The following is a 72,089-nucleotide window of genomic DNA, read 5'->3' as shown; positions in this document are numbered from 1 at the left end:
GGTCCTTTAGCACTCATGGTTCAAAAAGGCAAAATATTCTAAATAAATTTGACCTCAAACCATTTTCATTTCCCTTTAAAGTGGTTTTAAAGGCTCAAGGTTTTTTACCTTTAAGAATTCTATGCATGATGGTAAAAAACAATATGTGTGCAGCAGTGCCCCCAGCCCCTCAATACTTACCTGAGCCCCATTGAGATCCAGCGATGTGCACGACAGCCTCGGCTGTCCTGAGTTTCTGCCTCCTCATTGGCTGAGACAGCAAGCCATTGGCTGTCAATCACAGCCAGTCAGCCATTGAGGAGAGGGGTGCAGGGCCAAACAACGACTCCGTGTGTGAATGGACACATGGAGCAGTGGGTGCCCCCATAGCAAGCTGCTTGCTATGGGGGCACCCGACAGAAAGGAGGAGCCAGGAGCGCATGAACCCGAGAAGAGGAGGATCTTGGATGCTTTGTTCAAAACCACTACACAGAGCAGGTAAGTATAACATGTTTGTTATTTTACAGAAAAAAAATAACTTTTAGTATCGCATTAAAATAAACTTATTAAAAAAATAAGAAGGCTGTGATTGCTTACAGTACTTTCTGAAAATACTAGTTGTTTCTGGCTTCAGTACATTCTGAGCCACTGCAACCAATAAGCTGCAACCACTGATCAGTGTATTCTGACAGCAGAGAGTATCGCTATCAGAATACAATGTACAGGCATTATACCTCCTTCCGCCTCATTTGTGTGGATGGAGGAATCCATTCTCTGTTTTCGTTCAACCCTCTGGCTGAGCAAAAAAAAAATGTAATCTATGGCCAGCTTTATGTCGACTTGGCAAGCATTTGGATCTGTGCAACAACTAGGCAACTATCAGTTCAGCAGTGGCAGCCTCCATATTTTAAACTACAGGTTTCCTTGAATTTTTGCAAGTGGTTTCTTTACGTGTCTTGCAAGGAGTGATGCTAGGCTTACTGAGAAGGATCTCAAAACGTTGGTGAGTCTATATCAAATTATTATCCATTGATTCTATTGTCTATTGCAGGTGTGCCAAATAATTGTGATAACATAGCCTAAAGAGCCGTTAACTATACAGTTCTTATCTTTTTCTTTTTCTAGTCCTTGCTACATGTCTTGTTCACGAACTTCCTCTTTGTGCTTCTGGGCGGAGGCTGAGTTTGTTAAATGTTACTTGGAATCACTTAATTTAGTAACTCATGTAAGCTGCTGTTCCAGGTCCTCATCTCCCCCCTTCCCCCCTCACAAACAGCCTATCAATGACGTGGGAGCCTTATGTGCTTCATTGCTATTGTGACGCCTCTGTGGTTACCATCATTTTCCACTTCCCCTAATCAGAAGGCTTCTGTGAGTTTCAGTTTTTTGCTTCCACTGCCGCTGGCTATTAATTAGTCAAACCAGGAGTTCAGCGGTTTACTGCACTTTGTGGTATATGTTCAACAAATAAAGGGTTGGAAAGAAGGAATTTCTGTCACATTTATTCATGTTCACCTCATACAGTAATGGTAGCCATTGCACTAATTACTTAACTAATCTGCAGCATACTATACTGAATTATTCAGAAATCCTGTGCCTTGTAAATACCATTGGGAGCAAACAGCAATCGCATTGTCTTCCGAAAGATAATTATGCCATCTACTATGCACACAGCAGGACTGGAGATCTGAACAGCAATCAGGTTTATATTCTTCATGTATAAAACTAAAGGTGAATTTAGACACAAGATGATAGTCTCTCAATTTGGTATTTTTGGTCAGATTGGGTGACAGAGCAATGTCTATAGGGTAGCCCCTGACAGCCCTAAATGAGAGCTCTGAGAAAACAAAATCAGGCATTAAAAACAAAAAAAAAAAACCCTGCCCCATTCCCACTTTATTCTTTGGGGACTGTCTGTGTGTATTTCTCCTTCTTTCCTCAATTGCCCTAAACAGGAGCGCTTTTGTGACTAATCCTGTTTGGGGGACAAAGTGGCCCTGGAGACATTGTGAGATGACAGAATCATGCATGCACATCCAACCACTGAATTGTATGGCCAGAGTAGAATGAACCTATAAGAACAGGTGTATGAAAGTTGACCTTGCTGGTTGATTTTAAAGATGCCAAGTTTGAGCTGTGACCCCAACCTCGGCTTTATTACTTAGAGATGATGATGTGTACGTACCTGGAGTTAACCAAAAAGAAGTAGAAAGGAATGTGGAGCTTTTAAGGTGCTATCATACCCTCAGGAAAAAATATTGAAACGCAACCATGTATAAAAATATATAAAATATATTCTATATTTTTATATCATTTACTTATATATATATATAAGTAAATGATATAAAAATATAGAAAAGAAAACTCTCCCATAAAAGCAATAAATAACATGGACCCTTCAGTACAGTGAACTCCAATGCACCTTCCTTAATACATACTAGTGTTTTACACAACATCATTGTTATGAATATTGTAGAAAGAAATTAGGAGGGTGGTATGATGGTATCCCAATGCTTTTCGCCGAGTAGGCTTCTTCAGAGGTTCAAAAGAAGGAGGAACACCATACTGACGATTGTTCACCTATACAGCTGATCCCAAGGAGGAGTTGGATGCAAATAGGCAAGGTGCAAACGAGTAGTACTCAGGTGGAGGTACACCTAGAAGCCAAAGGACAGCCCAGCACAAGGGGAGGGAGATTCCAAGATCACAGATAACAACATCACATAGATGTTGTAGCTGGGGAAATAGATGGCCCTCAGATATACGGCTGGATGATATAGAGCTGATGGGTTATGTTGGGTTATGGGATATCCCCTAATAACTGAGGCAGTGGAGATCACATGAGGATAGTCCACAATATTACACAAGATGGAAACTGTTCTGTAGCCACCAGGATACATCTCAGTTTGTCCTTGCATCAATTTACTCCACAAATCGGTGCAACGCCCAACATCCATGTACCTGGAGTGCCAAATGAACATTCAAAAGGTCTGAAATCAGAGATGATGCCTCTTTAATTGTGCATGGACTAAAGCCAACACGTTTTAGAGGTCATAAATGCATTCTTCAGGGCTACAAGTGGTGAAAATATATATAAAAAATAAATGTGGTTCAAATACTTTGGTAAAAAATAAGAACATACAAGTTATATTGTTTATTTATAAAAGCTTTCATTTGAAATCAGCATGGTTATTCTTTACTGATATACAGGCTCTTCAGGAGTTACTAATGGAGTAAAAAATATAACACCTGTAGGGGTAGTGGATCAACTACAGCAGGGGTCTCCAAACTTTCGGAACAAAGGGCCAGTTTACTGTCTTTCAAACTTTAGAAGGGCTGGACTCTGGTCAGTTGCTTTAGAAAATACCCTGGAATTGGTGGAAGTAAATATTGCCATAGGCTTGGTGTTCAGTGGGAGTAATAGATTACATGATTGGTGTAAGGAATAGTGCCCCATAATTGTTGTCAGTGGGATGAATAATGCTGACCTCTCCTTCTTAAATGGTAGTTGTTTGGCTGCCATGCTGATCCTCCAGCTTCCATTCTTGAAGTCAGTGATCTGCAGCAAATATGCAGCTGCATAGGGTAGCAGTCAAGAAAAGGCGCATCAGACGTGGTATGTATTCTCATGACGTGCGTCATGACGTCATAATGCACCAGATCTTCCTCACCACCAGAGGTGAGTGTTTACTAGGCAGCCAGCTCAGAAACTGCACATGTGCAGTACAGAACCAGCGAGAAGCAGGAATTTTTTACTGGCGCTATCTCCTGTTCATAGACATTTATGGACAAGGGAAAAATTCAATTTTTTTTAAAATAAACTGTAATTTCACGAATGGTTGGCAATACTGATTGGGTGACTACCATCATCTCATATTAGAATACGCCCCTCCGAACAATTAATAGGCCCATATCCTTTCTGCCTCTTTATAAAATAATCTGACTAAACAGAAAAAAAAATCAGTTCTATTACTATTCCATATGGGGAAGGTGTTAAATAGAAAAATAATGCCAACATTTACATTTACCATTGTAATACACATAGGTGGAATCTGTGTACTATAGGTCATAGTAAACAGTGAATATTTATGTTTCTCCTGCTCAACTACTAAACAAGTCATTCATTTTTTAGTGTAGAGAAGCCAGACAGTACAGACAAAACCTATATTTGAGTGCAGAAAACCAGTTCATTGTTGCTTTATGGTCCTGAAACTAAATAAGAAGCACAAAGTCCAAAACCATGCAAGAAAATCCACTTAAAATAAGACACGGTGTTGACAAGTGGATTAAAATAGCAGCCTTGTATTATCACAAGTCAGACAGTAGAAAGAACACGTGTGCATAATATTGTCATTAGTCACGGTTTAAAGGTAGAATCCATGAAAGCACTACATAGGTGTGGACTCTGCAAACACGTTAGGTATCAATATTTCCCCGACTCCAATGCTAAAGGTTCTCAATGAAGCATTTCTTACAAATGATCTCCTTCACACATAACTGAACCACACATACAAATCAAAGCAAATACATGATTTAAAAAGTCAGCACTCAATAATAAATGAATACTTGTACACATTCCCATACTTTTGCTAAAGTAATTTGCAAACATGAAAAATCCAAAGTCATGTGCCCTGTATATTTCTGCAAAGCCTTTGTGTGGTAGACGTATTGGGAAAGCCAACTTGGCAAGGAAAGGGTGGTGGGTGTTCTTGAGAAAATTACATAATCAATGGTAGTCACTGGTGTGACTGTTGTTTACAGAGAGGGAAGTTGCATTCCAAGGAGTCTCTCTCAATTTCTCTCAAAGTAGAATTAAATGCAAAATTTTTAATTTTCATTTTGGATAGAGTAAAGGAGGGTTATAACCGCTGTAAAATTTATTTTTGCCATCTGTGCCCCATTAGGGAGATTTCCATTCACATCATGTCTCTTGACAAAACAGGAAGTGAGAGGAAATTCCTCTAAAACAGTGGTCTCCAAACTGTGACCCTGGGGCCAGATGCGGCCCTTTGCTTGCCTTTATCCAGCCCTTAAGACATTATTCCTGCCACTGACATCTACAGTGGGGCATAATTCATGACACTGGCACCAACAATGGGACACTATTACTCCCCTTAACACCAACTAGTTCTCCTCCTAATGCCAAACATTTGAGTATTGTCAACTTCCACAGTCCGCGCCCCCCCTAAAGTCTGAAGAGCAGTAAACTGGCCCTTTCTTTAGAAAGTTTGGAGACCCCTGCTCTAAACTGAGGGAATCCAGAACTACTGTTCCTATTGGAAGATATCCCTATGATTCCTGTTCTTGGGACAACCCAAAATTTGGGATTTTCTTTTACTTTCACTTTTGGCGATAATGGTACACGGTACTAATAGAGAGGGTAAATCTCCCTAACGGGGAAAGACAACAATAAAAACCTGACAGGTGTTCTAATTCCTCTCAACTCTATCCAAAAGTAAAAAAAAACAGTTTCACCTTTAGCTATACTTTAAAATGTATTTCCATTTTTGCAGACACATTGGGATAACACCTACTTTATATATGGAACATGTCTATGTTCAAATAGTATAACTTAAAAAAAATTGCACCTTACCTTTTTCAGATACTCCTTTCTGGAAACTCCAGCAAGGAAAAATTCAACTTAATTTTCTTTGTTTATGAAAGGGCTGAGGAGCTATGTTTGCCTTCATTTATATCTGTCTGTACTGAGTTGGTAGATCTCATAATCAGTTGTAAACTAGATTTGAAGACTTTCTTTCCTAACAAAAGGTAAAAAATTTAGAAGCTGGCCTATTGCATTGGGATAGCTCAGAGTGCCCCCAGTCTGTGTGGGGACAGAAAAAGATTGTTCAGAAATGCTTGCAGTCTGCCATGATACTTTTCCCTAAGAAATATCTAAGGGTGGTATAGCAGTGGTTGACAGGCATTCAGGAGGCCTTTTTTTTAAATTGCAGCAATAACTGCAACTTTATATTGTGGGACTGCGCCATGCATTTGGCTTTCAGTTGAGGTGCAGCCCCATTGATCTCAATGAGCAAGTTTGATGCCGTCTGCCAAACTCTGCAGCCTGAGTTTAAAAATGCCATGATTGTGGCATGTGTACAGCCCTGTCAGGCTGTAATGTTAGGATTCATGTGGGTGACAGGGGGGTAGTAAAACCATGTCTCAGATGCCTGTTTTTACTGCCTCTCAGCTGCTTGTGTGAAAGAACCCTAAAAGGTAAGAAATATTTAAAAAATATAGGTATGCTGTACACAGGGAAACAAATATAAGTATTGTGGGGTTCGTCAAATTTGATTGCAAAATACTTATTGGAACCATTTTAAGCTCTGGACACAAGTGCCAGACACAAGTACTAGACAGGCTAAGTTTTATTTTTCTTTTATGTTTCCTTGCTGCTTATTTTTTTCCTGACAGTAAACATGAATAAAGTCGATTGTGGACAGTTTAAAACTGAAACTGCTGTGTGGGCTGTGTATTACTTGCACATAAAACCACCTTTGGAGACTATCTTTTCCAAGCGTGAAAGTAAGGCTACTGTCATTATACTTGAAAAATTTGGTTTTGTAATAATGGCTGCTTTTGAAAATCCAAAGAAAAAAAAGCAACCTAGCCTGATTGCAAATGGAATCCATTTTGGTGCTTACTTTTCTCAGCCTGTGTTGTTCATCACCTTATAGCAAAACAGTATTCTACCCATCTTAGACATAGTAACAGATTCCAAAGCACCAACATTTGCCTGTATGTATAACGATCACGGACCCCACCGCTGACCATACAGGACTAGACAACACCAGTCTTGTATTAAACCAGGAAATAGACTGCTCTATTTTAACACAGACACAAGATATAAACATTCAAGGGAACAACCTACCTCCCTGCTTAAGGACACAGGGTGGGGCAAACCAAATCTAGCAGTAAGAAACACATCAGCAGACAGTCCCATCAGGAGGAAGGGCTGCCGGAAACACCCCCCACCAAGCCAATACACAAACACATACATCCCATAATAGTTTGCTCCCAAGCAAGACGCACAATAGAACAATGGGACAAAACCACATGCCATTAAACAATGACCAACTCCCCCCCCCCTCCCCAGCTATACATGTCTACACAATATCAGGACATCTCACCCTGCACCCCTAACAGGCACAGGGTGACTTACACATAAGAGGGATATGGGGAGCTGAGCTGGTTTCCCCACCTCTCCAAGGTAAGCTGTGTTCCATGGGCCCCCCACCCAAAGTGACTCCTGTCACAATTTGTATAGCGCCAACAATTTGCCCAGCACTTTACAAAATAAAGAGAGACAATATAGTTACTATAAAATTCTATAAAAGAGAGTTTAAAGGGCCACGTACTCTAGGCAAGAGCCAAAAATAATACCACCTCCTACACAATTCTGCACTTGATGCAGCAAATCACCAAGCCTGAGCACTGCCATGTTGGAGGGAGGGTAGAGAGTACAGCCCTTTGTGAACAACTATAAAAGTAAGTGTAGAATGTTAGTCAACACTGTAAACAGTTATTTACAGTAGCTGTAATATTTTAGGTAAGTCTGTAGGCAGGCTTATGTCAATGGACGTGATTGTGTTTACATCCACTTTATTCCAAGTACATCCAAGTCTGAAAAAAAATTGAAAAGGAATGTGTCCTTTTCCATTTTTCTGGACCTAAACATCAGGTCAGAGGTAGCCTGATCTAAACAAATGCAAGTCTGTGTCACCCATAGATCCAGCATGGTTCTGCAAAGCTGAAGTGAAATAACTTAATGGGCTCAGATATTACAAAAGTCATTCAGGTGTTACGGAGATTCAGAAGTGGATTTGTTCACGGATTAAATAGACTAGAGGATGAAAGCACATTACAGAAGTCACAGCCTGAGTGGAAAAGCCTGTCCCCTGACAGCAGCTACAGAGTGGGACCCTTTCTCTCTGTAGGGAAGCAGTGGTCTCTCTGCAGAGCATGCCCCCTACTCAGCCCACCTACAGCTCTGCAATCAGCAAAGGACCTGCAATAATGTTAGTACAAGCTGACTGAGAAATCTGGTGAAAAAGAGATGAGACACAGACAAAATGGATGAATAATCCAAGCAATACCTTTGTAGTCTGCTAGCACAGCTTGCAATAGAAAGTGACAGCAATTCTATGCCAAATCCACTTGGGGACCATTAAACATGCACATGTAATCTATAGAAGAAAGTAAAAACAGTTTTTTTCAGAGCTACGCAGTTCATTTACAATGCTATAGTCAAAATTTAACTTACAGCCAAAACACAAAATTTAACTTACAGCCAAACACAAAAAACATCCTTACAGTAGACCCGTAAATTCTAGGGGTAGAAGAATAGGCTGTAATTCTTGGGCAGCTTCCTCCATGCTGTGTGTGACTGGTCCCCCGAAGCCTCTTTTTCAAGGCATTTGGACGGGCAGTTAGACACTTCTTCAGTTACTTCCTGATTTCCATGCCTAGGCAAATGATGTCATACATCCCAGCAGTCTTCAGGAGGAGAGGGAGGATTCTCAGCTCAGCCTATGCCTGAGCTAAGGGCAGATGGATTCCAGGAAGTAAATGCTACATGAATCATCTGCCCTTACTCAAGATGGCCACTGCCAGAAATGCCATGGGGTGTTTTGCAAATGATTTCTCAGCAAAATAAAGCACAGAGACATAGATGGATGGGTGAGTTTGGTTTGAATATTAACAATGAATTTAGAAGCATGTTTGGCTTGTGGTGCTCAGATGCAGTGCAGTTCCACTTTAACTAGGAGCGTCTTTCACTTTCTCCTCTTTGGGAACTCTTATGCTGGCCATATGTAGGAATTATATAGTAATTTCTGCTGCTTTTAAAAGTGTTTAAATGCATTATTATCACAATTTAGGTGTGGGATTTCAGAGTTTTACAAATGCCCATTGCTAACTGGTGCCGCCAGTATAATGGAATATGCCTTGATTTTAGCCTTTTCTGTTCTCAGTGATATTCATGGATACCAGACACAGCTCTACTAAAGAAAGCAGGATTTTATGAACCTCGAGGAACAAAATGACAAATCCATTTAATTCTATAATCGTAATACCACAAGGCACTGCTTGCTCTAGGAAATTGTATAATAACACACTTAACATGTATCTGTCTAGGAGTAATCAACCCAGCAAGCTGCATCTTAGATTTACAGATACGTTCCAGCGTGTTCCACTGTACGATGTCCTAGAAGATCAGCAAATGTGAACTCTTCAGTCTGAATGTGAAAAAGTGCAGGACAATCAACAACTTCCTGTGTCTTCTCCTGGGGCTCCGGGACTTAGTCATTTGGAAGCAGCACAAGATGTGTCAAGCCTCCAGCATCCTGCTCTGAGACTTTCTGTGGGCTTGGACAAGCCAGACATGATTTTAGGTTTATTGGTTTGGCAGATTTTGCCTTAAGCTGAACATGACTGAGTAGAAAGTAATTTGGAAAAAAAATATCATTCAGATCAGAAACAGCAGTGTACGTTTATGTGCTAGCACTGACCTGTGAGAATAGTGATCACTTCTATGACAACAACTACTGATAAAGATCACAGCCCATGTGACATAGTACAGGCTGCAGGAACACTCAATGGGACAGGTGTACAAAGAATAACCTTCAAAACATCAATCTGAATAATGTCCGACTCCTTAAGGTGCTCTGAACATCATTTCAGCTGTAAACATAAAACCACAAAGGCAGGTAATGGCTGTAAGGTCAGGGCTACAATGATTCTCTGCAGGTGGAAAACAGATTGATACAATCTGGCATGGTTGTCACGGTATATTTGTAGTTTTTCTAAGAAGTCTGCTTTCAGTGCATGCTCGTTTCTGGATAGTTCTTTCACCTGCATGGTTTCAATTAGGAGCCCCTGAACAAGATTCCTAAGAACATTGGTTATGGCTGACCACTCCTATGATGAAACACACTTTATAACAGCATAGGCTTTGCTGGAATATAATGGGAACACAAATGGAAAACAACACCCAGCAGGAATGTAATGGAGAAACAAATAGAAGACAACACACAAAAAAGTAGTGGAGTGAGATTGTTTAGGAAGACTAATAAAAAAAAAGTAATTTTTATAGGACTACAGACAAGATTTGGTCATAAGTGAAATCTTAGTATGGAGATACATGAAGGTGACACAGCCTACCTGCCCTAATCCCAAACCTGTGACCCATTGATACTGCAGGCCAGGGTTTCTTGGCCCAAACAGCAAGGTCTCTCTGTAGTAAAAAGTTGGCCAGAGATGATCCAAATGCCATAGAGCACTGTGCCAGGTTCCTACACATGAATGGTCAACTGCTTATGTTCAACCTCCAGAGCAGAGCGGGAAGGCAATCTAATGACACCACCAACTCCAGTGTATAAAGCTGAAAACAACATTGAATGGACAAGGTGTTCCAATCATTCCCCAAGAAGCCTTAGCCAGGAGTGTTTGTGGGTAGTTGGTTGAAATTAGATCATTGCCATACTGGGAGAATATCATCTAATGTCAATGGGCACACTAATGACTAGCATGATTAGATTGTTAGTAGTCATTTGAGCTTCATTAATCACTATCAGTTATCACTATGTGTAGTGATTGATCACTATATGAATGGTAAAAATGGCTTTATATTGTGCAATCTAAATGTGGTAACTTTAGTATGATTGTATGATCTCTAATAGATGTTCTCATTTGCTGCTTTTGTAGCTGACACCATATGGAGGCATTTACATCTGTGTTGTAGCATGGTTCAAGTTTTAAACGTAGCTCCTTGAATACCCCTAATTATTCAAACTAACAGTTATTCACACCATGCTCCATTGCCAATGCAGTATGGAGGACATATTCAATGCAATGATATATTTAATTTCAGGATGTAACTAAGCATGTGCCACACCTGTGGGATCCCAGTTCTAGCTGGAAATCACTGTAGTAGGCACCACTACTGGAGTGATCTCCACTAGCTTCTGGGTCCTGTGCCAAGTGAGCAGCTTGCTGTTTTCACTAAACAGCAGGGTAGCTGCCGAGCACAGGGCTTGGAAACCAGAGGAGATCACTGTAGTAGCAGTGCCTACTACAGTGATTTCCATCTTCCATGGTGATCCAAAAGGTATGGCAATTATTTACATTGGTGCAATGTGGACCAATGTAAACATTTCCATACCTGAACTTCAGCTTTAAACTACCTTATGTAGGGATCTGCTGCCCTCTACTCTGTGTATTGGTAAATAGTTGTGATGCTTATCACATAATTATGTATAGTACTTCCTGTCTCTGGTTGTTGGGTTGGAAACCCCAGAAAGAGGAAATGGAGAGAGAGAGAAAGTCTGAGACACATGCCCTGTCCATGGAAGAGCTGTTGCAGAATCCAGACCAGAAGCAGGGATTATAAGGTATGTGTTCCTATGGTTAACAGTTTACTGTTGTTGCCCATAACTTATGGGTGTATACACAGTATATATTGTATATATATCTAAAGACTAGTGACAGAAGTATACAGTATGAGTCCTTCTTGTTATGTTACATGCACTATACCGATAATCAAGTCTGTGATATGGTCTGTGTATGTAGTGGTTACCTTGTATGTTAGTAGGTGAACCTGTTTATTGCAATAGAGTTTATATGCAGCTCTTGTTATTTTAGTTAACCCCGTCCCTTCTGGTCTGGGATTCTATAGCTAGTTTTTGCTTTGGGCTCAATAACCAACATCAGGTACAGCCAGGTTAGGCACCCAAGAGACACTGGTAGTTAGCGGTTTGGTTGCATGACAGATTAAAAGCTACTTGGAACTAAGTAGCAGTGCCACAGCATAATTTATGCTGGTGAAAAGCGGCATTCCAGGCTGGTTGAACAACTTGAGGGTCCCCCCATCATCTCAGATATTGTCTTCTGCTCTCCGACACCAAGAGAGTCGCCACATCGAGATCATCTTGCAACTGCAATTTGCTGCAACATTCATCTGGAGGTATCTTTAATAATAACTTTATATACCCAGGTACAGTATATGTGTACAATTAACCAGGACTTCTGTTGGGCCCTTTTCTGATAATACCTGTTTGTACATTGGATGTATGTACTATTATTATTTTAATATATAAAGCTCATATACTGTATTTTCCATACAGGAGCGCATCTAAATGCTTATGGTTAATGTTACCATGGGTAAATTAAGTATTGAACATGTCACCATTTTTCTAAATATATTTCTAAAGGTGCTATTGACATTACATTTTTTACCACATATCGGTAAGAACCCATGCATTCTATACAAAGAAACCAAAACAAATAAGTTCAGAAATTAAGTTATGTGTAATAAAATGGAATGACACGGGCAAAAAGTATTGAACACAGGAAGAAAAAAAGGTGCATAAAGGCATGGAAAGCCAAGACACCAGCTGAAATCTATCAGTAATTAGAAAGCAATCCTGCCCCTTGTCAGTGCAAATTAATATCAGCAGATTCAGCCTCAACTGATGGCCGATGAAAATGTGTCTCATTACCAAGGTGTCACACAAGAAACATCTCATGATAGGTAAAAGCAAAGAGCTCTCTCAAGACCTTCCCAATCTTATTGTTGCAAAACATACTGATGGCATTGGTTACAGAAGGATTTCTATATTTCTGAATGTTCCAGTGAGCACAGTTGGGGCCATAATCCGGAAGTAGAAAGAACATAATTTCACCATAAATCGGCCATGGATAGGTGTGCAAGATTTCTGACAGAGGAGTGAAAAGAAGAAGAGTTGTCCAAGAGCCAATGACCGCTTGTAGAGAGCTTCAAAAAGACATGGAATTAACAGGTACAATTGTTTCAAAGAAAACAATAATTAATGCACTTAACCACCATAGCCTGTATGCATGTTCACCATGCAAGACTCCATTGGTGAATAAAAAGCATGTTGAAGCTCGTATGAGGTTTGCTGCATGACATTTAGACAAGCCTGTGAAATGTTGGGAGAATATAGTCTGGTGAGATGAGACCAAAATTGAACTCTGGATGCCATAATACACACCATGTTTGGAGGTCAAATGGCACTGCACATCACCCTAAAAACACCATACCAACAGTGAAATTTGGAGGTGGGAACATCATGGTGTGGGGCTGTTTTTCAGCATACGGTACTGGAAGACTTCACATAATTGACGGAAAGGATGAATGGAAAAATGTACCAAGACATTCTTGATAAAAATCTGCTGCCATCTACCAAGATGATGAAGATGAAAAGAGGGTGGACATTTTAGCAAGACAATGATCCCAAACAGAAAGCCAAGGAAACTCTCAGTTGGTTTCAAAGAAAGAAAATAAAGCTTCTAGAATACCCAGCCAATCACCTGACTTGAATCCAATAGAAAATCTATGGAAAGAACTAAAGATCCGAGTGCATAGAAGAAGCTCATGGAAACTTCAAGATTTGAAGACTGTGTGGAAGAATGGGCCAGATTCACACCTGAGCAATGCATGTGACTAGTTTCTCCATACAGGAGGTGTCTTGAAGCTGTCATTACCAACAAGGTATTTTGTACGAAGTAGTAAATAAATTTCAGTTAGTGTGTTCAATACTTTTTCCCTGTATCATTCCATTTTATTACACATAACTTAATTTCTGAACTGGTTTCTTTGTATGTTACTTACATGTGATGAAAATTCCATGTCAATAGTACCTTTAGAAATATATTTACTGAGAAAAATGGTGACGTTCAATACTTATTTTACTCGCTGTATATGCTGGTTGCAGTAGTTCCTCTGCTCTAAATTACTTTGATTAGATTACTGCTTAATTTCAAAGGAATGGAATCCCCTCTGCTCACAGAGGTCCTGTTCTGGGTGGAGGAACTGGCAACTTTATTGTCAAACCCACTCTTCCACTTAGTGAAGGTTCTGGTTCTCTTATTTACCTGCTTTTTAGCATAATATCCTGTTTGGGGAGGGTCATTTCTCATAACCCCCTGAAAGAGGGCTACACTTACGTGAAAACTATATGGATAAATAAATGGATATTATTTCATACTGAGCGCATATCTGCTGTGTACCTATTGGTGTAGGGCATTTCCGCCTGAGGAAAATCTGTCTGCAATGTCTTAGAAATAGGAATACTGGACAGCAAGTCTTGAGTAGGAAGAACACAGGTACAGGAAGAGTCGTGATCTGCAAACAATTCCACCCTCAGGTCTTCTGGGCACATTCTACAGTTATGTAATTTTGTCATTTTCTTTCTTCCAGGTATTTATTTATTATTTATTTCAGGTACTTATATAGCGCCGTCAATTTACGCAGCGCTTTACACACACATATATATTGAACATTCACATCAGTCCCTAACCCTCAAGGGGTGTACAATCTAAGGTCCCTAACTCACATTCATACATACACATACTAGGGCCAATTTAGACAGGATCCAATTAACCTACCAGCATGTCTCTGGAGTGTGGGAGGAAACCAAAGCACCCAGAGGAAACCCACGCAAGCACAGGGAGAACATGCAAACTCCATGCAGGAGGCGCCATGGTTGGGAATTGAACCCATGACCCATTTACTGCAAGGCAGACGTGCTAACCACTAAGACATTGATCTTGAATTCATGTTACTTTGCACCCCATGGGTTATCAGTTGTGTTGCAAACTCCACACTATGCATGATGATCTCCCAAACATGGCTCTTACCACCCTAAATGTGGCAAACCCCAACCATTGCATGATGATCTCCCAAACGTGGCTACATAGTTACATAATTAGTCTAGCTGAAAAAATACAAAAGTCCATCCAGTTCAACCATTAAAAAAAAGTTTATAATCCTATACCCACAGCTGAGCCAGAGGAGGGCAAAAAAAAAAAGCAAAGCATGATTCAATTTGCTCCTGCAGGGAAACAAAATTCCTTCCTGATCCCCCGAGAGGCAATCAGATATTCCCTGGATCAACTTTACCTATAAATGTTAGTATCCAGTTATATTCTGTGTATCCAAGAAACAATCCAGGCCTTTTTTTAAAGCAACCCACTGAGCTGGCCAGAACCAACTCCTGAGGGAGTCTATTCGACATTTTCACAGCTCTCACTATGAAGAAACCTTTCGGTGTTTGGAGATTACATTTCTTTTTCTCCAGACGTAAAGAGTGTCCCCTTGTCCTCTGTGATGACCTCAAGGTGAATAGCTCTACACCGAGTTCACTATATGAACCACTGATGTATTTATACATGTTGATCATATCCCCCTTTAATCTCCTCTTCTCAAGAGAATAAATTCAGTTCCTCTAATCTTTTTGTGAATTGTTGCCCAATACTGAACTGCATATTCCAGATGAGGTCTTACTAATGATTTGTACAGGGGTAATATGGTATCTCTCTCTCTGGAGTCTATACCTCTTTTAATACAAGAGAGGACTTTGCTGGCTTTAGAAACCACAGCTTGGCATTGCATGCCATTATTACGCTTATGATCTACCAGAACCCCCAGATCCTTCTCCACCATTGATTCCCCCAGTTGTACCCCCCTAGTATGTATGATTCATGCATATTCTTCACCCCCAAGTGCATAACCTTACATTTATCAACATTAAACCTCATTTGCCACATAGTTGCCCAATTAAACAGTGCATTGAGGTCGGCTTGTAAATTGGAGACATCCTGTAAGGACGTTATTCCACTGCACAGCTTGGTGTCATCTGCAAAGTCTGAAATGGGATTTTTAATCCCAGACCCTATATAGTTTATAAATATATTAAAAAGTAAGGGTCCCAACACTGAACCTTGGCTCTTACCACCCTAAATGTGGCGAACCCCACACATTGCATGGCAAGCTACCAATTGTGGCTCTTACCACCCTAAATGTGGCAAACCCCACACACTGCATGATGATCTGCCAAATGTGTCTCTTACCACCCTAAATGTGGCAAACCCAAACACATTGCATGGCGATCTCTCCATTGTGGCTCTTACCACCCTAAATGTGGCAAACCCCACAAATTGTATGGCGATCTCCCAATTGTGGCTTTTACCACCATAAAGCGACAAATATTCATAAAGTATCTTTTTTTTTTTTTCCTCAGTCAACTAATTCAAATGGCATGTTTCAAACCGAAATGCATATAAGGAACCTGAATTACTTGCTAAACGATATTTTGTTCATCCAGTCTGAGATTTACACAGCTCAGCTCAAACTTGTACAGAAATTTTTTTTTTTAAACTGGAGTTTAGTGTCACTTTAAAATGATACAACATATATACCATTTTTATTACTTAACCCTTATCTTTGCAGCATGTATAACATGAATTGCAGGCATGACCTAATTGTTTTCATAGGAGCTATGACACCATGTTATTAGATAAGTGTCAGAGTCCTCTAGTATAGAAGTATGTTTTATAACAGCCATTAAAGCTGTCACTTCTTCTTAATAGATTCAATGTGAAGTTATATGCCTCTTGAGTAACTCGGTCACAAAGTCTTGAATAACCTTTGACTAAAGCAGATTTGGAAATGCTGAACGCAAATGGAAAAAATACGTAGAATTATGCAATTATGTTAAACAACGTACACATACATAAAAAAACAAAGAAGCAAAAGTCTCCAAGGGGATGGACGCCACACTGTGCAGCCATTGTGCTCTGGGATGACTTCTGTGCATAGTTTGTCACAGCTGCGGAGATTTCCTCGGGACGCTGGAATGTAACTTGCGGTTGGTGCTGCTGTGAGGCACTAATATGCAGTAACATTTGTCCTGCACATGCTGCTTGTTCTGCCTGCCAGTGTACTGCTGACTGGCATATTGTACTGTGTCAAAGGAGATTTGTAATAGCTACATGTACACATGGGAACAATTCTCCGCAAACATTCCACCCACACAAGGAGAGCATGTAGAGTGCCATAGATATAGTATAGGTCTACAAAACTGGGAGTGCCCTGCTGTGGTGGAAACATACACGAAATATAGTGGCAGTAGTGTTTTAAAGTGCAACTATAGCCAACATGTCTTTTTTTTACCCCTGCTTTTTGTGTCCCCATTAGGTAGAGCCCCCCCCCCCCTCTCTCTCTCTCTGCCTGTCCACTGTCACAGCACAAAAAATTATGAAAAATGCAAATTATCGCTAGAAGTAGAGATGGGGGGGTAAATCTTCCAATGAGGGCACCTGTTTTTGTGACAACTGTCTAAGAGTGCCCTCACAATGGGCAGAGTTGAACAGAACCACACCCGTGTTCATTTGTCCACCCTCCCCACTCCCCTGCTGGTCTGCACTCACATTGGGTTATGAACAAGTGTTTCTAGGCATAGAGTACATCTTTATTTCTGCCATCCAACCCACAGCGATCCCGGCTTCTCTGTTCAGAAATGGTTTGCACATACACTGATGCTCCGTTCACATATCAGGTTGTGGGAATGAGTGTTCCCGCTCACGATTCTTGTTGAACAATTTTGCAAATCATGCATTGGGCAGCCCATTCACTTCCCTGGATTGCTCTATCCATAATGGTTGTCCAAAAGAAGCTCCTGCTCCTTTTTGGAGAAGCTTAACACAATTTTTAAATGTGCTTTTTGCCACAAGAGCCTGTCATGCAACAATTGCTGCAGAATCGCATCGTGTTTGCGGTGCCATTAAGAATAAAGGCACTCAAACACACATCTTTCCGTGACTTGGAATCGTGATTCCTCCCACAATTTCCAAATTGCGTAATGTGAATGGGGCCTGAAGCAAAACATACCGAATCACAAGTGAATCATGCTAGGGCCACCTCTTCTTAGTGGTCCCAGGCATGGTGCAGAGCAGACACTACACAAACCAAGGGGGTAAACCGTGCCTGGGCTTGATTAAATCTGCCAGTATGAGTACACCCCAAAAGGGAAATTCACTTCACTTTTTGGAGACATCCTCTTAATATTTGCTGCATCTTCAGGAACGAATGTGGAGGAAATTCTTTACATTGGGACACACAGCAAAAAATAAAACAGAAGTGTTTTAAAATGTCCCTAAATAAAACTAACACATACATAGGCTGCAGTTGTTGACTCTTTAAAAATGTTAGTTGTCATCATACTGTTTCAAGCCATGAAACATAAGCTGGCCATTCACAAAGCAAATTTTGGCCAATTCCTCACCAACTGGCCACAAATTGAGCCGTGGGTGACCCTGTTGTCATCCTCCTGCCCAACTTCCTTTGATCTGAAAATTGAAGGAAGTGGGCAGAAAAATGTTGGCTGAACAATGGCTGCATCCAATCAGATTCAGTCATTGTTTTTATATTCTGACAGCTGGGGCAAGGGAGATTCTTCCATCCCTACTATATAGTGTGGGTGGGGGAATTAATAGATTTATCTTAAAATGTATGACCAGCCTTAGTATACAGTGTTCTGCTTCCAATTACTGTTTTATCTCAATAAACCAGCCGTATTGGCGTTTATTTACTAAAGCTGGTTCACTCAGAATCTTGTGCACTTCTGCATGGAAACCAATCAGCTTCCAGGTTTTGTTGCTAAAGCGTAACTGAACAAGCGGAGGTTAAAAGCCGATTGGCTATCATGCACAAGACTGAGTGAACCAGCTTTTGTAAATCTCCCCCAATGAGACCAGACAGCCAGGCAACTAGGCAGTAGCTCTGCTATGAAACCAAATTATTTTTCTCATGACAGGTGTTCATTGAGAAATTACCCAACACACTGTCATGGCATAGCAATGGGATAAGGGGTTCAGCAATTTCTTTTTGACACTGCAAGTATTTATTTACTTATATGCTTTACCTAAAAGGGAACCCTGTCAAGATGGAATCCACCATTGCCAAGTTTTTGAAGAGGCATGATCCAGGGCTGCCATGTTGTTCTTTGCTTTCCCACTGATATGAAAAAATTAAGTGCCACACATGCTGGTTCTGGGTTAGTTGATAAAAGGAAGATTACTGCACCAAAGCAAGCACCCTCTAAAACAAGGGAGTCCTTGGTTCTCAGTTCTTTTAAAAGAAATAGGCCACAACTGGACCATGCTACAATGCTTTAGGGCTGTAAAGATTGTTCATCCTTGTCAATGTTATATGAAATCAATGTAACAGAATAGTCAGCATGTAAAGGTAGAGCACTGAAGACATGCTAGTGAAGCCAAGAGCAGCTCAGGGTCATTCCAGGACAGCAGGCAGATTGCTTTCTTGGAAAACTGGTCTGCTCAGAGTTGCTGAAGAAAAAATCTGCTGATTTAAACGACCACTAATCCTAAAGTGCAGTGTGCTTCATCCACGATGACTACAATTACAATTTACAACTGTAGAAGTAATAGTTTCAGGAGCTATTCCTGTAAATGGTAAATTTTCTGCAAGTTGAGAGTATGATAGAAGGCTACCTGGGACACTTTCAAAGAATTTATTTTTTTTTTTGAGTTTTGGAGTGATGTACCAAGCAGGAGCACAGGGGTGTTTTTTTTATTCCACATACATTTATTTTGGGATCACCTGCTAAACAGATTTATTTATTTTCCTGTAAGCCTGTAGTTCGCTCCTAACACTTCAGTCTGCCTAAAATGAAGCTCCTGTACTTCTTGAGCAAGGGTCTCCAAACTACAGCCCACAAGATTTTATCCTGCCCACAGCTGATGTGCACAGTCTCCGCTACAATGGTGACCCTGATGAAAGGATGACTTTGATGGCAACCTTGCATTAAAGCAGATGCTGAAGCTAACAGACTGCATTTTGCAAGTGCAGTTGCAGTCATTTTCCCCAGTGGTTAGTGAATGTGGTGAAGTTTCACTTTGTAAAAAAACACCCAGGTGCAAGGAATACATATTTAAAAAAAAAAAAAAAAAAAAAAAAAAGTAAAAAATGTGATGAAACCCTACTGGATTTCCATCATCCAATTATCTGCAAACAAAAATGCTGTTTATTTTCCTTACAGCTGGTTGGGTATTCTTTATCAAGTGACGCTTCACCACATTCACTAAGCTCTGGGGGAAAATGAGCGCAACTGCACTTGCAAAGTGCAGTCTACTTGCTTTTAGTAAATCAACTCCAGAATGTATTTTGGTTAAAGGCTTTAGTTTTTTTGGAAGCTATTTACTTTATGATCCAGGATAACAGAGCAATGGAAGATAATCATGAGGACTATGAAAGAACTCCACATAAAAAGGCTTCATTTATAAAACTTTTTCCTGCCCATGAATATTTGTAAAATATATGATGTGGCCAATGTTCTGGAACATTTGGAGATCTTTGTACTTGAGTAACAGGCACCTGAGCACTCAGGAGTGAAGAGGCACCATTTAAACCCATGGCATTTTTAATCCTGAGCATTTTGTAGTTGCAAGCTCCAAACTGATCAGGTCTAAGTACCCGTTCACACCAAAACACGGTGCAAGAAACACTTCTAGCACATCTCCTGCACTGTGTTCAAAATGCACTGCAGTTGCAATCTGCTGCGGGTATCAATGTTAAGTTAACGACACCCCAGACATGTCAGAAAGCAGTGCATTTGCTTGCACCAGATCAGATGCTACCGAAGTACCATGTGATCCAATTGCAGTGCATTTGTTAAAGGAGTGTAAGTACTACTTTTGGTGCAGTCCAGTGTGATTCAAAATGAATAGACCTCACCAGAATCACAAAGGGAACCTGCAACGATTCTGGTGTGACCACCCTAAACAGGGCTTTAATGTGCAATTTTACTTTCATTAATATAGATGTAACACAGGTCTAGGTATATTTTGTACACATTATCTTGTTTTAGGAAAGTATAATAGAACTAAGAACACAATTCTAGAATAGAGAACTTCCCTGGTGCACATGGATTATTTGTTTTTGCTGCTTCCTTTTCAGTGCCTTTATCCAGAAACCTTGCAAGTCAGTTTTTAATGTGTTGTAAGGCAAGGATGCCAACAGGCCACAAAGAAAGGAATCAAATTTTGAATTTGAAAAGGGGAAGCATGAAACCACAATATAATGCCAAATATTACTGCAAGTGTAGATTTTCCCTGAATTCCTGAAGTTGACTTTAATATAGTAAAAAGAGCAAGCTAGACGGAACAGCTTTTCTTCCTTCAGCTACACTAGGCTGTTAATAGGTGATCTATGATATAGTTGAACATAACTGCTCATGGCCTCATTCATCCAAGGGAGCATATAGCAGTCAATAATTAATGCACACAATAATGATAATCAATGGTGCCAGATTGTTAACTACTTCATGTTTCATATGAAACACGATACGTGCAGTATACAAAGCAGTATGTGCATTTTTGCTTCATTTATTTAGTAGGAAATGCATGTAGTTGGCTGTTAATTGATGTAAATGTACATAAAAACTGAAGTAGAAAAATACATAAAAACTGATTTACAATATACACCTTCCTTCAACCTGAACCTACATGCTGCATAAAACTGCAGACAATTCTGCTCATGTAAAAGGAAGACCAACAATATAAATCACACAACTGTAAAAACTAAAATATAAGCCTTTATGTAGGTCTGGTAACATGTACAGGGATATAGATAAAACTATTTGAAGCTTTTCAAAGCTTTTTTTTGGGGGGGGGGGGGGGTTCTGCTAGAGCAAAAAACTGACTTGTGGCCGAGCAGTTTGTACCAAACATTACAGTCAGTCTCTTCTCTGTGTGTTCCCTGCCTAATATAGCTGAACGCAGCCAGTGCTCTGCTACAAAGAGCATTAAAAATCATGAAATAAATAAATCGACCTCCTCCTGAAATTGGCAGCCGTTTGACTGGTATGCTGTTGCTGTGAGCTCAGTACCTTCAGCCACTGACGTGGAACAGTCATGCAACCAGGTAAGTCAGAGCCCTTAATCTGCAATTGTGTTCCCAGGCATTGACTCCCAAAGTCACTGAAGCCAGGAAATCAGCATTACAAACAATTGCCAAAAAATGGCAGTCTATTTCTATCAGTAACAGGTTTCCTTTAATACTTGCAACTTTGTAAATCTGAAAAAATTGCACATGGTAGCTAATGAGGTTTATTGTTTCAGTTGATAGAAAATCTCATTCAGGTTATGAGGTCTGACCTGTACCAATTTTTTCATTTTATTTTTTAAAGGGCCTTTATAAGACAGTCTTGGGTAATACCTAGTAAAATTTTAAAAACCTGAGCAAACTCCTGAATACCAGGCCAGCCAAATACTATATTTTAAGCTATGCCAAGCCCACAGAAACATCCTGCAGCTGCTCATTCATAGCTCTGAGCATCCCAAAGAAATGTGAGTCTGCAGCTGACTCCTAGCACACGACAGCACTGGTTTTCATATAAGGAAGCAGAACCAATGGTGGGAAGGAGGGGGGAGACACCATAACCCGAGGGCTCATGAGCAAGGAGAAAAGTGCTCATATTAAACTATTTTGAATGTTTCCCTTTTATCACTTAAGGCTGCCATGCACAGCTCACATATTGGCCAATTCAAGCCCCTTTCAGCAACACCGGGTTTGACTAAAGTTGACTGGAAAGTTGATTGTAAATTTATCAGCTGAACAGTGACTGCATCCTATCATATGCATTCACTGTTTAGGTATTCAAGCAGCTGTGGGTGCTGGCTGTCAAAATTCAAGAGCTGGCAAGAAAATTCATCCATCCATTTAGCATGGATAGAGGGATCTGCTAGATGTCTTTGGCTCGGCATATTGGCTGAATGAAATCTATGCATATATGGCTACAGCATGGGGTTTCATTCAAACTGTATATTTTGTACATTTTACGGCATTTACCAGTACAGGCAATATACAGGAAATTTGTGTTACATTCTAGATTTTTGATACACTGGCCTGTACTTTGCTTAGTCAGGTGAATATATAAAAACACAAGTGAAACTGGATAACAATGCACATAATAATACAGATCTCGTGTATAAAGGCATTTGGTTGTGTCTGAGTATAGAAGTGAATGAGAATGCAAAAGTAACAGAGATAAGGTATATGACCGGTCCCTTAAGACCTGCATTCTGGCGTGAATGAGCAAAGTTTTAAAAGAACCTTATATAAAGAAGCTGTCAAGTCATCACTCATCATGAATATATATTCCCCATTCCTACTTCAATGAGCGCCTTGTATGTTGAATGTTCACTGTATGTGCAGGAAATTAACCATTTAGACAATCACTGTGTAAGCATTGGCCAGATTAGTAAACAGTGTGTTCAGCCAAGGAACACTGAAAGAGGTTGATGTGTAATATTCTGTATACTGCATGTTCCCCTGCAGTGACAGCAGAGCCTCAGTTATGGCACAAATTAGAAGAACTAGAACAAAACTCTTCACTGTGTGGCAGCTTCCCGCTGGCTCTGCTACGTCTTTGAACCACTCAAGCCATTGGAAAAACACATACTTTTTTTATAGAAAATCCTAGAGCTTGGCCTCCATTGCTTTGCCAAACTGTTTTAATGAAAAACAAAATGTTATAAAGTTTTACAATAAAGTTTAACAACGTAAATACAAATTTCATTCTCTCTCCAAAACAATAAATAAATAACTTAACTGTCCATATAAAGGGGTGCTAAAGAGGGCTGGCCTCCTCTTCCAATGATCTGTTTAGTCCAGGAATAAACTTTAAGAGTCTTTTGCGAAAACTTTTGTGTTTTTTCCTGGGTAAAGATACAAATGTACTCTGCTCTTTTGGCTTATCCCAGTTCGTTGCAGGGCTTGCACACTTTACACTTGAGCTACGAGTCAGTGGTGACTTAAAAGGCTTGAGTGTGTTTTTGTTGGGAATGTTGTTGATTTCATCTGTAGAGTCTGAGCTGAAGTAGCAGGTCTGATACACAGCATCCTCATTGTCTTCAGCAGTACTCAAGCAACTTGCACTACTGCATATACTTCCAGTGGCCAAGGTGCTTGGTTCTTTGGTGCATTGAGGCACTGTCCCATAGATGTATGACCTGACGGATTCCAATGTGTCATACACGCTGGGGTCCTTCACAACAATGCCTAGAAAGAACAAGAAATAATTATTACTGCAATCCAAAAAAACAAACTTCAATAATTGCATCCCAAAATAAACATCTTCACTCGCAAATGCCAATATGAGAACCATTTCCCAAGCAAGCTGTTCTGAAAAACAATACCCTTTGGCTAGGTTCACATATATGCGAATTTGGATGTGTTTTGAACTGCACCAAATTGCATGACATGTGAACCAAAAGGCTTTTCTGTGGAGCCCGTTCACATATGTGCAGGCTGGCCATAGTAAGATTTGAAAAAAAGCCTGTGCTATTTTCAGTCCAGTTCATGTGTGGTTTCCAATTGCCTACATTTTGACAATTTGCATTGGAATCACGCCTGAACTGCTGAATGAAACTGCACTGGATGGCGCTTAAAATTGCACTGCAAACCAGCCCACACATACAGTCAGGTCCATAAATATTGGGACATGGACACAATTCTAACATTTTTGGCTCTATACACCACCACAATGGATTTGAAATGAAACGAACAAGATATGCTTTAACTGCAGACTGTCAGCTTTAATTTGAGGGTATTTACATCCAAATCAGGTGAACGGCGTAGGACTGACAACAGTTTGCATATGTGCCTCCCACTTGTTTAGGGACCAAAAGTAATGGGACAATTGGCTTCTCAGCTGTTCCATGGCCAGGTGTGTGTTATTCCCTCATTATCCCAATTAAAATGAGCAGATAAAAGGTCCAGAGTTCATTTCAAGTGTGCTATTTGCATTTGGAATCTGTTGCTGTCAACTCTCAAGATGAGATCCAAAGAGTTGTCACTATCAGTGAAGCAAGCCATCATTAGGCTGAAAAAACAAAACAAACCCATCAGAGAGATAGCAAAAACATTAGGCGTGGCCAAAACAACTGTTTGGAACATTCTTAAAAAGAAGGAACGCACCGGTGAGCTCAGCAACACCAAAAGACCCGGAAGACCATGGAAAACAACTGTGGTGGATGACCAAAGAATTCTTTCCCTGGTGAAGAAAACACCCTTCACAACAGTTGGCCAGATCAAGAACACTCTCCAGGAGGTAGGTGTATGGGTGTCAAAGTCAACAATCAAGAGAAGACTTCACCAGAGTGAATACAGAGGGTTCACCACAAGATGGAAACCATTGGTGAGCCTCAAAAACAGGAAGGCCAGATTAGAGTTTGCCAAACGACATGTAAAAAAGCCTTCACAGTTCTGGAACAACATCCTATGGACAGATGAGACCAAGATCAACTTGTACCAGAGTGATGGGAAGAGAAGAGTATGGAGAAGGAAAGGAACTGCATGTATGGCTGCCAATGGAACTGCTTCTCTTGTATTTATTGATGATGTGACTGCTGACAGAAGCAGCCGGATGAATTGTGAAGTGTTTCGGGAATATTATCTGCTCATATTCAGCCAAATGCTTCACAACTCATTGGACGCTTCACAGTGCAGATGGACAATGACCCAAAGCAGATTGCAAAACAACCAAAGAAGTGGAATGTTATGCAATGGCCAAGTCCATCACCTGACCTGAATCCGATTGAGCATGCATTTCACTTGCTGAAGACAAAACTGAAGGGAAAATGCCCCAAGAACAAGCAGGAACTGAAGACAGTTGCAGTAGAGGCCTGGCAGAGCATCACCAGGGATGAAACCCAGCGTCTGGTGATGTCTATGCGTTCCACACTTCAGGCTGTCATTGACTGCAAAGGATTTGCAACCAAGTATTAAAAAGTGAAAGTTTGATTTATGATTATTATTCTGTCCCATTACTTTTGGTCCCTTAACAGGTGGGAAGTACATATGCAAACTGTTGTCATTCCTACACCGTTCACCTGATTTGGATGCAAATACCCTCAAATTAAAGTGGACAGTCTGCAGTTAAAGCACATCTTGTTCATTTCATTTCAAATCCATTGTGGTGGTGTATAGAGCCAAAAGTGTTAGAATTGTGTCCATATCCCAATATTTATGGACCTGACTGTAGATGAACCCGGGCATAAAGCTTGCAATTTTGTTTATGTAGACCACACTTAGAATTTTCTGCCTAAAGCTAGTCATACAAAATATAGAGCAATCAGCCAAAATTCAGTAGGAGACCCTGCAAGAACGAAAATGTTTGGCTGAGCAGCAGGTACAGTCAAGTACTTGAATTCGCTGGCTGTAATACCCGATTAGTGTCTGCATCAACCCATGGAATTTGTGTGGATGAAAAAAAAAAAAAAAAAAAAAAAAGAAGGATGACCTAAAGAAGTCTATTATAGTATGACCAACTTAAGCAGTGGTTGAAAGATGTAAAAACGGGTGTGAATGAAGAATCAAAAGGTTTCAGACATGCATTTTAACCACTCATTCCTGTTCTCCACCACCTCCCATTCCAGCAGATACTTTCACGCTAAATCAGAAAAATCACCTAGTATGTAGGGGATGAATATAGTACAGAATATTATTTCTGGTGATTATATCCAGCATTGTACATAGAAGCAGAAATACAGTACATATATATTTGCAAGATATTTTGAAATTAAACTAAATTAAAATTGATTTCCAAATCAGACACCCCCCTCCAATTTAAAAATTGGACACCACCACAAACAGCAATTTATTGATTCATTAAAGGCACAATTCTGTAAAAATGATGTACAGCCCTGGCCAAACGTTTTGAGAATTCCAAATATTAATTTACCTGCAAGGAAACACATGCAGCCATCATTGCTTTGCACAAAAAGGGATTCAGAGGCAAGGATATTGCTGCTACTAAGATTGCACCTAAATCAACCATTTGTCGGATCATAAAGAACTTCAAGGAGAGAGGTTCAATTGTTGTGAAGAAGGCTTCAGGGTGCCCAAGAAAGTCCAGGAAGTACCAGGACCACCCCCTAAATTTGATTCAGCTGCAGGATCAGGGCACCACCAGTGCAGAGCTTGCTCAGGATTGGCAGCAAGCAGGTGTGAGTGCATATGCACACATAGTGAGGAGAAGTCTTTTGGAGGATGGCCTGGTGTCAAAAAGGGCAGAAAAGAAGCCACTTCTCTCGAGGAAAGACAACAGGGACAGCCTGATATTCTGCAAAGGGTACAGGGATTGGACTGCTGAGGACTGGGGTAATTTTCTCTGATAAATCCCCCAATTGTTTGGGGCATCCGGAAAAAACCTTGTCCGGAGAAAAAAAAAAAAAAAAAGCGCTATCAGTTCTGTGTCATGCCAACACTAAAGCATCCTGTGACCACTCAGCCAAGGAGTGGACTCACTCACAATTTTGCCAAAGAACACCTGAGCCATGAATAAAGAATGGTACAAAAACATCCTCCAAGAAAAACTTTTCTCAACCATCCAAAACAGTTTGGTGATGAACAATGCCTTTTCCAGCAAGATTAACCACCTTGCCAGAAGGCAAAATTGATAAGATGCTTGGGGAACAAAACATCGAAATTTTGGGTCCATGGTCAGGAAACTTCCTAGACCTCAATCCCATAGACGGGTGAACAAATTCTGACAAACTCCAAGCATTGAGTATGCAAGAATCGGCTGCCGTCAGTCAGGATGTGGTCCAGAAGTTGGTTGACAGCAAGGCAGGACGAATTGCAGAGGTCTTGAAAAAGAAGGGTCAACACTGAAAATATTGACTCTTTGTATAAACGTAATGTAATAGTCAATAAAAGCCTCCGACATTTCCTAAATGCTTGTAATTATACTTCAGTATACCATAGTAACATCTGAGAAAAAAAAAAGATCTAAAAAACACTGAAGCAAAAGACTTTGTGAAAATTAATATTTGTGTCACTCAAAACTTTTGGCCAAGGCTGTATTTTATGAAATTTGTATAACACGGCAACATCACTAATCTAGATCTGAAGCTGTAAATAGGGGGCAACTCATACAAAAACACACATGGCATGACAAAAGATTTATAGCCATCAGTTTTTGTTTCAACTATAGATAAAAAAATGGATCCCTAGGCAGCAATGACAGACGTCTTTACATATGGCATCATATGTTTTCAATCTATATATTCCAGATTTTGTAGTATGAATTATGGGTTTTACAAGTGTTAAATCACAGCCTTACAAAACACTAAAGAACTTTAATTTCTCCAATATGTTTCTCCTGTGCTCCCAGTCAGGCCATTATATTGAGTGTTCCCTAAGGCTGTCTAAAGTATTACAGAAAGAAGAAGGGCACAGAGCCGATAGATTTACAGTGTTCCTGCCAAACACTGAACAATTCTACCATGTTCTTAATCAAAGGACACAAGGGGCCACACTCATACCAATGCTTGGTGGGGGGCATATCCCCCCAGTGTATATTGTGATATTATACAGGATTTATATAGCACCAATACTTTGCACAGCACTTTGAAACATGAGGGCAGACAGTACAGTTACAACACAATACAGGAGGAATCAGCCCTGCTCGTGATGATACCTTTTGGTCCTTAACACAGCATAGTGGAAGTAGGGACAGGACAACTGCCAAAAGGTAAACTAAAGGCTCCCTGGATCATCGTATAAAATGGTCAGTTCGCAAAGTAAGTGGAAATTTGCATGTCAGGCTATTGAATCACCCAGCCTAAAGACTATCTGGTAGACATGTGCGATTCGTTTAATTAGAAATCAATATTCAAACAAAATTTGTTATTCGGAGATTCAGATGTATCCAAAATCTCCAAAATGACAATAGTAACGAATTTCAATTAATCTGAAATAAATAACAAATTCATTTGTTTCATATAGATGAAATGAGGCGATTGTTAGGGCCTTTTCTGAATGCTTGAAGCATCCAAAATAATGTAATTGATTTGGATCCATTTTTTTTTTTAAACTGACATTTGATTATGAAAAACGCACTATATATGAAATGGAAATATATTGCATAAATACAGCAGGGTATCAAAGTGTAATAAATTCTACCAAGAGTCCATGCACATTGGGCTTAAAATGCTAGTTTTCTTGGCAGAAGAAAAGCTCATAGCGAGTTTTTGTACAGAAGGTTGGGAGCAAACAGTATTTTTTTTTCTTCCAGAAAACTGCTCTCAAAAATGCAAACCAGGTTTTTTTTCTGCCTCTAAATGCAGAGCTTAAAATATGCCTCTATGTGCATGGACACATAAGATAACACTGAGCTGCTTCTACAGGCAAAAACGCAAAACTGTAGAAGCAGCGTTTTCTTAAAGTCAGTGTGCATAGACCCTTATTGTGCTTGGGTTGGATGGAAGTGGATCCATCAGAATTTCCAAATCATAGCATAACAAATGAATCCAAAATTTGTTTGTTTTTTTCAGATTCACGGAACTCTAGTAGATATCATCCAATCAGCTTATTCCATTTCTGTTTGTGGGCTGGACTAGCAGGGATGACTCAGAGTGCATAAGTAATCTCCTGAAATAACGAACTACCGTGTTACTATGAATATAACAATTTTCCAAAATAACTTCCGAAAATATGAAACAAATCGGGACGAATATCGAAAATTAATCTGACAAAACGAAATGATTTACTTGAATCCCAAATAAAACTAAAATTCTTGTGTCATGCTCATCTCTCAAATCTGGGTCCAAAGACCAATGCTCTTTCAGAGGGTTAGTATGATCCTATACTACAAAGGCTTCTATTGGGGCAGTGTTTAACAGTCAAAAGGAGGAGAGATAAAAGAATTTTAAATAAAAAGGTTAAGACCAGGAAACATTGGTAGTTTGGGTCACACAGAAAGTGATAGTTCAGACCTGCTGAGCGGACTTACCTCAGATATTAGCCTTAAAAAAGAAGTTTAGAAATATGTTTTTTTTAAATACTTACCTAGGTGGATGCGGCATTGATTTGATGCTGTATCTGTTCCCTGCCCCTTCTAAGGGTGAAAACTGAGTGATCTGACACAGCTGATCGCTCAGTTCTTCCCCTCCACTCTGAGCAGACAGCTAGGATTGTCAGGTCTCCAGCGCTCTACTCTGCTAATCTGCCCACCCTAGGTGCTCACTGGAGAACTGGGCTGTGGAGGGGGCAGGAGGGGCTGGCTCAGGCTCACAGCAGATAGCCAAGAGGCTGAGCCAGCTTCTGGTCCAGGATCTTTCCCCAGCCTGGACCAACTGAGTGACATCAGCTGACAGCGGATTTTAGCTCGCTGACAGCTCAAAATGGGTCACAGGAGTGCAAAATGAACTGCACTCCTGTAATCCACAGGAGTACAGCCAAATGAGCTTTGGCTGTAGTTCTCCTTTAACTGCTATTGAGCACAACCCAACACTCTACAGTAGCAGCAAGATTATTTGCAACATAATACTTTTATCAATAGACAAAAAAAAAAAAAAAAAAAAAAAAGGAAGAAGAGGTTGCACTAAATTCTGGGAAGCATAACTTACAGCACAGATCTGTGAGAAAAGAGAACATGACTCACTAAAACAGGAACATTTTAGGAGAAGAAAGTACTTGTTAAACAAAATACCAATGATTAATTGGTAACACATTGTAACCGGTTATATGACCTCTCTCCTGCAGGGTTACTAGCTCTGAAGTGGTTTGCTCCCAACATGCAATAACCACATGTGGGGTAAGAAGTAAAGAATTAAATACAGGACACTTACCATGTAGGAGTCTCTGCTCCTGCACCATGAGCGAGCGATATTCCTCCCATTTCTCATACAAAGTTTGCTGCAAGGACGATAAAGGAGAAACATCTGTTAACTTTTACTCGTATCCAATAATCTGGCTAACCAAATACATGTGCATATTACTTTGATCTTAGCAGCTCATACTGTTATTAAATACGTAAATCGATATCTAAATTTAGGGCAGATATTAAAACAGAACATTAATGTATTAATTAAACGTTTTTTAAAGGCATCTAGTGTAAGTTCCCAAATTAGACTTTTTTTTTTTTTTAAAGATCTTCATCCCAAGCATGTTTAGATCAGCCTTTAACAATCCAATGCACAGTTCTGACTGGGAATAGGTGAGGAAAGCAGGTCTGCTGGATTGTGGATGACAAGGAACATGCTCATGAGAGAGAGTTAAAAGAATGAGCACATCAGTCTGTTGTTCCTTTTTTCACTGTCTATAATGGGCTGACAGTAGGGAAGTGACCTAGCTGTATTACTTAACTGCTGTAAAGAAAAGTTAGACCGCCTAAACTGCTCTGCCGTCTTGCAGAATTATCTAGATATACTTTATTTTTTTGCCAAACAATCAGAACATCATGAAGCAGGACTCTGAAGTGCTATTGAAATAAAGGTGTGGTGTAAAACATATGTAACACACGAGTCTTTGCTGGATATCCGGTCATTATTAACCACAGATTCCAGTAGCTGCCATCTGCATTGATAGAATTGCTGTAATCAGCCACAAGGGCTTCTGTGTAGCCCAATACTGCAACCCCAACAATACAGACTTAACAAGCAGGTAGAGCACCCCTGACTGTTATGACAGCATACCTGGAAATGGAAAACACAGCGGTAAGTATACACCACATTATACCATATCTCTCATGGCAGTTTAGATTTATGCTCTATGGAGTTCATTAAAAGGATAAGTTCACCTTTTAACAAAAAATAATAAATGCATATTTTTTTTCAGGGAAAAAAAAAATATGCATTTACTATTTTTGTTTTAGGAGCCTGGAAAACATTGCACCAGCAATCAACAGATCGCTGGTGCCATGCAGGTCTCCTGCAGACTGTCAGTGTAATCTGTCTGCTCATACAAAATCAGGCAGTTTTACACTGACAAAGAATCAATGAACTACCACAGCACTCACCAGCAGTGAGGTAGTTAAGAACTACAAGCAGACAGCTGCATAAGGTTGTCAGGGCTTGTAGTTTCCCCACTAGTGGTCACAACGGGGGATTGGGGGTTGTAGGGGCCAGTCCCAGAGTAACATGTTACACAAGATGAACTTTTCCTTTAATTCTCCGTTCACACCCATGCAGGTGTGGCAGTGCATGTGTATTTTTTGTTCTGTGTGTAACATTTAGGGCAGCCAATTCATTTCAATGGGCTGTGCCAAGTGCGAAAAGAGCACAAAAATGCATGACCCTATTTTTTTAAACCACACTGCACCAAAATGCATGGTAATATGTTTCCAGGCGTTTTTGGCAAACGCAACATCACATGCATTAGCACAGGTGCATTGGGGTGTCATTAACAATGAATGGCACCACTGCAAGCCAACAAAAGGAATGTGCTTTTTTTGTGCACTGCGGGGAAAGTGTACGATTTTGCACACATTCCCCTAATGCACAAATGTGAACCTAACCGAACATCTGCCTGGTAGCATATGAGTAACAGATAAACATCAGATGATTAATGTGTTGCATCAGCTGTGGAAACCGTTCAGGATGCCCAACATTTTTGTTCAAAACTGAAAATATTATAGTTAGTCTACTACGTGGTCATGCTCATTTCATTACTGCTACATACCTTTAGATACTGGAGCCTGGCCTCCAATTCAGCTCTCCTGATGGAAGAACCATAAACAGTCTCCAGCCTGTCAATACAAAAATATACATTGAAGCTGCATGCTCCAATAGTAGTTTACAAGACATACATACAGGGAAAGCCAAAAAAAAAAAAAAAAAAAAAAAAAACGCAAGTAAAGCACAACCAAAACATTTGTCTTAATTCAAATGTTACCTTATTTTATTCCCAGAAACCTTTATCAGCTCTACAATTTCCTTGTGTCTGATTCCTTCCACATTGAGACCATTAACTCCAGCAATTATATCACCTAAAAAAAAAAAAAAAAAAAAAAAAAAAAAGGGACATGTAAGGAGGACATCATACCTTTTACCCAAGGATCAAAGTTGTTTAATGATCTGCTACACATATATTGCAATAGCTTTAGGAAAAGTTTTCTCAAATTAGGAAGGATAAAAGGTGTGGAATAAGAAACACAGAATGAAACATGAATCCATAAACTGCCAGCTTATGTATAATAAAAACAGTAAAGGAGCTTTTAATAGTGCCATAAACCATTACTCCAATATCCGGTTTTTCCAGCCTTCACTAATCCCAGAGTAACTCTGTACCTTCAAGTGACTAACAAATCAGATAAAAAACTACCAGTCACCTCTATAAAGCTGACATTCAAGTTGGTAAGGTTAGTAAAAAAAAAACCTGGCTACATAAGGTGGGGTGTTTTGGAGACCAACATATCAGGTAGCAAAGAATGAAGATGTAATCACCTGATTGTTGTTTGGGGTAACAAGTTTTTTTGTTTAATCAGTCCCACAAATTACAAGTATCTTCTTTGCAATTACAGTCTTGCGTAAAACAATTAAAAAAATTAAATACAATTTTGTCACTATTTTTAACTAATGGACTTCTAATGTTTACCTAAATGTGGTGGTTCTCATTACCACCTCCTCCATTCCCCCCAGCTCCTCATCCTTACCTACTCCCCCCTTCTTTCTCCTACCCATACACCCATTATATTCACCCCCTATACTTGAATTCACCACATGTGCTGCCAAAGTAGAGTTAGGCATGGCTGACCCCAACCTCCAGTAGCTCAAGGCACTCGCCTCCCATATTTACCCCATAGGGAGGTATGCACATTACCGTACATTATATAATTGCAATACCTCAGGCAGCTTGACACAAATAACCAGAAATTGCAACTGCCTCCACTGTGCTGTGGCCACACTATAAACGCATATGACAAACTGGGCATCAATGCCTACAGTTTCATTGTTTAGGAATTATGACTATACGAAATTTGTACCCTTTTTGACATTTATTTCTCTTAATCTGAAAATCAAAAATGCATTGAATAAAAATGATATTACAAATAAAAGTAAACCTGAATTCTACTACACCAACCTATTAACTCAGTCTTGAAACCACAAAGCCTAAAACATGCCAGTAACGCATGCCTGGTAGCAGCTTTGGGTTCTCATTCAAACATCTGTCAGTGTTGCAAATCACTTACCTCTAGTGATAACCAGGAGCACTGGACAGGATTGCTTTATGGGCAGTGCTACTGATTGGCAGCCTTTGGATAACCATTCAATAAGTAGCACTTCCTGCATACATCCAGTGTTGTGGCCGAGCACCAGTAACAGGGTCATACATCCAGCCCTCAGTTTTGGCCGAGCACCAGTGGCATGCATCCAGCCCTGTGCTGTGACCGAGCGCCAGTGCCTGAGGCATGCATCCAGCCCTGTGCTGTGACCGAGCGCCAGTGCCTGAGGCATGCATCCAGCCCTGTGCTGTGACCGAGCGCCAGTGCCTGAGGCATGCATCCAGCCCTGTGCTGTGACCGAGCGCCAGTGCCTGAGGCATGCATCCAGCCCTGTGCTGTGACCGAGCGCCAGTGCCTGAGGCATGCATCCAGTCCTGTGCTGTGACCGAGCGCCAGTGGCATGCATCCAGCCCTATGGTGTGGTTGAGCACCAGTACCAGAGACTGCAGGAGCCCAGATCTGCCAACAAGATTAGTTTACAGAGGGGGAAGAAAATACAGGAAACTTGTAATGACGTTTAGATGCAATTCAGTCTTTAAACTAAGTGGGTTTGCTATCTGGATGCTCACAGCTTTTTACATTGCCTCATGCTATCTAGCCTAGTTGTAGTTACCAAGATTGTTAAATGGATTGGAGAAATGGTAATCCCTAATAAAAAAAACCATGTTGTATGAGCTGTATCAACAAAAAACACCACATGGTGATTACCTAACAGTAAATACATAAATATGCTCAGCTATCTATAACTCATTGTTGGCCTCTGCTCCTCTTGGCTGCTGTCAATATGTCCTCTGCACTTCCTCACAGATAAAGGAGGATGCTAGGCAGGGGACTTCAACTTCATGGATTCCACGAAATCTCTATGAAATCTGGCAACTTTGATTAGAGCAGGAACAGAAGTTCATGCTCTGTACATTACTGCATGGACACAATTGGAGGCTCCTTTCCAAGCCTTAGCTTGCCTGAGTCATTTCCTGCAGAGAACATGTTGGAGAACATAGAAAAGCAACAGGGACGCGAACAAAAACATTCCCACTGACATAAGCTTCATATTAACACACTGCTGTTCAAAGTAAAATATGGCCAAACAGACCACTGCCACGAATGGGAGATTTACTGAAAAGTGAAAAACATTTCAGAAACATAACTGAACAAGAGACTCCTCTTTATTTTTTGGCTGAAGTGGATATAAAGCGGGGAACAAGATTGAGGTATCTACACCATATAAAGTATGGAAGGACTTTAGTTAGAACCCTTTTAAACAATATTATACCAAAACTAGGATAAAAAAAAAAAAACTTCAAGAGAGGCAATCTAAAATGTACTATTTTTACTCCTGTCTTACAGGAAACCAAAAAAAAAAAAATCATCAAGAATACGTTTCTTTGTAATAGTGTCACACCACACGTCTGCTTACGTATGTAACCAACGGTGAATTACAGTGATAGGGAAAACCCGAGCCCCCAACCAAACGTTTCAAATGACTGAAGGTGGAGATGATGGTAATTGAAAAAATGGCATGTGTGACTATCTAAAAATTACTGTCAGGAAGGTGTTCAATTACACAGGAAGTCACCAATAAACCACTTGCATTTCTTACCAATGACAGCAGCATGATAATATGAGGAAATTCCAGATAAAAAGCATGCATACGCAGCAGTTTAAGTGTACCTCATGTCTTTTGGCTGAAGTGTCAGCAGTTATCTGGAGGTATAAGAGAAGCTGACTTACCAACTTTTAGGCCACACAGCATAGCGGGGCTTCCTTCATGTACCCGGCAGACAAATGTAAACATTTCCACTGTATTCTTGTCTTTATGGTGCAATCCATAGGTCTGCAAAAAAAAATAAAAATAATGATCTCTTACATCAGGTTTATAACCAACCACACAGTGGTCTCCAAAATGAGACTAGGCAAGACGATTGTGCGTACTTTCCAGCCTTAAAAATACGCAGCATGGTAAAACACGGGAACAGCGTTCCTAAGGCAAGGAATACTTTTCAGGACAATCACAAATTCACGTTTCCTAATCGACTATCCCTGTTCCACACTTTGTTTACCATTTTTGACTAAACTGACCAGCTTCTGTGCTGCAAGCTTTTATTTTACGGCTTTTTTACATCTTCAGCTGAGAAAATGTTGTGGAGTAGTTAGTTTTGTGTGGGATGTGACAAAGGGAAGGGTTAGGGCTACATGTACCACTAGATGTGAAATTGTTCACACGCATTGCACGCATCTTGCCCCAGACAGCAGTTTACTGGCAGACATCTGCTAGAGTCCTACTCACGCTGGATCATGGCCCCGTCCAGCAGAAGAGACTCATTTCATGTCTATGGCTAATGCTGTGCAGAGCTGCACATAGAGGATATCTGCTAGCTGGTCAATGTAAAGCTGCGGTCTTTTCAGTATAAGTACATTAGTGTCACTTTAGCAAAATGGATGTAAAGAATTGCAGATAACCTTTGTATACAGTACTGGATAATTTGATTTAGGAGGCCCAAGATAAACACCTGCCACAAGAATATAGGGAAATAATGGCAATATGCAAACATTCAGCCTGGCCACTTCCTAGCAACTGACAGGAGGCTGCCCTGGATGAACACTTTACCAGCTGCTTCTATTTGCTTAACAGGTGATAATCCAAAGCCCTGTGTAGGTGAACGGAAAACCGCAGTTACTTATTAACCAGCTGTTATATTTATATTTACAGTGTACACTGAATAAAACTATTCATATCAATATTATATGTGGCCACTGTTGGTTTAATTAACCCCTAGCACGCAGATTGCATGCCTTTTACTGGTACATGTAACAAAGCCTCTTGTAATATGTGCACGTCCTCCGTTCATTCAAAAGTTGTCCCATAGCACGGAACACGCTGTTGATTTTTCCACTTAATGGCATTTTCATATCAGGCGCACTCAGCATCTGTGCTCAGCACAGTCCCAATGCAAGACTTGTTCCCTATCGTTTCAGCTCACACCACTATGCTTGTGGATGTGTGACCGGTATAAAAGTAGTACGACATTAAGAACTTTTTTTTAGTGCAACGTTGTGGGAAAATACACCACATTAACCACTTCCAGTCCGGACACTTTTACCCCCTTCCTGTTCAGGCCAATTTTCAGCTTTCAGTGCTATCACACTTTGAATGACAATTGCTGGGTCATGCAACACTGTACCCATATGAATTTTTTAGCATTTTTTGAGACAGATAACGCTTTATTTTGGTGGTATTCACCACTGGGATTTTTATTTTTTTTGATATGCAAATTAAAAAAAGTCCAAAAATTTTGAAAAAAAAAGTTTTATAAAATTTTGCAAATCAATAGTATTTCATCATAAATCTCTGCCAAAATTCATTCAGTTATATTTTTAGTAAAAAAAAATAACCCAAATTAGTTTAGAACCAAAAATTTTAATATTTAAACTTTTTACATTTGTTTATATTTTTATTTACATTTTTTTTACATACTGTCACCCTAGCATACTGTTGTGAATAGCCTTGTACCATGTGACCTCTGATCATTCACAGATGTCACACGTAGTAAGCAATGATGTCACAAGTGACATCTTGCTTACTACTCTGCATGTGATCACTGATTGGCCAATCAGTGATCACATGATCGGGACCTCATACAGCGGTCCCGTCCGACGATCGGTGTTCCACTGTGTCTGGAGGACACAGCAGGTACCGAATCGCGGTGCTGCACGCTCCCAGGGAGCGTGCACAAGCAGGGTGCGGGGAGGCTGTTTATAAACCCTGCACTGCCACCGTCCGGCTGTTTATATACAACAGCCGGACAGGAGGTGGTTAATGAGCTGCAAAGCAGCCAATAGAACTTAACAAAATGTCATTTTTGACATTTCAATAAAGTTTGCACAAAAGAAAAATGCAAGAAACAGTGTGACACGTCTGGAAAAGCACATCAGCAGCCATGTGTTCAGTGTGGCTGCTGGTGTGAATGAGCCCCCTTATTAAAAACTACGCACCAATTCATTTGTCAAATGGCTGAGTTGCTGGCCTGTCAGCCCAGACTTAAGCACTAGAACAGAAAATCCTTTCCAGGAGGTAAATTTAAACAAAATGCCGACCAATTTCTAAAACTTCTAGCTACCTGGCTGTTGTAGACAGATAAAGATTCCTAATGTTTGCCGACATTTCTGATCTGCACATTTGTTCCAGGTCAATGGTCAAAGTAATGGAGTGAAGGGTTCAGCACAACAACCTGGTAACCATCATTTTCAGAAGGTGATCATAAATATCTGCCTCCATATTCCATTAAACACAGGGTTACTTGGAAGAGCTGTCAGCTATTCAAGTTAAGGTGTATCCCGGTTTAGTCCATTATTTGTTTTTAGTGGTCCCAGACATGGGGTTCCACTTCATTTTGGGTCTCTAACGAGGAAAAGTGCGCAAACGGGGAACTATGGATCTTTCTGGTTGATGTTGTTAAGCTTTTGGTTATAGTGGAGTACATGTTTTATGTGGTTTTTCTGATAATGTGCTTGTTCTGTTAGACAGCTACTGTGTCCTGCGATACACCTGGTATTTTGGTATATGCCCTGTTTTTACGCAACTTCTTTAAATAAAGAGATAAGTTAAGGTGTATAGGTAAGACTCCTATATATTTGGGAACCTGTCATTTTCTAGGCTACAACTATACTGTAAAAACTCTGAAAAAAAGATGAACACCAAAAGGAAGAAGCATTACAGAAAACACATATGCTGAAACATGTTAGGAGATGTGGCTTACACTGTGCAGTCTGATGGAAAAAAAACAAACAATTTTAGACAATTTGCCAGCAAGCAACAAAACCCTCAATGTCTAGACAACTTTTCTGCAAACTCAAAGATGGGGCAATATTCCCTAGTCTAGCCAAGGTGACCATTTTGTATTGTCACAAAAAGTTTGGCCCCAGTTCCTCTGTCTGATAAAGTCAATGCAAATAAACATTGCCAAGCCAAAAATGAAAGCCAATCCACTGGACAAGTGATAAACAAGGAACTGCTAATTAAAGACTTCTCAATTATTCACCACATGCAACCACAACAGTAAAGAACTGCTATTAAAAATGTCATCCAGAAATGCTTAGTGTGCCTAACCAGTACCCTAAAAAAAAAAAAAAAAAAAAAAAAAAAAAAAAAAAAAAAAAAAAAAATTTACACATTTGTCTCAAAGTTCTTCCTGGAAAAGCACTTCCCTGTATGTGAGGATGCATGTGCCTATAGCCTCAAATCTGTATATCTGCAGTGTGAAATCTAAGACACTACTGCCTCTGACTGAGATAGAGATACACTTCTCTCCAAGCTCAATGTACATCAGTGTCTGATCTCACCATCCGTCATATTTTAGTGGATGGTGGACTCCAAGACAAAAGACCCAGAACGACCCCACTATTCAAAAGAAAATGTATAAAAGCCAGGCTGGATTGTGCCAAAATGCTTACCAACAAGCCACAATACTTCTAGAAAAATGTATTAAGACAAAGCTGGAGCTTTTTGGCAAGTAACATCAGCTCTGTGTTCACAGATGAAAAATAGAGCTTTGAAAGAAAAGAACACTGTACCTACTGTAACAGGAAAGGTCCCTTGTCCGGCAGGGGTGCGCCTTTCAGAGAAGGCACTCTCTCAATGAATGCAAAGCATTCTCTGATTGGATGGGGCAGAGAGCGGAACATAACTGCCCCACCCTGTCCAATTATAGAACAATGTGCATTAATTGATAAAATGCAATGCTGAGTAGCCAACCTTGTGTTCACAATGCATCAAGACAGTCGCTCGTTATGGGACCCAGAAACTAGTGTAGATCATGGTGGTAGTGGTGTCTACTTCAGTGATTTCCAGCTTCTAGAGGGATCCCACAGGTATAGTATATGCACAGTTTCATTGCTCCATGTTGGCCTAATATACCGATGTAAAAAAAAAAAAAAAAAATTCCATACCTGGAATTCTTATTTAAAAAGTGACAGTCTGCAAATCAAATATGATCGGAGTTCAACATCCCACACTAGTGCTGAAGGGTGCTTTAAAGGCTTCAGTAAAAGTATCAAAGCTTGCCAAAAATGTTGCAAATTTAGAAAAGCTTGCTGCACACACTGCTCTAAACTGAAGATACATTTAGAGATCCAATTCTGTGATGTTGTGATGGAATTGTGCAAATAGACTGCCTTCACCACTATTGACACCTTTCAACCATGTCTGCAGAACTATACTGAAAATAAAGATTTGATCGGTTGAAAAATTCCAATTGCTTTGGCCAAGGATCAACTCATTTGAACAACCTAAATAATCAATGCTGATTCTTCCAGTGACAGTTTCAGCACCCAGTGAATGTTATCAAAAGTCAAAATAATTGAAGACGGACACATATCCTTTGGTGTTGCATTAAACAATAGTTTGATATTTAATAGATTCAATTATTAGATCAATTGCTAGATTGGATGAAAAATCAATAAGATCTAGGGAAAGCATATGCTTTTAGGTGGCATTGCATTATTCAGAATTTTTAGCTAACAAGTCATTTAATATATCATTCACATCAACATACCAGACAAATAAGATACAACACAAAAGCCACACTACTGTATTAGAAATACCTTCAAGTAAGAAAAAACACCAAAAGATTTGGAGACTGGACTCACCTGAATCTCAAACCCAAAAGTTTCAGATTCTTCCTTCTCCAAAGTAACTATTTTTCTGCAAAGAGAAGGAAAAAAAATTTATTGTTCCCATTTTTGTATAGTGTTTTTTCCCCCTACATCTTCACTGCAGTTTGCCAGTAGACAAGACAAAGCATATGGACTGTGAATTGCACAATACAGACCATTGTTCTGTATAACAAGGCTTCGGGCCTCTCATTATCAAAGCCAAACACCCACCATGCCTCAATAGGCCTTTATATGGGGTCTCTTAAAGTCCAGTTTTGCACATATGTTGCCAATTAGATGCCATCATTAATGGTACGGTTTTTACACTTTGTCATTAGCAAACATACTGAGGCATTACGAAAACAAAAACAAAAACAAAAAAAGAAAAGAATCTAACAAACATAAGTAATTTGCAGGCACCGTACTGCTACTGGGGAATGTTAAACTGCTTAAAAATAAAATTAGATAATTGAATGTAGTTCAACAAGAGCTCTGACTTCAATAAACTTGATCTACAGGCAAAACGTTATTGGTTTAGAATAGAGTGGTAAGGATTTAGGGCTTGCTCACAACAGCCTTTACATTGCAACGCAGTGGTGGGGCCGAAATCAGTGCAGTGATGATGTGCTGAGCTCGGCACATCGCACATTTTTATTTATTTATTTATTTTTTTTTTAAACAAACGAATATTGAGATGCAACACAGACATCTCATAACATTAATTTGTCAGCCAGGTAGTGCTAGGTAGAGAATTGCCTCACACTGCGCTGCTCTGAAAAAAGTACTGCGTGCAGTAGTCTTTCATTGCACTGCGCCCCGCACATCACCGCAATGCAGTGGTGTAAACCAGGCACATAGCAAACCATGCAATTTGCCTTGTCTATGCGGAGGGACTGCGCTGGAAAAGCCGCCCAATGTAATCACACCACATGTGGTGTGAGCATATAGAACCAGTTAGATTATTGCTGTCTGTCCCAGCTACGTAAATCCACTTTTTCTGTTTATCCTCATGACCACTGTAATTGGGACAGAGTTAGGGAAAGTACATATTTTAGCACTGCTATCGGAACAGGAATAGAGGAGAAACCCCTCAATGGGGACACTTTCTGGAGACAACGGTCTTAGGCCAGTTACATATGGAACACATTCTGGCCAGTTCCTAATGAACCACCCAAAATCTGAGCGGTAAGTGACTGACAGCATGCTTTCGCCTGACATTCTTTGATCTGAAGAACAATGTACCTAGGTGTTGGCCGAACAGCGACTGCATCAAATCCCAAATGCAACCACTATTTGATTATTCTGACAGCCTCAAGTGCAGGAGAGATCTGCCATTTAGAATAGATGGGGGGGGGGGGGGGGGGGGAATTGATTTCTCTCGTTCAGCTCATGTGTATGGCCAAGCTTTACAGGGGACTGACCTCATTTTAAAGATATAACCTCACTTTCGGTTGTGTCCACAGGAACAGAAGGTAAAGGGAAAATTCTTCATTGTAACAGATAGCAAAAAAATCTACCAGGGGTTTTAATGACTTTGTATTCCATCCAAAAGTAAGAAAATTAATATATTTGGCTTTTTGCAAATTTATAGATTTAAATACAAAAGATGGTCATAGATGATGCAATTTTCTTTACTGCACACATGGGTCACAGTCAGTGTTGATTGGGGAATCTCTCTTGCTGAGCTATTGTGTTCTCCCACTAGGAGAACAGTGATTTTTGCTAGTGGCAATGGTTGCATGATAATTCAGACAGGTTGGTTGTACCCAAGTTGCACAGCAATCGATTTGGGTACAACCAGCTCACCCACAAATGGTTGGAAAAAAAAAAAAAAAAAAAAAAAAAAAAAAAAGAAAGATTCGAACCATCTATGGTCTGCTTATGAGAAGCATTGACGGTGCTTTACTTTGATATAGATGGCAGCATCTATGGTTTAAAGGGACACAGACTTTGTCCAGTGAATTAAAGGACCAGCAAACACTACCTACTTATACAAAGAGCAAATAAATTTTATATATATATATATATATATATTAATATATATTAATGTAGAGTCTATTGTTTCTATCAGACAGGCCTTATCTTTAAGATAAGAGGATCACAGCAGGAAACTGAGCACTGAGCATCCTTACATGAGCGCTAATATGGCCATCCTTCCTGTACAGCCAAATACAAACTCTACATAAAACAGCTAAAACATTAACATGCCATAAGATTTGCATGCACCCGGTATATTTGTTAAGTGGGGGAAAAAAAAAAAAAAAAAAACAACAAACACACACTAAAAGAACTGAGGATCCTCTTTAGGAAACCATAGTACTTGTGTGCCTACTATTACTGTTGTACTTCTACTTGCACAAGTTTACTAAGCAAAGTCAGAGGTCAAATACCATATGCTTCATTTACATCATAATCAATACTGAGACAATAAGATGTTCCATACTGGCAAACGTATACATCAATGCAAGTAAATAATGGAAATTAGATCAATATCCAAGGTGATCCTAAAGTGCTTCCTTAGCACAAAACATGGTTTTAAAGGCCAATTTTTTTTTTTTTAAACTACAAGGGGGCGTTCAAGTCAAGCCGGGACTTAATGTTACAGGCATAATCAGGGATGCTAGCATGGTGGTACTACACTCACTAATAAGTGGCAAGTGTGTCCTATAACTGATAGGTGTCGCACATGTTGCAGGCCAGTCCAGAGACAGTTAATCAAGATAACAGACAACAGGGATCATGTGTGCATGGGACAGTGTGTGGTGATGAAGATTCTTGTGAATGAAGGTGTAAAAGTCACGGATATCTACAGAAGACATCAAGCACAGTATGGTGATGAGATTCTTGGCCACAGTAAGACATTTGATTGGTGTAAATGTTTCAAAGATGGCTGTATGTCCATCAGTGACTATCCCGGCCATGGCGGTTCCCAGCCCGCAGCAGTCATCCCTGTGAACATTTAACACATGGAACACCTGATCCCGAATAATGGCATAACCGGTCGTGAAATTGCACAAGAGACAAATCTCATGGGACCAGTGAACACAATGATGAAGTGAAGCAGGCTGTCCTAGGATGGTTCAGGAGTACTGACAAACCTCTCTATGCCTAAGCTTTCCAGGCATTAGTTAAACGCAGAGATAAATGTATAAATGTAGCAGGGGAGTATGTCAAAATAAATGCAGGTTCTACACCTTGAAATTAGTTCTTTAATTATATAAACGCAAAAGTCCAGGTTTGACTTGAATGCCCCTTGTATATACACCTATATAGAGACAAATGCAGGAAACAAAAGGAGCGCATGGAGCTAGGTGGAGGAGATAGCTTACCTGTAATGTTCAGATGTCTGGCTCACGTTCTTCCAGCCCATTGGAGAACCCTAAAAGAAAAAAAAAAAAAAAAAAAAAAAAAAACAACAGATTAAAACATGTCCACAAATTTACACAAAGGTGTGTGCGCAGCATAAACAGCAGTGGTCTAGCTAGTAAGGTCCTTCAATGACAAGATCTATCTAGCAGTATCCATCAGCAGTCCCTGCTTGGGTACTTATTTATGGACACAGAGGTTTTCCTAAGACCAATATAAGGATACTCAAGCTGGCTATACACTAGTAGAATTTTATTCCTTTTTTTTTTTTTTTTTTTTTTTTTTTTTTAAAAAACATTGGTTTCATTTTCTAATTGTTAGTGGGCCAAATAGACATTCATTTCAACTTATGTGATGAGAAAATTCGAAGGAGCAGGATAAAAAAAAAAAAAAAAATGTTCCTAGAATGAACAAATTTCTAAACAGCTACATGCTATTCATTCAGGAAAGTCCATTCACGCCAAAAATAAACTTTAAAGTACTTTAGAACGACATTAGTCAAGCCATTGAACATTCTGAGAATTTCATATTAACATTTGTTCCAAAGTGTATGGCGAGCTTTAGAGTGACCACAAGGATCAGTGGGATTGTCCAGATCTTTCGGGCTTTAAAAAAGGATATAGCAAATCTGCAAAAAATTGCATTGCAAAAACAACTTATACTGTATGTATCAGCCATTATATTATATATCGGTGGGGTCCTGGTGGAACCTGAGTGGCCCTCAAGGCCTCTACAGACATTCTTTTGACTGGCGACTTGGATTCTCTCTCACACATCTTAATTTTTTTCCTGTCTCTACAGAAAGCTGTTGGGAGGCTACAGACATGCATTGCATTTACTGATTATATGCAGCCTTCTGGTGATGTCTAGGTCTGCACTTGAGGCCCCCTACATCAAGCTGTCCTCCTTTGTTCTGGGAGGAGTGTACACTGAAGTCATAGTGGTCACCAAACCAGCATAAGTAGTAGAAGCAATGTATACACTTCAGATATAAAAGGAAATCACAGTGCTGGAATAAACTAAACAATAAAGTGCTGTATAACCAAACAAGTCACTAGCATCCATTTCATACAGACAAGTGCCTCTTTGATGGTCAAATGACAGTTTACGCTACAACGGCAACAATTTCATCTCATGCATTATGGAGTCTAAACAGCAGAGCTATAGCAGCTGGGACAGGCTAAGAGAAGTCACTATATATTGCCTACGTGCCCCTTAATACTACATACAGTATGGAATTATTGGGGCTTTTTCAAACAAAGACATTAATTGAGTGCAACAAGCTACTCTGCACTAATCTTAAATGAGCTCCCAAGACAACAATAAGGAATTCAGAAGGTTAATCTGGGATTAGATACTTTAAATACATTATGTGTAAATGTCTCTGGACAAATTGTTAATGAGAGGACTAATTAACATCGACTTTCAAAAAAAGACTGGAGGTGGCCCTAGATATAGGACATAACCAAAGTTTTGGTTCAGGCAAGTCTCAGCATGAATATTTATATAACAATCACCACAATTGCTTTTCTATGGAAATAAAGAGATGACCTGCATATTATAGGAATCTGTATCACAACACTAATTTCCTTTCCAAACATTAAAGACAAACTTCCTTCCCACTCAGGCTTTTAATATTTTACTTGCATCAGAACAATGACAAAGATATATCAGTCAGTTAGGATGGCAGTCTCATGTTTACTAATAAAGCTTTCAGCAACTGTCATTTCAGGAACCAATCAGAAATGCAGGAGGAGGATATATGTTCAATACATGACTGCAATATGAATAAATATACCAAACAAAATCTTTCAAAAGTCTAAAAATACTCCCAACGTTGTAGTACTTCAAGACAACACTACTTCCGGAGGGGCAATAAGAATGAACGGGAAAGTAAGGGCTCATTCACACTTGACTGTTTTTCCAACTCTTGCCAAACGCCCCTATAGCGTTTGACAAGCGTTGGTCCGGCGTTTGCGGAGCGTTTTTTAATGCTCCGCAAATGCTGCATGCGCGGTTTAGCAGTGGTTGCTAGGAGTTTGCAAAGCACCTATAATGAAGTTTAAATGGTGTTAACGCTCCGGAAATGCCCCACAACCGCACACGCCCGGCATTTGCAGAGTGGCACCACAGACTTGGATAGGAGGCTTCAACTCCTCCTAACTCGACCAGAGGCGTCCGTTTTGCCACGATGCTAACGCTCCCGTGTGAACAGCACCATGTGCTGCAATGTGCAGAATTTTCACAGGCGTTTGGGAAGCGGTAAAACGCTTCCCAAATGCCTGTCTGCTGCTTGCAAACAAGGCTAGTGTGAACGTAGCCTTAGTTTTCTCCAACATGCTATGTAATCTGTCTTCATATTACTGTGATGCTTCAAGCACTTGTTTTTGAAAACCATGTGTACAAAGCCCTCATCATTGTTAACAGTAGATGGCTTTCTTGTCAATTTCAAAGTACATCCACTAAAGATGGCCAAGGTGATCATGGTACCAATGACATAATGACCATCCTGATTTCCAAGGCCACCCTAAAACCTGGAGTCTTCAGCTGAGCTGAAATCAAACAAGGCTGAGGCATATTCTGGGTAGAAAGGGCACATGTAACACTTCTAATATTCCAAGTATATTTAGCTTGTACGGTCAAATGTTCACATGACAAGCACAGACTATCTCTCTAGTGTCTATTCTTGCAAAAAGGAACTTAAAGGGGATATGATCAACAGGTTTAAAAACGTAAATGGTCCAAATAGTAAACTTGGTGTTGAGTTATTCACTTTCAGGTCATTACAGAGGACAAGGGAGCACTCTTTACGGGGGGTAATGCACATAATATAACTGGATACTGTAATAATATTTATAGGCAACATCAGTGGTAGTTGATCCAGGGAATATTAGATTGCCTACCGGGGGATCAGGAAGGAATTTTTTCCCCCTACTGGAAAATTTGGATTATACTTTATTGGGGTTTTTTGCCTTCCTCTGGATCAACTGTGGGTATAGGATTATGTATATGGGGGGTTTCAATATCTTTCTTGTTGATTGAACTAGATGGACTGTCTTTTTTCAACCTCACTATGTGACCGTGTACCCACTACATCCACTTTAAAAACCAGTAACTCTGGGTTCACACGTTTGCGGCCCATTATACAAGTAGCAGTAGGTCGTAAACAAAGCATCGAAAAATGTCCAGTCCATTAACACACAAGTGCTAAGAAGAAAGGAGATCTGTAAGTATAAAATTGCAGAAACAATGAACACATGAGCCATTCTTTCCAAACTCCTGTGCCAATTTTATAATGCATTACGCTGACGTATTCATTACACGTAAAAGACCAAAACATTTGCATGCAACATGTAAATGACATTCAGCGTGCACTGGATTCTTCCTCATATGCCACATTTACCCATAGTTAAACACTTGCCCTTCTCACAGACCTATGAGGGAAGGCCTTTATTTTCCCAGTCTACCCTCATAAAAGTCTCTTTCACACTGCCCAGCATATATTTTAATAACTCTCAATTCATTTCCAGAGACAATTTCTTCCATTGTTTGATTTGAGGTTCACAGCTCATAACAAGTGTCAGATGCAGTAGGCAAAGAGTCTGTTCCAAGTGCATTTATAATATGTGAATAGGAACTTCAAACTTTAAAGTAGGCGTGGGGGGGGGGGGCAACGTGAGAGTATCGCTGGAATAAACTTCACACAGCCAGGAATGTGAATTATGCATTGACGCTCTAAGTCAACTTAACATTTGTAGCAAAAGAACAATTGTTTAAAAAATTTGAAGAATCAAGTTAATAAACAGATATGAACCAGATAAATCATCAAGTTAAGTGAGTCACAGCGCTTAACATGCCGAAGTACAATCCTGAATATATAGATGTACTACTTATGTGGAAAAATGATGGTTTGCACTTAAGCCTTTTAATTTTCCTTTAATAAAATGCTTTTGGAAAGTCCCATTGTATTGTTTGTGTTGTTAATGAAAGTACTGGGAAGTGTTTAGTCTTCCCAGAATATGGGAAGTGTAGACAGCTATTTGATGTCCTGCTAGCACAGCTTAACAAATGGTGATCATGTACACACTGCCACAGACACAAGACATCCATCGTCTGACAGCTTCAATTTGGCTGCCTACCAACCACCACCTTTTATACTCCAACCCCAAACATTTTGTATAAGAAGTATGTAATTGTTAGAACCGCTGTCTGGGACAATTTTCCCTACACTTTATATTGAGTCAGAAATGGAGTGACTCTCCAGTGGGTACAGGCTACAACATAATACTTTATTCAATAATTCTCTGCCATCCTTCCCAAGGAACTGCTCCCCTTACCTCTTGTCCTAGGAAATAAAAAACATGGCAGATTACAGCTAGGGTCACACTCATCAATTCTCTGAAAAACAAATTTGCAGGTTTTTTTTGCCAGCGACAATTTTCAATGGGACTAATGCACCACAAATGTACGCCAAGTGCTGGCTAGCAGTTGCAGCCCCAGAAACTTGAGTGGATGAGTTTGACAAATGATGCCCACCTGTCAACTGGACATGCTGCAGTAAATCTGTAGTGACTGCACCATGTAAACAGTCTCCTCCAGCTGTATGGTAGGAGTTAGGTGAGCAGTCAATGGGAGGAGAAAATGTGGCTCACCTGCCTGTGTGGGCCACCCCCTGGCCACTCGTAATAAAAAGGCATTAACACTTTACCAAATTTTTGCCTGCAATCTAGATGTAATGAGGTTCTTTTGTTGATCAATAAACAGGTTGCAACCATCTACAACCAGATTCCAATTTAAGTGGACAAATTATTGTAACATGGCAATCATGGACCAAACAAGTCTGGGCATCAGCAAACAAATGCAAACCCTGAAAAAAGTTAGACATTAGGTATGATAGCTATATGGTTCCAGAAAGTGGCCCAGCATTGACTTCACTGTCTGCAAACTACTTATAATTACATTGTCTACTGATGGGGCCTAATAACACATTTATGACTACAGTAACACAATGCAGTAGAAAACTCCAATATTAATTACAAACACTCTAATATCCATAGGCATAGACACCTTTTCCTAACTTTCCCATTTTTGATTTAGAGACACAAATGGAAAGCTAGAACAACTTACTGATATTCACGTCTTCCGAAAATTTGTGTATACCTATAGTATATTGCAGAAGCAGAATATTGCATATATAGTTGCTTGTCACCATAAATCCAAATTGTTTATACTACTCCACATCAATTGAGACATGGATGAGCCCTGCTATTTACTTTTGGTATAGAAATAGATAAAGTTCTAAAGATGCAAGCAAAAAACAAAAAAAAAAACAAAAACAACAACCCCAAAAACATACCAAGGACTCCCAGAACAACCATATTACACAGAAAGGGAATATTAAAGGGACACTAAAAAAATGACATGGTCATCTGTGCTCAAACATATAAACAACCCTCCAGGGTATCTTGACTTTGCTTTTTGCAGGTGCTTGTTACTCAACAGATACTGGAAAACCAGTTCAGCTCTTTAAAACCAGTCAGACTCGTGTCCATAGGAGCAGTGAAAAATAAAGATACTTAGGAGGGAGGACAAAGTCTGATTACATACAGTAGCTTCATTCAGACATAACTGTCAAACTTCTAGGCAACCTGTCAAAACGCAATAACAATACTCCAATGGGCAATGCCTTCCTTACAATTCCGATTTATTTCAAAGTACATAAAAGTCCTAAAACTGTAAAACAATACAGTTCTACATTGAATATGTTTATGTGCTTTACAGATCTCTTGGAACATGTCCCAGCTTCTGTTTATTCACATCAAAAGCTCAATCTTCTTATTGTCCCCAACTTCATGAACCATCTGCTTCCAAAAGGATAGAGGCTAATGCAGCTTAAACAAAGCAATAATTAAATTATGGCAATTTAAAGAGACAGGGTGTGACCACCATGCCATTTCTTGTTTAACAGCAAAGAAAAACAAATCTATTATTAAAAAGGATCATGAAAAAGTGAGAGGCAGCAGTCTGTGAGCAAAGTGCCACCAGCAAAAACAACTAGATTAAGACAAATAGGATAAAGAAAAAATGCAAATAGAAGGGGACAAAGCAGCCGACAAATCATTTACTGATTACCAGTGTAGCTTGCCAGACAGAAAATGGGTTAAGTGGTGCCAAACCTGTTCAAAGATTACTAGTGTCACAGCATATGCCATTCAATTAGAATGTTTAATTAAACAAAAGTGACCTTTGTCACCATGATGAGGCTTTAGAAGTCTAACTTACACACATTTTATACCATAATCTTGTTAATTATGACACAAAATGTATAATGGGCACATATGGTTAATCAGGGCTGCCAAACACAGTAGCAGAAATAAATAAAGCTGGCCATACACAAAGAAATCTATCAATTCCCCCATACAGGCTAAAAAGCATAGATGAGCAAATCTCCCCTGTCAGCTATTGTATTTTGACAGCCAGAATATGCAGCTGTCAGAGCACCTGAACAGTGATGGTATCTTACTCAACTGACAATTTTCAGATCAAAAGAGGTTGGGTGGGAGGTTCACCAACAGGACCACTCACAGCATCAATTTTGATCAGTTCAACAAGAACAGGCTGGAATTTGCTCTATGTATGTCCAGCTTAACAGTCACAAAATCAGCAGCTAATCTCTGTCTGTTAAAGGTACCTGCAGATTTTATATTGTGTTTGGCCACCAATCATTCCAAAAATTGATCTTTGCAGAAAAAGGCAATACAAACTTCCACTGTGTGGAGCAGCAAGGTGGCTTAGTGGTTAGCCCTTGCAACACTAAGGTCCTTGGTTCAAATCCCAGCCATACTATTTGCATGGAGTAGGTATGTTCTCTCTGAGCTTGCAAGGGTTTCCTCTGGGCACTCATTTTCCTCTAACACGCCAAAAGAAATGCAGGTAGGTTGATTGGCTCGAGTCGAAATTGCCCAAGACAGACTGTGCATGTATATACACATATAGGAAAGAGGACCCTTCAATTGTAAGCCAAACACCTTGAAGGCAGGGACTGATGTGAATAATGCACTGTGTGAATTAACGGTGCTAAATAAATGCCTGTAGTAAATAAAAGATTACATGAACTTTAATCTATAGATCTACTTTGAGGGGGAAAAAAACAAACAAAAATAAGGAATGGTGCAGATCCTTGTCATCTCAGGGAATACTCAACTGTGACCCCTCCCAGCCAATCAACGCTCTGAACAGGCTTGCTTTGAAACACAACTGAACAAAAAATATACAGTTTAATGTACATTCCCTTCATAATACACGCTCTATGAATCAACAGCCTTGTGACGGAAGAGGTCTAAAACCTGATTGCAGGGACACATTGGTCCATCCATTTACCAAAATAGAGTTACATTTCTTGGCTCTCAAGTTTTGGGCACTTCTTGCCAGGCTGCTTAGCCTCGTAGATGGACAACTCTCAGAAAACAAATACATATACGTAATGTATACTGAAGCAACTGAAGCGAGTAACTAGCATTTCAACACAATACCCAGAAACAGGAACACTATGAACACACAAGCCACACAAATGTAAGAAGGAGTCGTCACATTCTTCAGAAATGTGACGAGAAAGCTCTCCTGGCCTGAATACTGCTATGCAGTCACTTACAGGAGGCCAACTATCTAGCACGGACTGCCATGCTGATCAAATTGAACAAGAAAGCCCCAAATGGTTAGAACCAATTTACAGATACACTATATTGCCAAAAGTATTGGGACACCCCTCCAAATCACTGGATTCAGGTGCTCCAATCACCTCAATGGCAACAGGTGTATAAAATCAAGCATCTAGGTAAACCGATTGCTTCTACAAACATTTGTGAAAGAATGGGTCGCTCTCAGGAGCTCAGTGAATTCAAGCGTGGTACGGTGATAGGTTGCCACCTGTGCAATAAGTCCATCCATGAAATTTCCTTGCTACTAAATATTCCACGGTCAACTGTTAGTGGTATTATAACAAAGTGGAAGCAACTGGGAACAACAGCTACTTAGCTGCGAAGTGGTAGGCCACATAAAATGACAGAGCGGGGTCAGCGCATGCTCAAGTGCACAGTGCATAGAAGTCACTGACTGTCTGCAGAGTCAATAGCTAAAAATCTCCAAACTTCATGTGGCCTTGAGATTAGCACAACAGTGTGTAGAGAGCTTCATGGAATGGGTTTCCATGGCCGAGCAGCTGCATCCAAGCCTTACATCACCAAGTGCGATGCAAAGCGTCAGATGCAGTGGTGTAAAGCACATCACAACTGGACTCTAGAGCAGTGGAGACATGTTCTCTGGAGTGACAAAGCACGCTTCTCGGTCTGGCAATCCAATGGACGTGTCTGGCTTTGGCGGTTACCAGGAGAACAGTACTTGCTTGATTGCATTTTGCCAAGCATAAAGTTTGGTAGAGGTAGGATTATTGTGTGCGATTTTTCAGGGGTTGGTTCCAGTGAAGGGAACTCTTAAGGTGTCAGCATACCAAGACATTTTGGACAATTTCATGCTACCAACTTTGTGGGAACAGTTTGGAGATGGCCCCTTCCTGTTCCAACATGACTGCGCTCCAGTGCACAAAGCAAGGTCCATAAAGACATGGATGAGCGTTTGGAGTGGAGGAACTTGACTGGCCTGCGCACAGTCCTGACCTTAACCCAATAGAACACCTTTGGGATGAATTCGAGTGGAGACTGCGAGCCAGGCCTTCTTGTCCGACATCGGTACCTGACCGCACAAATGCGCTTCTGGAAGATTGGTCAAACATTCCCATAGACAACACTCCTAAACCTTGTGGACAGTCTTCCCAGAAGAATTGGAGCTCTTATAGCTGCAAAGGGTAGGCCAACTCAGTATTGAACCCTACGGACTAAGACTGGGATGCCATTAAAGTTTGTGTGCGTGTAAAGGAAGGCATCCTAATACTTTTGGCAATATAGTGCATGTGCTGAGTCAGTGAAATTATGAAACCTGCAAGACAGCCAAACAACCTGCATTTTCAGAAAGAAGTGCTAACCATAGCAACTCCCATTACTTTTTTTTTACTTGTACTATAGCTGAATTAACTTTAATATGCTACTATGACTTCAAAAGACCTAGTGGCAAATGTTCTGTATAACAAGTCACAAAATTGCTCAGCCAAAGATGCCAGCAATCAGGCTGCTGGTGAAAGGTTGGCTCTCAGGGGACACACAATGTGCACTGAACAATTAATAAGTCACCAGTGTGTGCACTTGTTATTTACATAGGCAAAGTAGCTCAGGGATCCTAGTGAAAAGGATACTAGAAGATAAATAAGCCATGTATAGGTTCAACATTAGGAAACAGGTTTGTGAACATAATTTTCACATGGTAATCTCTGGGATTCAGAGATACTAGCCATCTGTATGGGCAGTTTAACACTTGACTCCCGTTTGCAGTGAAGCTCCCCCTGCACTGCAAGGTAAAATGCAAATTTTTGACTAGGTGACCAGGATGAATCGCTTACCAAATTCCTTGCTCCTGTATGCTGAAAGTCCAGCCACCATAGCATCTTCGCTAAGTGCTGGTTTACACTGGAATGCCTTTCTGCATTTCCCACACTGCATTCCAAACACACTGGATGTGTGAACTGCTGAGGGTGTCAATAAATTGCCAACACCCCAAATGCAGATGGCAAATGCAGTGCACTGGTCTCGACCAGGTTGCACAGCACAGAACACCATGTGATCTGGTTGCAGTGTATTTTTTAATGTAGTGCATGCACTACTTTTAGTGCAATTCAGTGTGTTTTCAGCTCATTCAAATGAATAAGCTGAGTATTATTATACAGGATTTATATAGCACCAATAGTTTGCTCAGCTCTTTACAATATAAAGAGACAATACAGCAACAATACAATTCAATACAAGAGGGATAGGAGGTCCCTGCTCCTTGGAGCTTACAATCTAGGAGAATCTCATCACACTGAATCATACATTGCACAGTACCAGAGTGCACTCCTGTACGATTCCTGGTGTGAAATGGCACTAAAGCTGGCCATACACTGATTGAAATTTGGCTAGGTTAGCAGGTACCAGACAGATTTCAATCAGCGTGTGGCTGTCCCAGCTCGAGATACGTCAATCGTTTGATCGACTTTTGTCAAAGGGACATAATGGGAAAATATTCCAACATCAGTAGCTTCAGTCAATCACCCGCTGTTGCTGCTCAGTGTATTCTGACAGTAGAGGTGCTGCTGTCAGAATGCAATGTCCAGGTGGGGATTCCTCCAGCCACCTCATTGGTGTGGATGGAGGAATCTGCTAAGACAGGAAAAAGAAAAAAAAAAAACTAAAAAAAAAAACTAAAAAAAAAAGTGTATGGCCAGCTTAAGGCACCCTGGTAGTCACAGGCACTGACATAAAGTACAATGCGGGACCGAAAGCCCTGTATTGTTTTTGAGGACACCAGGGGACTGTCCACAACCTGGCATATCAAGAAGAGTTGGGTATTGGCTGCTGGGGGAGTGAGGGATAAGGCAAGTAAAAGCCCTTGTTTCGGCTACCTAAGGCATAGATGAAAATGTAAGCCTTACAATGCAGGGAGAGCCCCATTGCAAGGGAAGTCCCCCCCCAAAGTTTAGCTTTAGGCAGCTCAGGCTACAAAATCAACAGAACTATGTTCTACTAAGGTAATATATATATATATATTCAATTACTACAGTTAGAAAAAGGACTCATTCTGTTCATATTTCTTTACCAATTCAATTTATTTGGATTCAAGATAACATGGGTTTATACATAGGAGTGTATGCTACAATAATCAGAATTCATATGTGATGGAAGACATTTTCTAAACTATCAGCTGCAAAACATAAAATGTAGCCAAACTAGCTTGCAGAAAGGTTTGGGGTCTCCGTCAATTTAAATCTTGCCTGCGGGCCAGAGAAAATTGTGTGAGGACCCCATGCAGCCCAAAAAACAGTGGCTTGACAAGCTTGATTTACAGGGAGAAAATAACTTGTCTATTAGAAGTGACATGCCCTTTAACTTGACAGCTGGGGAAGATATTCTCCTTTGCTCATAACCTGAGCTTCCTCATAAAAATAATAAAAAAAAAAAGCGAAAGTCAAGAATGCCGTTCCTTCTACTAGGAACTTTACATAGATCTGCACATGTGAGTAAGCTTTAACAGTGACCTATATTTTGGCTGGCTCTCCCATATTACAGCATGGCTGCACAGATGGATCAAAAAAAAAAAAAAAAAAAAGAGGCCTATGTGAGTTACATGACCGAATGGCTGGCTCTCACCTACTTTCGGGACACCATTGTTTCTGGTTATACTGCAGGACTTGTGGCCGTGTCATCAAGTCCATGCCAGCAATTTACACCCAAGTGAGATTAAAGAAAACAAAGTAGCCAGCTGTAATTTGTGGGGCCATTACTTTTATGGCATTAAAATAACAGAATTGGCTCCTTAAGGGCTGCATTGTAAAACGTAGGTCAGTCTATTGTAGTGTGTAGGACACCATGAGATTGGTCCATTACAGACCATGAATAAATAGGAACATCGCTCTAGATAGATATATATCAATCCCCACTTACTCTTTGTACTTCATTCTATAAGAATCACAAATGCAATAATCTCTGAAAAGATTTAACTTGTGCAAAATTCATAGAAAGAAAACTGACAGATGCTTCTCTACGTAGATGTGCTCTTTTGGCACTCATTTGTGCATGCAAATTAGTAAATAATTAGGTCCTTGTTTGATAATAAAATCAGCCTAAAGCTTGCTTTACTCAACTCGATTTTCTAGTTTCCATGTCAAGTAAATAGCCAAACGTTTGCATAACTGACAACTTATCTCTGAGCCAAATGTAGGATCCAGCTTAAAGCAATTATATTTCTCTGAATTAGATTTAGTGTTTGTATTTTAGGAAAGTACAACACAGCACTTAACAGAATTCCAGGTGGAATCCTCAGCATCCTTGGAGGGAAGCCCAATACACAATGTACAATTACCCCCATACATTGTATCCTTTATATCCTGCTGTGAATACTTGGCCGTCATGTAGGGTTGAGTTCAGCCATGAACCCACCTAAGTCTACTAGGACTGGGCCAATCATTTGAGGTGTTGGCATTTACCAGGCCACAACCCAACATACACTAAAGGAAGTGTATACATGTAGCTTTTGGGGCAGGAAATGCCTAAGCCACTTATGACTGGTGCAGTACAGCGACAGCTTCCTAGTGGGCTGGCTCAGGTGGATTTGGACTAGCTCAGGCCTCCTCCTATGGCTGCCCACAATATGCAATCTAATGCTTTGCTTGAACTGCACTAGGACTATTGAAGTCAAATTTGCACCATGATTCAAGACAGGAACTCCTCTAATTCGCTTTATTTTGGCCTGTTAAATATACTAAAACACATTGTTTATATCTTTTCAATAAATGGGAAAATGAGATCTATTCATCCTGGCAGAAATCAGATTTAGTGAATAAAGCTCCTGCGCTATACAGTTGTCAGTTACATTGTAATCAGCTGTCTAAGCTGACTATAAAAACACTTCAACCCCAAAGTAATGGGAGAGGCAGTTCTGTAGTCCTGTCATAGTATGACAACACTACTCTTACAAAGTTACAGAAACATATGTGCTTTGCCATCCTAGGATAGGAAGTCTGCTACCCGGAGGAAGCCCACACAGGCACAGGGAGAACATGCAAACTCCAGGCAGGAGGTGCCGTGGCTGGGATTTGAACCAACTACCCTAGTACTGCCAGGCGGAAGTGCTAACCATTTAGCCACTGTGCTGCCCCAATATTTGCCTGAAAAGTCATTTTGACATAGCTGGCATGTTTTTACTTGCTTTGGCTTCATATTTTGATTATATTTGTTCATATACAGACTTATGCAGGCCATAGACGGGTCGTTTATCGGCCGAATTTTCATCCGCACGAAAAATTGGCTGATATTCACGATGTTAGTGGGGCCAGCCCATCAGCCGTTTTTCGCGGATCTGCTCATTTATTTATCGATCATGCTGGAAAAGCTACGAAAAAATTTTTTCGTGGACATTGGTGGCAGCATCGGCACCGACCGATTTTTCGTTTATCGGCTGACAATTCGGCCGATGAACGGCCCCGTCTATGGCCTGCATAACTGCTCCCTCCAGCAAGATTAGTTTTAAACAACCACCATACTTTTATCTAGACAGGTTAATATTGGGAAGGTTTACATTAAAGTGTTTCTGTCATGATGGAAGTATGGTGGCTGTAATTACAAGCTGAAAATACTAGATGCCTGGCTGAGTCTGACTTCAGTGACAGCCCTGGAAGAAGCATGCTGTAAATGAGTGTCAGCAAAGTGTCAGAAGTACTTCCATCTATACTTGTTCTGGATCAGTGTCTTACACCACAATGAAGACAAAGCACCAGAATTGACAGCCAGGAAACTAGCATTCTCAAAGCAGAGTTCAGTAATGACAGGCTCTATTGATCTCCTATGACAGAGTCCTTTTAAGATCACGTCTACAGTTTAAGCTGGTTATTTCCCAATACTTAGACTGGTTACACATCAGTTAGATTTTTCTAAGATTTAATCTATGAGAACAGCAAATCGTACTACTACCTTTGGGGCCACATTCACAACTATTCATTGTAATGTGTATTATGTATATGTTTTGGAGGTGTGCCCATTCATTTCCAATGGGCTCTCAATGCATATCCTGCATCACAAAATGCACATTGCTATAGGTAGAGTAACATCCCTCAGCTTCAATGGGAAAAAAAGGGTTGCAGGTCCTCTGTTGCAAGGATGCCCACTGAGGTTTCATCCAAAAATACATGTGCAGTACAATGTGTTGGTATGTGACAATGTCTACTGGAAGACACATTGTAATGCACAGGTATAAATGTACCTCCTATGCCTAGCTGCTAGAATATACAGTGCATTTATCAAGATGGGACACAAGACCACATCCAAACTAAACCAACCTAACTGGTGTGCTGCCATACTAGATCATGCCTATAAATCGAGTTTTCACCCTAACCAATCACAGTGAATGGAGGGACATAAAGCACAGACATTAAAGCTGAAGTTTAATCTGCTTATATTTTGCTTTTCCTGATAACTAGTGGTGCACTGAAATGAAAATTCCGGTTCTGAAACTGAAAATTCAGCATGCACTTGGCCGAAAACCAAAACAGGCCGTTTTCAAAACATTTTTAAAATTTAATATGGCTGGCATTTTTGCCCTGATGTCTACGACACGCCAACTTTGCCCTGACGTCCACGAGATGCCAACGTTGCCCTGAAGTCATTGTGCATTGAAGTCCAAGGAATGCAGCATGCCATTATCAGCACCATTTTTTTTTTCTATCGGCAAAATGCCAATAACCCTATTTTTGCCCAATTATTGTCAGTGGCCGATACACTGGTGCATCCTAACAACCCAATAAGCACGCAAGTGACATTTGTAAATAAGCCTATTTTCATTATATACCTTATTTTAGGCTAAGAAATGTCAGCACTGGGTCTCTATGTTGCTCTATACAATGCAGGCAGATGGTTTGTGCCTTAAAATTATTTTTTTTTAACTCTTCCATTTCCAGATGTCCAGAGCCTTTTTTTCATCATGAAAAATGCATGCAAAGTGTTTTCCTGGTACTCAAATGGACCTGGCACACCATATTTTGAGGTTTTGCATGAAAAAAAAAAATATGTTAAACACTGCTGCGATTATTTCTGCACAGAAATGAGCTGGAACACATTCAAATACCACAAAAAAAAACAACTAATCTCAACAAATACTGCTCTCTGCTTCTGCTCTCTCTCTCAAAATGTCTGAAATAGTTAATTTTTTACTGTTTTTCAGTGCTTTCTTGGCATTTTGGAAGGTCTCCTGAGGGTATCTTAAAAAAACACTTCTAAACACAAGCGTACATAAACGTGGTATGCAAACTCAGCTAAACAGACGTTTTTTAATATACGTTTTTCCAGTAGTCCGTTTCCATCATTCAGAAGTGTCTTGTGTACATGGGGCCTTAGATGAGGTTGGAGGTTCTCCAGTCAGGAAATAAGTTTGGCTATCAGTCTTGTTGCAGCTTCTAGCGCTTTGAGAAGCTCACAGTGTGCAGTGAAATCAGAAAAGCCATTTCAGTACAGGAGAGGACCCTGTACAACTGAGCAAGACTGACGGTAACCTTGAGTTTAGCAGCAAGGATGCCACTGAAGTATCTATTATAGCAATGCAATAAAACTTCCCATTTGTTACAATGTAATCTACAAACACCAGGAGCATATAGCTGAATGTCCCTTTGCTGGAGCAGTGCTGTAGAAGTAGATGACAGCTCCACCAAGCTGTCATCTGTCAAAGTGAGAAGAGAAAACTTGTAAAACAAGAAGTCCCACTAGATCACTACTATGGAAGGCATTTTACTTGTCACCAGGACCCAACTGACCTCAGATCAACAGTTGTGTTTACTACTTTACCAATCTACTTTTTGGAAAGATAAACTTCAAAAGGTGGGCATATATTGTTGAGGTGGTGTGTTTGATTGTACCAAATCTTACAGGCGAATCTACTATTTAGCATATACAGTGGTTGGACAAAACTATCAATCGAATTGTGTACAACCAGCATGTTTGGTTTTGCCCAAACGATTGGTGCCCTTGGCTATAACTGCCAACACTGATCATTGTACTCTGCCAGAGAGGAGCCAGCAGAATAGAGTAGAGCTCAGGGGGAAGGATTGTCCCATCCACAATGAATGTGTGGATGGGGGAATCAAGTCATTTATTGTTCAATCTGCTGGCTTAAAAAAAAAACCAAAAAAAACAAAACAATGCACGTATGGCCAGCCTTAAGCATTACGGTACCTGTGAAGTACAGCACTACAAGCACACCAAAAACTCAGAGCTTCATTAATATTTTGGAGACTTTCACAGGCGCTGCCAAGAAAACATGGCAATGGATAGATGCCCACTAATTAAATCTGTGAATCACACGGCGGACTATTATTATGAAAGTGCGGTAATAGGTAATATCTCATTTAAATTTTGTGGTTAAACATCTGTAACTAGATACCAAAAAAATGACCAGACAGTTAAGGAACAACTCCAGCCACAGCGATATAGCTAAATGTCTAGCCAAAAAACTGTGTGATATGGGGTGTAAAATACAGCACCTACAATTACTTTACTATCCATCATCAGTTTACTGGATACTACTGGTAGCACCGAACTATGAGAGCTGCAGCTGTGATAGTGAAGTGATCCAGTGGTTTACCTGCCCCTAGCCTAGTACATTCATAGAATGTCTTCTGATCTGTTCATAGAATACAAGGCAATCTGTGAATGGTCAAGGAGAGATCATGTAATTTATCCACCCCCATACAATACAATGTTCAGGGGTGGTGCAATGTGTTGTTACAAGGCATTGTACGGTTTACTTTAACTTTTTTAAGTGTCACAAAATTAAAGCTGTGGTGTGGTGAGCTGCAATACATAAAATGCAGATGTGTTGCGTTTAATGCATGATGAATGGAGCACATACAGAACAATTGTTTTCTATGTTCTTTCATTTGGAGCCTGTGCAGATTTAAGAAGATCAATGCAGCTTGATGGACATTATGTGAGCAAGCCCTTGACATCATGGAGGCCTGGAGGTAACATTTGTACACATATAACTGCTATATAGTCAGAGCAAAACTAGATGTGGTAAGTGAGGTGCGCCTATTACAGGAATCTGAGCCTAAACTGTACGCTCCTAGACATATAACCCCAACCACTAACTTCTCACACTTGTATTAGAGAGCGCAGCTAACTTAGTGCGTGCAAATGGTGGTGTGATTTCTCACAACGCATTTTATTTTTACCTTCTGTATACTTGATCTGACATGACCTTACTACTGGAGATGCAAGATTTCAATGAGTGACACGCAAAATCCAGCTGTGTGAAGTGATCCAAGGTCGTACAGGTAGGGGGATCATTGAGGTCAGGTGATCATATCATAGATAGGAGTACTGTAATCCTGGGTAATATCAAATGATCATATCAGATATAGGAGATCAGTGATGTTGATTGATTATATCAGCCATAAGAAATCCGTGATAATATCATCAATAGAGGATCAATGCCCTCAGGTGATCATGTCATGCTTTAGGGGGATCCATGATCTCAGGTGATCATGTCATGCTTTAGGGGGATCCATGATCTCAGGTGATCATGTCATACTGGGAGGGGGTTGGAATCTATGATCTCAGGTGATCATAACATACTTGGGGGAGGGGGGACTATGATCTCAGGTGATCATATCATACTTGTGGGGGGGGGGGGGACTATGATCTCAGGTGATCATAGAATACTGGGGGGGGGGGGGGGGGGGAAACTATGATCTCAGGAGATCGTATCATACTTGGTGGGGACTATGATCTCAGGAGATCGTATCATACTTGGTGGGGACTATGATCTCAGGAGATCGTATCATACTTGGGGGCGGGATTTATGATCTCAGGTGATGACGTCAAATGTAGGTCTAAGAAGACTGAAGTCAATGATGTCAGGTGATCAGGATTACTATCCTACAGAGGAGTGATGTCAGGAGATCAGTGGAGTACACCGTGCCCTCCCACACTGAGCAGTCACCCCGATCCTGACAAGACACATCTAGACAATAGGACTTCCATAACAATGGGCTGACATCCCCCCCAGCCGACCCTGTGTGATTCTTCCCCTCCAGGGACAATGCTGTGACAACACAGGGCAGCTCTGTAGACACGTTCCTCACATCAATAGAGCCCAGTATGGGGTCTCCCCCTCTTCCCCCCCTCCGGGAGATGCAGCGATCCCCGTGTAACCCTTTCATTCCCCCTACAACTGGTACACAATGACCGGGAGTTCTACCTTCTTGGCTCTTGGCAGGGTGCCGCCGGAGACCATGAGCGCCTTGTACATGTCATCCGTCCGGTAGCAGTCCAGCGCCATGTAGGTAGAGTCAGCCTTGTCCCTTTCCCGGTATATGGTGTGGTGCGGCGGAGAGGTATAGTCCTCCTTGTGATGAAGCTTCTTCAGCCTTCGGAAAGTCATTCCTATCCCGGCAGCAGCAGTCCAGCCAGCACAGTCCCGACCAGCAGCACTCAGCGGCTCGCTCTCTATTAACTGAAAGCACTGAGCAGCGGGCATATAACTGAGTTCGGGGGCGGGGCTGTGCCCGGGTGACACGCCCCCTGCATGCAAGGACACAACTGAAAAGCCTACAGACAGCGGAGCACGTGTGTACTGAGGGGCGACCTGAGAGTGGGGGAGGCCATTCCTTACACTACTACACCTGATACACTACCCCAGTGTTTCTCCACCTTTATTCAGTCAAGGCGCCCTGTACAATTATGGACAGTCTGTCATCTAAAATGGGAAAAACTCTTCTAATCGTTCTATATAACGCAGCAACATCCACACATGTAGGACACCCAGCATTAGAGGGGATTTATTATTACAAAGCAAATTATTATTATACAGTATTTATATAGCGCCAAAAAGTTTGCTCAGCGCTGTACATTATAGAAGCAAATACACTTCTGCACACTGGTACTGACTAGTATTCCAATGTTTCTCCCTCAGTTTTTCTCCATCACTGAACTAATGTGCCCCCAGCATTGATGGAGAGGGGCAGGGGATGGTCAAACTAGGATGCTGTGCAGGCAGCAGACATCCTCCTTATCAACTGATGATGTCAATGGTTGTCAAAACGCTGGCGGCTAGAAGGTGGTAATGGTGCACAATGAAAACTATGTGTAAGTTAAAGGCAGGCTTGTTCCACCTGCTGGCTTGTATATAAGTTTTGGGCAATTTTTAGGCATGTTCCAAGGCACCCCTGAAGAAACCTCCAGGCACCCTGCTCGAGAAAGGCTGCATTACACTATTTTACACCGAAGCACGTATCTGCTGATGGGAACATCCTGAGAGCGGGGGAGGTCAGACTACTATACTACACCAAGAGGGGAGGTCAGACTACTATACTACACCAAGAGGGGAGGTCAGACAGTACTATACTACACCAAGAGGGGAGGTCAGACTGTACTATACTACACCATGAGCGGAGGACAGACAGTACTATACTACACCATGAGGGGAGGTCAGACTGTACTGTACTGCACCCTGAGGGGAGGGGAGACAGTACTACACTGGACCCTAAGGGGAGAACAGACTGTATTGTACTGCACCCTGAGGGGAAGTCAGACAGTACTACACCGGAGACTGAGGGGAGGTCAGACTGTACTATACTACACCCTGAGGGGAGGTCAAACAGTACTATGCTACACCATGAGGGGAAGTCAGACTGTACTATACTACACCCTGAGGGGAGGTCAGACTGTACTATACTACACCATGAGGGGAGGTCAGACAGAACAATACTACACCTGATACAGTACTACACTTCACCATGAGGGGAGGCCAGACAGTACTATTCTACACCATGAGGGAAGGTCAAACAGTACAATACTACACCTGATACAGTACTATACTACACCATGAGGGGAGGTAAGACTGTACTATACTACACCATGAGGGGAGGTCAGACTGTACTATACTACACCAAGAGGGGAGGTCAGACAGAACAATACTACACCTGATACAGTACTACACTTCACCATGAGGGGAGGCCAGACAGTACTATTCTACACCATGAGGGAAGGTCAAACAGTACAATACTACACCTGATACAGTACTATACTACACCATGAGGGGAGGTAAGACTGTACTATACTACACCATGAGGGGAGGTCAGACTGTACTGTACTGCACCCTGAGGAGAGGTGAGACAGTACTACACTGGACCCTGAGGGGAGGTCAGACTGTACTATACTACACCAAGAGGGGAGGTCAGACTGTACGATACTACACCATGAGGGGAGGTCAGATTGTACTATACTACACCATGAGCGGAGGTCAGACAGTACTATACTACACAAAGAGGGGAGGTCAGACTGTACTATACTACACCAAGAGGGGAGGTCAGACTGTACGATACTACACCATGAGGGGAGGTCAGACTGTGCAATACTACACCATGAGCGGAGGTCAGACAGTACTATACTACACCAAGAGGGGAGGTCAGACTGTACTATACTACACCAGTAGGGGAGGTCAGACTGTACTGTACTGCACCCTGAGGGGAAGTCAGACAGTACTACACTGGAGACTGAGGGGAGGTCAGACTGTACTATACTACACCCTGAGGGGAAGTCAAACAGTACTATGCTACACCATGAGGGGAAGTCAGACTGTACTATACTACACCCTGAGGGGAGGTCAGACTAAACTATACTACACCATGAGGGGAGGTCAGACAGAACAATACTACACCTGATACAGTACTACACTTCACCATGAGGGGAGGCCAGACAGTACTATTCTACACCATGAGGGAAGGTCAAACAGTACAATACTACACCTGATACAGTACTATACTACACCATGAGGGGAGGTAAGACTGTACTATACTACACCATGAGGGGAGGTCAGACTGTACTATACTACACCAAGAGGGGAGGTCAGACTGTACTATACTACACCATGAGCGGAGGACAGACAGTACTATACTACACCATGAGGGGAGGTCAGACTGTACTGTACTGCACCCTGAGGGGAGGGGAGACAGTACTACACTGGACCCTAAGGGGAGAACAGACTGTATTGTACTGCACCCTGAGGGGAAGTCAGACAGTACTACACCGGAGACTGAGGGGAGGTCAGACTGTACTATACTACACCCTGAGGGGAGGTCAAACAGTACTATGCTACACCATGAGGGGAAGTCAGACTGTACTATACTACACCCTGAGGGGAGTTCAGACTGTACTATACTACACCATGAGGGGAGGTCAGACAGAACAATACTACACCTGATACAGTACTACACTTCACCATGAGGGGAGGCCAGACAGTACTATTCTACACCATGAGGGAAGGTCAAACAGTACAATACTACACCCGATACAGTACTATACTACACCCTGAGGGGAGGTCAGACTAAACTATACTACACCATGAGGGGAGGTCAGACAGAACAATACTACACCTGATACAGTACTACACTTCACCATGAGGGGAGGCCAGACAGTACTATTCTACACCATGAGGGAAGGTCAAACAGTACAATACTACACCTGATACAGTACTATACTACACCACGAGGGGAGGTAAGACTGTACTATACTACACCCTGAGGGGAGGTCAGACTGTACTATACTACACCATGAGGGGAGGTCAGACTGTACTGTACTGCACCCTGAGTAGAGGTGAGACAGTACTACACTGGACCCTGAGGGGAGGTCAGACAGTACTATACTGCAGTATGAGGGGAAGTTAGACAGTATTATACTACACCATGAGTGGAGGTCAGACAGTACTATGCTACACCCTGAGGGGAGGTCAGACTGTACTATACTACAGGCTGAGGGGAGGTCAGACTGTACTATACTACACCATGAGGGGAGGTCAGACTGTACTGTACTGCACCCTGAGGGGAGGTGAGACAGTACTACACTGGACCCTGAGGGGAGGTGAGACTGTACTATACTGCAGTATGAGGGAAAGTTAGACAGCATTATACTACACCATGAGGGGAGGTCAGACTGTACTATACTTACTACACCTTGAGGGGAGGTCAGACAGTACTGTATTATGAGGGGAGGTAATACAGTACTATACTACACCATGAGGGGAAGTCAGACTGTACTATACTACACGATGAGAGGAGGTCAGACAGTACTATACTACACCCTGACGGGAGGTCAGACAGTATTATACTACACCCTGAGGGGAGGTTAGACAGTACTATACTTACTACACCATGAGGGGAGGTCAGATAGTACTATACTACACCATGAGGGGAGGTCAGACAGAACAATACTACACCATGAGGGGAGGTCAGACAGAACAATACTACACCATGAGGGGAGGTCAGACAGAACAATACTACACCATGAGGGGAGGTCAGACAGAACAATACTACACCTGATACAGTACTACACTGCACCATGAGGGGAAGCCAGACAGTACTATTCTACACCATGAGGGGAGGCCAGACAGAACAATACTACACCTGATACAGTACTACACTGCACCATGAGGGGAAGCCAGACAGTACTATTCTACACCATGAGGGGAGGCCAGACAGAACAATACTACACCTGATACAGTACTACACTGCACCATGAGGGGAAGCCAGACAGTACTATTCTACACCATGAGGGGAGGCCAGACAGTACTATTCTACACCACAAGGGGAGGTCAGAAAGTACTATTCTTCACTATGAGGGGAGGTCAGGCAGTAGTATACTGCACCTGATACAGTATTACACCATGAGGGGAGGTCATACACTACATTACTACACCAGAGCACATGTCTGCTGAGGGGAACACCAGAGCAAAAAATACTCTGGTCATAAAGGGGTCATAAGATTTTAATCCCTTCTTGACCAGAGCATTTTTGTGCTATTCATCACTGCGCTACTATAACTGGCATTTGCACAGTGATGCAACACTACCCAAATAAAATTTGTATTATTTTTTCACACAAACAGCTTTCTTTTTTTGGTATGTGATAACCACTGGCTTTTTATTTTTTGCTAAATAAGATAAAATAGATTGAACATTTTGAAAAAAAAATGATATTTTCTACTTTCTGTTATTATTATACAGTATTTATAAAGCACCAATAGTTCACTTAGCGCTGTGCATTACAATGGGAGCCAATACATGAGACAGTACAATAACAATACAGTGCGGTACACGAGAGGTTCGAGGGCCCTGCTCCTTGGAGCTTACAATCTAGGAGGGAGGGGATAGTGTACAGAAGGAAATAGCTGTTGGGGATGGAGTGGTAGGAAGAGTGGAGGAGATCGGCAATTAGCAGGGGGCGGGGTAGGCTTCCCTGAAGAGATGGGTTTTCTCTTCAGGGAAATCAAATTTCTTCATAAATTCAGGCCAAAATGTATTCTGCTGCATGTCTTTGGTAAAAGAAAATCCCAATCCGTGTATAATAATGTGAACATTATAGCTTCTACAATCTATTTCTTGAAAATTAATCAATCCTGATGTACTTAAGGCTGATCTAATTTCTTGAGGCCTGAAAATGCCAGGACAGTACACATACCTCCCAAATGACTCCTTTTTGGAAAGTAGTCTGAGGTATTTAATATGGTGAGTTTTTTTAAGTTAAATTTTTTGTCATAATTTTTTTTAAATAAATACAATTTGTTTTTTTTCACAAATTATTTTTAATTTACAGTACAGTACAGTGTCATCATATGACTGGTGTGGTAGTGATCAGGGATACTGACTGGTGACACTATATTTATTTTTTTATACATACTTTCATCAGAGTAGTTCAGTGTCCCCAGAGTGACCAGAGTGACACTGTACTGCTCTGGGGGTGATCAGGGATTTTTTTATTTTTTACACTTTGCTGTTACAGTGATGATTACTGTAACAGCTATGTTTTGAACTGTCATGAATGGGTTAAATTCTTAAGAGTTGTGATTTTTATTGGGTGCTGTGATTGGCCCACAGCTGTCACATGGTACAAGGTGCTGTGGTTAGCCCAGGTATCATCTGATAGCTATGGACCAATCACAGCAACACTATAGGAATCACAGCTGTTATTAATGAAATTTATTCATAACAGCTTTGTTGATATTGTGGTCATTTGGCAATCACGTGATCCCGGAACCAGGAGCAGCTATCCACTGTGTCCAGTGGAGGCGGGAGCAGTCCTCTGCACACCCGCTTGGCTGCATGGCATACATGTATATGATCCAGCCTGCCTGTGCCACACACCTGCCCGCAGTAAATGTACTGTGAGTGAGCGGCAACTGGTTATTACACCGGTGGTGCAGTAAAATACATTACTATGCTACACTGGAGTATGTGTTCGCTAAGAGGTCATGCAATACTATTCTACATCTGGAGCGGTCATACAGTACTACACCTGGGGTGTTCACACATTACTATACTACACTAAGGGTGTTCATACATTACACTACTATACCGGGAGTAACCAAAAAATTCTTCAAGCATGAGACTTTAAAGGTGCCTAATAATACAGTGCTGCTTATATTATTCAGTTTATTATATTCATAAAAAGGTGGTCCCCAGGCTCCTGATCTCAATTTTGGTGTTAGTAAAACAAAGCTATATGGCATTACAAAGATATTTATTGATATTTACATTATTGTTTTCTGGATATATATTGATTATTTTCTATAGTTTCACAAAAGATGTAGGGTATTTGAAACACACAAACATGTTGTGATACAATAGTTCAACCGCACTTCCTACTATACTACACCTAGAGAGGTCATACAATACTTTACACCTGAAGAGGTCATACATTACTATACTACCCCTGGAGAAGTCATACATTACTCTACACTTCAATAAGTAATACATTACTATACTACACCATGAGAGGTCATACCTTGCTCTACACCTGGAGAGGTCATACATTACTATACTACACCTGGAGAGGTCATACATTACTATACTAAGCCTGGAGAGGTCATACATTACTATACTACACCTGGAGAAGTCAAACATTACTTTACACTTCGAGAAATAATACATTACTATACTACACCAGGAGACGTCATACCTTGCTCTACACCTGGAGAGGTCATACATTACTATACTAAGCCTGGAGAGGTCATACATTACTCTACACCTCGAGAAGTCATACATTACTTTACACTTCGAGAAATAATACATTACTATACTACACCAGGAGAAGTCATACATTACTATACTAAGCCTGGAGAGGTCATACATTACTATACTAAGCCTGGAGAGGTCATACATTACTATAATACACCTGGAGAAGTCATACATTACTATACTACACCTGGAGAAGTCATACATTACTATACTACACCTGGAGAAGTCATACATTACTATACTACACCTGGAGAGGTCATACATTACTATACTACACCTAGAGAAGTCATACATTACTCTACACTTGGAGAAATCATACAATACTATTCTACACCTGAAGAGGTCATACATTACTATACTACACCTGGAGAGGTCATACCTTACTATACACCTGAAGAAGTCATACATTACTCTACACCTGGAGAAGTCATACATTACTCTACACTTGGAGAAATCATACAATACTATACTACACCTGAAGAGGTCATACATTACTATACTACACCTGGAGAGGTCATACATTACTATACACCTGAAGAAGTCATACATTACTCTGCACTTGGAGAAATCATACATTACTATACTACACCTGGAGAGGTCATACATTACTCTACACCTGGAGAAGTCATATATTACTATACTACACCTAGAGAAGTCATACAATACACTATACCTGAAGAAATCATACATTAGATACGCCCGTTACTAACCTCGGAAACCACTAAGCAACTCATTCACTCCCTCGTTATATCTCACCTTGACTATTGTAACTCCCTCCTCATTGGCCTACAAATCGCAGGCTATCCCCTCTTCAATCTATCATGAATGCTGCTGCCAGACTTATCCACCTTACTAACCATTCTGTATCTGCCACCCCTCTCTGCCAATCCCTCCACTGGCTTCCCATTGCCCAACGGATAAAATTCAAAACATTAACAATAACGTATAAGCCATTTATAACTCTGCCCCAAATTACATCAACGATCTTGTCTCTAAATATCACCCAAACCGTACTCTCCGCTCCTCGAAAGACCTCCAGCTCTCTAGCTCCCTTGTCTCCTCCCATGCTCGTCTCCAGGACTTTTCCAAAGCTTCCCCCATCCTCTGGAATTCTCTACCCCAATTTATCACACTTTCGCCTACTCTGCTCACTTTTAGGCGATCTCTGAAAACCTATCTCTTCAGGGAAGCCTATCCTGCCCTTAGCTAATAATGGAATCTTCTACTCTTCCAACCAGTCCATCCCCCACAGTTACTACCTTTTGTACCACTAGCCCCTCCCTCCTAGATTGTAAGCTCCAAGGAGCAGGGCCCTCCTTTCCCTCTTGTATTGAACTGTATTGTTGCTGTAATGTCTCCCGTTATATTGTAAAGCGCTGAGCAAACTGTTGGCGCTATATAAATCCTGTATAATAATAATACTATACTACACCTGGATAAATCATACATTACTATGCTACATTTGGAGAGGTCATACATTACTCTACACCTGGAGAAATCATACATTGCTATACTACACCTGGAGAGGTCATATATTACTATACTACACATGGAGAAGTCATACATTACTATACTACACCTGGAAAAGTCATACATTACTCTACACCTGGAAAAGTCATACATTACTCTACACCTGTAGAAATCATACATTTCTATGCTACACTTGGAGAGGTCATACCTTACTCTACACCTGGAAAGAACTCTCCAGGGGGAGGACTCTTAACCCAGAAGTGCTCAGAGCTGAGTGTTTCCAGGTTCAAACCTCATAAGGTAGATCAATGAATGGATGTTCATTAAAGAGAACCTGTTACCTACACTAAGCTATCATCTAGGGGACTCTTTTGTAATAGCAGTAATGTCAAGTAAAAGTAAAAATGGTAAGTAAAAAATTAAAAAAAGGTGTAATATAGTAAACAACCCTCACAAATTTGTAAAAGCCCATGTTCCCATGAGTTCACACATTTAAACCCCAGTGTTTATATTTGGTTTTCAGATGTGTGAAATCAATTGCACACTACATAATATCTATCACCATACAGAGAGAGTGTAGTAAGTCTGGGGCCTTCTTTGATGTATTTAATCACTTGTAAAGGCTTTTAAAGCATCACCTACTACTATTTTGGGTATCATTTTTTGTCATTTCATGGGCACACACAATTGTGAGGGCTAACATATTTAGGCATCCTCACCGTTAACATGTTACCAAAAAAATGGGTATTATATCTGGTTAGTATGCAAAAAAAAATTTTTTTATTTATTTTGTTACTGAAAATATAGATAGTAGCGCAAATATTGTGCAACATAAAAAACTGCAATCACCACAATTTAATTCAACACAGTCTGTAACTACATATATATATATTTATGTTTTGGAGTTTTAAGTGTGCTTTCATGTAAATGCATTTTAGTATGTGTGCTCCCGATGGAAAAAAACAAATAGCAGCGAATCGGGGGATAAGTTACATTTGTCTATTTTTTCCAGATGTACTTTCAAATAAAATCAATAGATATGCATCAAATGCATGTCAATGCACACAAACATGTATTTGAAGTGCTTTATTGACAAATGCTGACATGCAAAGTAAGGTAATTGCAAAGTGTTTAGAACTACACACAGTAACCTGTCTATTGAAGCATTTCCATTGATTAAAACGTATAACAAATCTGGCAAGTATGATTGAGCCCTAAAATTGTTCACACATTTCCATCGCCCTTACCTCTAGTTTCTGATAGTACATCTATCCCCCTCATAGAAACAGATGAATGTGGATTTTGTCACCACGTGCAATTATTTTGACAATATTTTCATGTTACATGTTAGATATTTTTTAATTATTGTAAATTATTTAGGCTTAAAAATGTGATGATATAGTACATTAAAAATATCATCATTGTTTAAGTTTACTTACATAAAACCTGTAATATAAATAGGAAGCACAAGCAAGTAATTATGCTGGTGAGGGGGAGTGAACACCACTAGTCTTTGCAGGCAACTTAGTAAGTTATTCCTATGGTGTTTAAGCAATAAGAATGCAATATAGTGCTATTTTAAACTATCTATATATATATATATGTTGTTTTTTTTAAGTTCTTCTCTTGTTTATGTTTGTAAGTACAACATGTTGCAATGTTGTTCCTACTTGTTTTCCTTTTTTTACTATTTTATTTTTCATTTTAAACGTTTCTACTCATTTTTATACCTCTGTGCCATGATTAGAAGAAAGTGAGAAGGAAGCCAGAAAAGCAAAAAAAAAAAAAAATTATAAAAAATACAAAAGAACCAAGGACTGAAACTGTAAAATATTTCTTTTTCATAGGAATAATAACTCTGGGGTGCATATACATATGAAGCTGATCAGTCCCGAAAATCAGTGAAGTTTATAGTGATGGATATTTAATACCTGTAATTGGACCTGGAAACAACGCAGCCACTAGGATGGTCTCTAAAACAAGACAGGCAAGCAAGATGCCTACTTTTTGTGTTGAGTATACAGAGCAGCCACATGCATATTGTTATGTGTCATGGATAAAGAGCTCCTTTTAAATGCCTACATCATATATCAG

General features: G+C 40.5%; 1 protein-coding gene across 1 annotated transcript; it reads right to left on the bottom strand.

The window, feature by feature from the left end:
• Window positions 1–23,298: 23,298 nt before the first annotated feature.
• Window positions 23,299–61,960, bottom strand: TAMALIN (trafficking regulator and scaffold protein tamalin). The gene is made up of 8 exons (XM_089679174.1): window positions 61,716–61,960; window positions 43,793–43,842; window positions 40,458–40,512; window positions 35,544–35,646; window positions 32,483–32,576; window positions 32,270–32,336; window positions 30,439–30,505; window positions 23,299–23,863 (listed from the first exon to the last, which is right to left on the bottom strand). Exons 1-8 carry the CDS (start codon window positions 61,896–61,898, stop codon window positions 23,433–23,435), a joined length of 1,050 nt encoding a protein of 349 aa, XP_089535300.1. The 5' UTR covers window positions 61,899–61,960; the 3' UTR covers window positions 23,299–23,432.
• Window positions 61,961–72,089: the final 10,129 nt, after the last annotated feature.

Source organism: Staurois parvus, unplaced genomic scaffold, assembly GCF_062004578.1.
Source record: "Staurois parvus isolate SC_StPar_1 unplaced genomic scaffold, SC_StPar_1.0 ptg000017l, whole genome shotgun sequence".
NCBI classification, from domain to species: domain Eukaryota; kingdom Metazoa; phylum Chordata; class Amphibia; order Anura; family Ranidae; genus Staurois; species Staurois parvus.
Note: the sequence above shows the minus strand (reverse complement) of the source record. Positions and strands in the feature narration are given on the sequence as shown.

Bases quoted from the DNA above. Each gene is read 5' to 3' on its own strand.
- TAMALIN (XM_089679174.1), bottom strand. From the start codon at position 61,898: ATGACTTTCCGAAGGCTGAAGAAGCTTCATCACAAGGAGGACTATACC. The intron at 35,647-40,457 runs GTGAGTCCAGTC...TTTTTTTTGCAG, and splicing joins CTTTTGGGTTTGAGATTCAG to ACCTATGGATTGCACCATAA. The intron at 32,337-32,482 runs GTAACATTTGAA...TTGTATTGACAG, and splicing joins GTTTCTGGGAATAAAATAAG to GCTGGAGACTGTTTATGGTT.